Source organism: Trichosurus vulpecula, chromosome 1 (assembly GCF_011100635.1).
Source record: "Trichosurus vulpecula isolate mTriVul1 chromosome 1, mTriVul1.pri, whole genome shotgun sequence".
NCBI classification, from domain to species: Eukaryota; Metazoa; Chordata; class Mammalia; order Diprotodontia; family Phalangeridae; genus Trichosurus; species Trichosurus vulpecula.
Window position 1 is genome coordinate 1,544,413 of NC_050573.1, and position 70,564 is coordinate 1,614,976.

Here is a 70,564-nt window from a genome sequence, read left to right on the forward strand (position 1 = left end):
ACACTTCGGCTTTGTTGTTTTTGCCACAGACTCCAATTTGCATAGTCATCTTGTACAGTCACTTGTAACTCCACTGGCCCATTTTGCATAGGCCATAAGTCTAGAGCTAATTGGATAGCAGCCTTTGCTTCCTCAAAAGCTCTACTTTGTTCAAGTCCCCAATCAAATTCATATTTCTTTCTGGTGACTTTATACAAGGGTTTTAAAATCTGTCCCAAATGTGGGATGTGGTGTCTCCATTAACCAAATAGCCCTATGAACTTTTGGGCCTCTTTCTTATTGGTAGGGGTGGGAAAATCCTGGATTTTTTGTCGAGCTTGTGGGAGAATTTCTCGCAGTCCTCTATTCCACTGTATCCCCAAGAATTTTACAGTTTGAGCTGGCCCTTGAACCTTTGCGGGGTTGATTTCCCATCCTTTGCTTTTCATATGGTCAATTAATAATGCTAAACTCTCCTCCACTTCCTTTATATTCTTTCCCTGTATCATGATGTCATCTATGTAATGTGTAAGCTGTACACCAGGTAACTTTAATTCATCCAAATGTTCAGCTACAATCCTGTGGCAAATAGTTGGGCTATGAATATATCCTTGCGGCAGGCGTGTAAATGTATACTGTCGGCCTTGCCAAGTAAAAGCAAACTGATTCCATTGCTTGGGGTCTATTGGGATCGTAAAGAAGGCATTGGCCAAATCAATAACTGCATACCAAGTCCCTTCATGTTTTTGTATTCTCTCTATTAAAGTAACCGTGTCTGGAACAGCAGCATACAAGGGAGGAGTCACTTTGTTCAGCTGTCTATAATCTACTGTCATCCTCCATGTCCCATCTGACTTTCGGACTGGCCAGACAGGGTTGTTCCATTGAGTAGTTGTAGGGACTAACACTCCTGCCTCAACACATTCTCTTATAGTGTTGGCAATTTCATCTTGCCCACCTGGCACACGATATTGCCTCAAAGTAATTATTTTAGAAGGTTCGGGCAAAGTGATTGGATCCATCTTGATTTTCCCCACTAAGACTGCATTAACGCCCATTTTCCTCACAGCAAATTGGTATTTCCCTTCGGGTAAATTTAAGGTCATACCCTTCAATATGTCTATTCCAATGATGTATTCGGGAATAGGCACAATAACCACACTATATTCTTTCTTGGGCAACTGTCCAATTTTCATCATTAATTTAACTTGCCTGGCTGATATTTCAGTCCCTCCTAGTCCTGTAATGGTAATAGGAGTTCCATGGCTGAACTTTTCTGGATTTCCATAAATAAGGGTGGCCTCGGCCCCAGTATCTATTAATGCCTCACTTACCGTACTTGACCTATTTTTCCAATATATGGTCAAGTTAATGTGAGGTCTGCAATCCAGCCTGTGTATTTCCTTAATTTGGACTGGGGCTCGGCCTGTTCCCTAGTATTCCCTTTCATGTGATTCACTTGGGTTTGAAGGTTCAACATCTGTAGCATTTGCAGGAGCAGTTCTTATTTCCCTATCTCTCCTGTTATCAAGTCCTTTATCTCTATACATTCTATATAATTCATTGGTTGGAATGCCATCTATCATTTCAAAACCTACCCCTGCTCTCAATAGAGCAGTAAACATTTCTTTCCTTGTTACTCTCCTTTGGCGCCAAGTTTACTGGTTATTCATCCTTCTCTCTCGAGGAGATCTATCCCTTCCCCAGTCACCTAAGTCATGTAACTGTAAAATCTTATTTATCACTGTTGTAAGATGGCTCCCTACTTCTCCAAGTAATAAATTCAAAATTAGTTGTTTATAAGCAGGGGGAGCTGTCCTAATTATTAAATTCCTATGAGGCAGTCCCATTGGATCATTGTAATATTTGTCTGCGGTTCCTATCATAATGGCAGTCTTCATCACCTCCTCCTTTAGTCTCATGATACAATCTCTAAGTGAATACCAGGGTCTGTGCTCAGTGGGTCACATAGAATCAGTAGCATATCTCTTATTGCATCCCACAGCGGCTAACGCCAACAGAGTAGTCCTGCTATCACCATCTCCTTGCTGATGATGTTCCCTAAAAGCTTGTTGAACTAGAGGATCATGGCTGATACCTATGAATCTCATACAGTCTGTCCTATCTACTGATATTCCACTGGCCCCTTAATCACTGAGTCTTACCATCCAAGATATTAATGGTTCTCCTATTCTTTGGCTGAATCTACTCAAAATATCTGTGACCTCTTGTGGTGAGAAATCTTCCTGAATTTCCCTTGTAACTGAATCTTCACCTCGGGTTTCTGTCTTCCTCCTTTGTATGGGTCGAGCCCTTGTCTGATCATTTAACCATCTCCTATTCTCTGTGTGAGGGACATCCTGAACCCCAGTAGTGTTTTGTGCCTCAGCCCCTAACGTCTCATTTTCTCCCCACTCACTTCCTCTGCCACCATGGCTAGCACGAAGCAGGCAGTCAGGCTCTTTCTGGGCTGGGTTGAAATGCACTCTGGGCTTTTTTGGTCTCCTGTTGCTCTTAGCCACATTAATAGAAAAGTTCTCATTTGAGTCAGTTTGGTCTCCTGCTATCTGAGATTCCCCTTCTTGCTGTGGGGTAGGAGTGCCCCCATGTCTTTCACTTAATCTCAATCTTTCGTATACTAGCCGGTAGGCTGATAACACTATCCAGCTTTGCCTAGATAGTGATGCCCCTGACTGAATTCCAACTTCTTGTAAACACTTTTCCAAATCCCTAGGATCTCTTCTCCGTAGCCTTGGTTCCCAGTTTTCACAGGGTCCAGCTTTTTTAGCCAATTCTTTTGCTAGGGAGGAATAAAATGGATCCTCCCATCCTGGGATATTCATCTCTTCCTCTGAAATTGTTCTGCTTCTAAATAGAGATCTTATACCTAGCGATCCCATCCGTGTCGCCAAATGTATTAGGAGGGCAGAGTTTATAATCTCAAAGAGGATCATAAACATGTCTGAAAGGTTCGGAACCGCCGGATATAAGAAACTCTCAAAGTAGAAGGCAGAAGAATCAAAACATATATTTAGGCTCCACAGTAACCAACCCATGAACCAGCATCCCCATTTTGACATATTAATGAAAAGTTTCCAGGCCCAATAAGTACGCCTTGAAAGAGTAACCAGGAGGCTACAGAGAAGCATGATTGCATAAAGCAAAATCATGCTTCCCCCTCTATGGTAAAAAGATTACCCACTGGCCTGAAGTCTTTGTTCAGCTTCCTCCCGTAGGTCAGCTCTGCTACTGGCAGCTCCTGCTTCAGCTGTGGCTGTGGCTGTAGCTGTGACTGCGGCTGTAGCTGTAGCAGCCTCTGGCTCCAACGGGAGCTGCTTTTAACCATCCAGCTTCTGCGGGGGTGTAAGGTACGCCGGGGAAAGCACAGGTTCTTTCAATCTGCTTAAGCAAGGTGAAGGGGTTGACCGGGAAAGCACAGGTTCTTTCCATCAGCTTAAGCAAGGGAAGCAAGGTGAAGGGGCCGACAAGCTTACTCCAGTCCAACATACAAACAGCATTCAGTTCAGGGGAAAAAGCCAAACTAGTCAAGGGCACTTGTTGACTAAGTGCTAAGGAGCCCATTTTTGGTTGCCAATACACCTGCTTATGTCACAGGAGGCATAAGTCATATGTGGTGAAAGGAGCTTATTGAAAGGAAAAAGGAAAGTGTGTCACAGGAAATGCAGAGAGAGAGAGAGAGAGAGAGCAGTTAGAGCTGGGGGAGACAGTAGACTTGTGCTGTGCTGTGAGTGAATGTTGGTGGCAAGGCCCCAGCAGGTGGTGGGAATGTTACAGGGTGGCTTGGCTCCCTGCTGTGATATTGTGTATTGAATTCTTTGCTGCTCTGATGGATTGGGCTTATTGGTTTAGGGACCTGATTCTTTGGTGTCTGAATAAACAGTTTACTTCTTCTACCTTCTATGTGGATAGTCTCTTATATTTTGCGATACAGAACCATATAGGTATTTTGACAATTATCATCTATATTGTGTTTATTGCCTTGCTAATACAGAGAGGATGGGTGGGTGCAGCTGAACATGAGGAGACAGGCCTACCTTGGGTGAGAGGGGATGAGAACGGCTCAGACACGAGAAGTGGTGATTGCCAGTGATTGGACTGATTAAACCTTTCTGTGTGCCCAGCACTGCACTGGTGCTGGGGATGCAAAGGCCAAAGAGAGATAGGCCTTGCCCTCAGGGAGCTTACCTGGGGATACAACATATGAAGGGAGATAGAAACACAAAGCTGTACAAAGCTTTCTCAAGAAGAGAGCACCAATAGTGAGGGCATTGAGAAATGCCTCAGGTTGAAGGTGGCACCAGAGCTCTCCATGCTTAGAAAGAAACCAGAAGGAGGTAGGGTTACTTGGGGCCTAGGAGCCCACCTACACAAAGGCACCAGAGGCATGAGATGGAATGTCCAGTGAATCGCTTCTAGGCCAGTTGGCCTAGAATGGAGAGTGCAGGAAGGACTAAAATGGGGAATCAAACTAGCAAAGAGCGGGCTCTGGGGGCTGACCCTTGGCCTAACCCTATTCCCTCTGCCTGAGAGAATCAGTTTCAGTGGAGAAATGAAGGCCCAGAAATGGTTCCTGGGGACCTGGACCTGAGCTGCTAAGGAGCCAGTGAGAAGGGGCTCAAATCTGCAGGCCAGGGTCAAGTCCACACCTGTCCTGTGTGGGGAGGGGGAGGTGCTATGGATGGAGGTGGGGGCTGAGGATGACCCAGAGTTTAGACCATCAACTGATCTTGTGCTCCTATGTCAGAGGATATACTGGCCAAAATTGGGACAGGCCTCAGAATCAATGAGCTGACTGGCCAGGCTGGGCCTTGGCACAAATCACACATCATGTGACTCTCCATTTTGGCAGCCTGATCTCGCTCTGACCTTTACACACAAAGCCCTTATTCACAGTGTGAGGAGCAGGGTGGTGCCAGGGTTCTGGAGTTCTGGGGTGGGGGCCTAGTCTTGGCCCCCTGCAAAACAGACTTCCTAGTAACAGGGCAGTTGGGCAATCAATGGGTAGGGCTCCTGGAGAGCCTGGCTTCAGACCTGGTCACTCCATGATGCCCTGGCCTGAATACTTCTGAGGCTGTCATGGCCCAGCTATCTTTCACTCTCATCCCTCCTGGTCTTACAAGATCCTAGTGGTTCTCCAGCCTTTGCCAAAAGATCTTCAGAGGCAGCTTTAGAAGGAAAGAAGGAAGGGAGGGAGGAAGGAAGGAAAGAAGGAAGGAGGAAAGAAGGAAGGGAGGGAGGGAGGAAAGAAGGAAGGTGAAGGAGGGAGGAAAGAAGGAAGGGAGGGAGGAAAGAAGGGAGGGAGGAAAGAAGGATGGAAGGTGAAGGAGAGAGGAAAGCAGGAAGGGAGGGAGGAAAGAAGGGAGGGAGGAAAGAAGGAAGGAAGGGAGGGAGGAAACATTTAAGTTTTGAGGGGGCTCCATGCTAAGGGCTTCACAAATGTCCTCTCTTCAGGCTCCTAGTTATGAGTCCTCAGGTTGAGCAGAACCAGACTCATTCTTAGGTGGTCCTTCCCTTCTACCCATTCCACCCTGAGTCTTCTCCCAGCATAGTACCCCCAGTTTCTTCTCCCTTCTCTCCTGCTCCCCACTGGCTTTTGCCACCTTGGCCTTGGCAGGCACAGATGCCAGCTCCTCTCCCTGAGCACCTGGGCAGGAGGTTGACATTGACCTAGTCAAGGGGCCCAGGCACTTAGGAGAACCCCAGCCCCATGAGGCTCCCATCACCCTTTCCAGCCTTTTTTCCATTCCAGTTCCGCTCCAAGGTGTTTCTCAAGCTTGGTGCTCCATTGTCCACTGCCCCCATGACTGTGGAAGGGCTGGGGTGTAGGCCCCATCACATGTAATGAATATTTGGAAGGCCCAAACAGTTATATCAAAGCGATCAAAAGGTGCAAACCAGATGTGAACCAGCCTTACCCAATTTGAAATAAATAAAGATATTTGATCATCAGTTAGGAAACATCTGATGGGCTGAAGAGAATCAGTTGCTCCCTGCAGGTCAGTTTTCCCCTGAACTAAGTGAATGCTGTCTGTATGCTGGATTAAAGTAAACTTGTCAACCCCTTTAACCTTGCTTTCCTTATTAAAGCAGATCAAAAGAACCTGTGCTGTTGGCAGCTTTCTGGGTGCTGGCTGTGGGTGGATCTTACACCCCCACAGAAGCTGCTAGCCGGATTGTTGAAACAAATGGCCATGAAGGTAGTGGAAACAGGTACCACGGAGCACTTAGAGCTTGGGTAGACATCAAAGATGCCAAGGCCATCACTAGTTGTCCTGACTTTTGTCTTGCCTCTGGACTTCAATGACTGTGGAAGAGAGAGTGAGGCCGATGACTTTGTGCAACTTGGCCTCACCTCAGTCCAGTTCGTGTGCAAGTCAGGACATTACCCAGAGATGTCATTGGTCCTTGTCACGAATGCAGGACAAACAATAAACAACACATCAGGAGTGAGGAGTGAGCAGCATGGAAAGGTAGGAGGGGGCTGGGTTATGAAACATAGCATTTTATATTTGATCTAGAAGATGATTGGGAGCTACTAGATGTTATTGGGTAGGAAGGGCAATATGGTCAGTCCTGCACTTTAGGCAAATCACTTTGGTGTCTGAATGGAGGATGGACTGGGGTGGAGAGAGACCTGAGACCCCACCCCCGACTTCCCCAGCAGCTGCTGCCACAGTCCAGGTATGAGGTATGAGGTTCTGCACCAGGGTGGGGGCAGAGTTGGAGGAGAGAAAGGGGCAGAGAGGGGAAATCTACCAGAGAAGTTGCAGAGGTGAAACAGACAAGAGATGCTGAAGAGGTGAAACGGACAAGGAATGCTCAAGAGGTGAAATCTACAACAGATGTTGCAGAGGTGAAATCAATAGGCCTTGGCACCATCTTGGATATGGGGGATGAGAGTGAGGAGTCCAAGGTGACTCCTAGTTTGGGAGCCCAAGGGAGTAGGAGGATGGGAGTGCCCTCTATAATGATAGGGAAGATGGGAGGTGGAGATCATTTAGGGAGAAAGATAATGAACTGTTTAGTTTAAGATGTCTACCAACTGGAGATGCCTATGAGGCAGTTAGAGATGCTAGACTGGAGGTCAGCAGAGAGGTTAGGGAGTGATTTAACCATAGATGTCCCTCAGGCTATGCCCTGAATCCTCTTCTCCCTCTATTATTTCACTGGGCGATCTCATCAGCTCCCATCCAGTGAATGACCATCTTTGTGCTGGCGATTCTAAAGCTTAACCTGAGGCAGGTAGCCACCTCAGTCTTCTGGAACTGAAGCTCCTGGGCCAGTCTCTGGTCTGAGAAATGTGTTGTGCTATGCCTAGCCCTTTCTCCTGCAGCAGGAAGGGCACATTGTCCCAGGGTAGTGAATTTTCCTTCTAGCCCACTGAGAGCTCAGGACTGGGAGATGCGATTTCAGGACTTCCTTAGGGGAGAGAAAACCCCAGGCTTCTTTATATGGGGAGGATTGGCAGCAAGCTTGGAGGAGTGAGGGCTTGGGGCACCCTTGGGGGACTGAGGGCTCAGAGCATTCATAGGAGTAGTGGGGCACCCTTATGAGTCTTTGGGGAGTCTCAGGATATTCTTTTGGAAGCTGGGTCGGCAGGGGGCGGCAATGCTGGGCAGCAAGAGCCACAAGAATGAATGAAATGCAGGTCCCCTGCCCTGCTCATCCCATCCTCCTACAGGAGCAGTGGCCTTGCAGGGTGCACTGGTCTCCCCATCACTGTGGATACGCTCTGGGCTACTAGTCCTGAGTCTGGTCCCCAGACACGTAGATTCTTAGTTGTGGCTCTGCTTGAACATGATAGCTCAGAATGTCAGCAGAGGAGCCGAGGCTGGCCGGAGGAGCTGCGGACAGCTGGAGAAGCTGCTGAGGAGGGCAGGAGGAGCTGGCCCAGGTCCTGTGTGTGTTCTCCTCATGCGGTGTGCATGTCCATTTCCAGCCCCACATGGCGGAGAGCCTGAGGGGGCCGCTACAACCGGAGAAGCAGGTGATGGGACCCGACATGGGAGTTGCTGACCTATGACCCCAATCGTACTTTGTCCCCCAGGAAGGTGGGGCAGAAGGACTTCTGCTCCCACCAAAGCTGTTGCCTGGGCCCCCTGGGCAGGGGAGGGAGATGGACTTCACTCTTGTGATGGTCATCCATGGGGGAAGGGTGAAGCTTCAGACTTTGCACACTGTTCCTCTTGTAACTGGCAATCTTAGTTAACTATATCCATTTTTCCTACGGGCTCTCTGAGAGTTCCTGAGGCATGGGGGAAAGGGGCTGTGAGATCTGGGCAAGAGCAGGCTCATTGCCAGGACGTTCTGGGGCTTGGGATTCTGCAGAGCACAGTGTAGACAGACGGAACTGCGGGAGGTGGTGAAGGGTGAACTGAAGGAATCAGAGGTAGTGAGGTGGCACGGTCCCACCAGGTCCTCCTTCTAGTGGAGGCCTGGGCCTGGGGTCAGGAAGACCCGAGGCTGATCCAGCATGGCACGGCACCTCTGTGCCTCAGTTTCCTCATCGGTGAAATGGAGATAATAACAGAGCCTCCCTCAAGGGTCAGATACATGTGAAGCGCTTTGGCGCAGTGCCTGGCACATAGTAAGCGCCACATAAGTACTGGCTACTATTATCAGCTCCTCAGGCCCTGGGCTTCACTGCCTCAACTGGAGCCAGACTTCACACCCTTGACAGGACCAGGCCACTGCTAACTCTCCATGCCCACCTAAAACCAAAGGCAGAAAAGGGGTGGGGCATGGGCACAGCCTGGCACGGGCAGGCTCCAGCTCCAGCTTCTCGCTGGGACCTTTGGAGTCACTACTGTGTCTTCGTGCCTCAGTCTTCCTGTCTGTGAACTGGGGAGGAAGATCCTTCCCTCTTGGGTCTGGAACGTGTCTCACTCTGCCCCCCACACACACACACACAAGCACCCGCCCTTCCCATGCATGTACTCCCGGCAGGTCCACAAACACTAACCTCAGGCTATTGGCCATTCTTTCTCTGGCTGTTCCCCAGGCCTGGAATGCTCTCCCTCCCTCCCTCTTCTGCCTCCTGGCTCCCCCCTCCCCCCATCCTTTTCCGCTCAGTTCCATCTAAACACCCACCTCCTCCAGGAAGTCATCTCCAACCCCTCTGGCTTCTATGCATTCTGTAGTTAGTCTGGACATTGCTGTTTGCTGGTCTCCTCCGTTAGATTGAGATTTCCTTGAGGGCAGGGACTGTCTTTGGCCTTTCTTTGTATGCCTAGTGCTTAACATAGTGTTAAGCACATAGTAGGTGCTTAATGGGGTGGAGGCTAACTCTGTGGTGCAGAGGATAGAACTCCCAGCCTGGAGTCAGGAGGACTTGAGTTCAAATTTGACCTCAGACACTTAATTAGCTGTGTGATCCTGAGCAAGTCACTTCACCCTGTTTGCCTCAGTTTCCTCATCTGTAAAATGAGCTGGAGAAGGATTGCAAGCCCCTCCAGTATCTGTGCCAAGAAAACCTCAAAGAGGATTGGGAAGAGTGGACAGAAGTGGGGATGACTCAGTAACACTCAAGGTCCTTAATCAATGTTGAAGACTGAGTAGATATGACAAATATGAGCCTCTGGGCATGGCCACCCTGCTGTGACCCGTGGTCCATGAGCCAGGGCAGCTGGGGACTCTCCAAGAATGGCAGCCCCCTGAGGGGAGGCCTCCCAAATTTAGACCAGGCTGGTCCTAGCCTTGGACTTCATTGGCCCAGTTCTGCTAGCCCAAGGTCCCAGCCACTCCCAAGGATATACAGGGATGGTTGACATCACCCCTCCTTCTTTCTTATCTTTCTCTAAAAATCCAGCTCAGGAAGTGAATGTCACACCCACCAGGTCCAGGGAGGGGGAGGAGGAAAAGACTCTGGCCCCCCAGCTGTCACCGCTCTGGGTAAGCCCTGCTGACCGCTGCAGCCCCAGTCTGATGGCTCCTGAGCTGGTGGAACAGGCAGACAGACCCAAGGAAGCGCCATGACTGCTGGTGCCACAGCTGGCTTCTTGCTGCCTGGTGGGCCAGGTCTCTGGGACGGCATGCTTGTTGACTCTGATGTGGAAGAGCTGGCAAGGTGAGCATGGGTGGGGTCTAGCCCTGGCTCAGTAGCCAGCTGCCTCCCCCAGCTTCCTCTCATCTGATTCGGCATAAATGCAGCCCAGCCTGTCTCTGGCCACGGCCTGCACCACGTTCAGCCAGAAGGAGAAGTTTTCATACTCATGTCCACGGTTAATGAGCCCATCCTGGACTTCCTGCAGCAGGAGGCAGTCGGCAGAAAAGACTTGGCCTGAGGCTTGCCAGATGCCTTCTTCCCTCCCATATCCATGAGTAGGTCCCCTTCTCCACCCTGGCAGCTAGCTGGGGATGAGGGTACCCCAGGACACCCCAGGACACCTGAGAGGTGGCACACCAGGGAAACCAGGCCCAGTGGGGCAGGGCTGGGGTCCTGGAGACTCACCTTGTCAAAGCCTGGCTCAAACAGAGCCTTGGTTGTGGGACTCACATAGAGGATCTTTGCTTTGATGGCTTCATGTAGATCCAGACCAAACCACAGGTTGTTCATGATGGCCTGGGGACAGGAGGGAGTGGCAGCAGCGATGGGGACCCTGGACACTGACCAGGAGATCAGGTACCAGGCCACAGCTGCCAGGCAGCAGATGCCAGACACTGGGCAAGGCAGGCCTGTGCTACCAGTGGTCTTCCACAGTGTATAGCTGGAAAAGCCCTTAGGCATTACTGAGCATTGCTGGTGCCCTTGCTCACTCAGGTGGGCCACAGCAGCACCAGAACCCTAACCCAGCTAACCCATCCTAGCAGGGGACACCAGGCCTTTATCAGGGGGCATCAGGAATCTCGGCTAAGGAGAACTTCGTGCCTTAGGCACGTGAGGCAAAAGGTAGGGCTGATGTTGCAGACACATGGGGAGGGATTGGGCACCCCCCCCCAACCCCAGCATGTGATCTGCCACCTCTAGGTTGCCTGGGGATAGGCATAGACACGGGGTGGGGCTCAGGGAGGGCAGGGACAAACATGGCTGACTCACTCACCAAGGCTGTGGCTGGAAGGATCAATTGCCCTCCAGAGCCTCCAATCACCAGCTTGGACTTCTGATCTTTGGAGATCAGGATGGATGGTACCATGGAGGAGGGGGGCCTTTCCCCTGGAACTGATAGAGAGATTCTACCTCACTGACCAGCAATCCTTCCTTGGCCTCTCAGAATCCCCAGGAAGAGAAGACTGGAGGGACTTCTCAGGGGCTTCCTCCCCTAAGGGGGAATTCCAGCACCCATTGTAGCTGGGAAAGCTGCTCCCATTGCCCAGCTCCGAGGGCTCAAGGTAGCAAAAACTGTCCTCTGCAGTCTCCACAGGGGGGAAGGGGAACCCTGTGACCAGAGGCAAAGCCCTGCTGCTGTCTTGGGGACAGCGACCAAAGAGCTTGTGGATTGTGTTCAACCAGAGTGTCTGCCTTTGGCGGAGAGCTCACCCCTCTGCTGCTGATAACTGGGATTTGGCACCACCGGTGGGGACCTTGCAGAAGAAACTTGGTGTTTCACCTGCAGTGGGTTTGGGGAGAATATAATTGGCTCTATTTGGGGCATCGTGTACTGGCATTCCATTTCTTTCTACCTCCCTTCCCTCAGTGGAAGGACTCTGAATAGTGCCAATGACTCATCCACCTTTATTTTGTCCGGCACTTAGTAGGAGTTTAGAAAATGCCAGTGAACTAGCTGACTGATAAGAAGATTCTGCTTGAGCTGCTTATGAGCAGAGGCCAAGAGATGGGAGGTGAGTGTCCTGGGGAGAAGAGCCAAGGATGGCTGTCAGGATTGCAGAGTGCAGGGCAAGGAGGGATCTCCATCTTCCCTGGGTTCTAGGGGCAGTCCCAAGGGACTGGGGGTGTTCTACTGCCACTGCTCAGAGGCTCCCACCAGCACACCTCCCTCTGGATGATCCATTGATATCTCAGAGCTAGCTGGATTCAATTAGCTTTCAGAAACAGGTATTTGCTAAGGTCGTATAGTAAGGCTACATCTCCAGAACATCTCCTCAAAGTGGGACATACTCCCTCACAGGTACAGAGTGCAGGGAGCTCAGAAAGGAAAGGGGATAATTCACAGCTCCTGGGTGGAGAGAAATCCTTTTCTGCCCATTGAGGGTCATCCCAAAGTTCTCCTTCAGTAGGCTGGGCTCTTCTAGTCACAGCATCTATCTCATCCTTGGCTCCTGGTGTAGACGCTATGGATAGTCATGCCTGTTCCCAGGACGCTGCCAGGACCCCCACGAGAAGTCCAGAATCTTCTGATCTCCTGAGGTTTGTGTGGTCATTCTCTGGCCAAAGAAGGCAGGGGGACACAAAGAGGCAGACTGTCCCCTGACCCAGATCTCTGTCACTCCAGTATTGGGTCTTCCAGCCAATTGCTCTTGTATCCGAACCCCACAAAGTGAGACTGAGTATATGTAAGGGATCCCCACATACTTCCTGTGTGGTCCGCTTTTCCTCCTTCCAAATAACTTGAGGATTTGTCATGCCTCTGATTGACTGATTCAGAAAGGGTGCTGTCACCTGATAAAGTGGGGTGGGGGCCCAATTATTCATCGACTCCTCAGCTTTACATTTTCTCCTCCACTCCCTCCTACCCATGACATTGACTCTTTGCTGCCCTCAGCAAACCTGGTAGAATGAGCTTGGCAACAGCCCTAGATCCAGAGAGCTCGTTAGCAATCTGGGCAAGTTTAGGGCTTCTGGATGGTCTTCCTTAATGTTTTGTTCCAAAGAGGTTCAGGGAAAGTCTGTGGGGCACAGTCCAAGATCACAGTCCGTAATTAACATTCGTCCACATCCCTCCAGGTCCACAGCAGCACAATTTAACAAATGATCATTTTGTAAAATTCTAATAGGTTTAGGGCTGGCCTTGGTGATTGCAAACAGTCCTCTGGGACCCAGAACATAACAAGGAGAAGAAAAACAGGAAAAGAAAATCAAAGCTCCTTTCTTTCTCAGAAGGAAATCTTGAAGTCCCTTGGGCATATCGAGCTCTCTCCATGAGGATGAGGAGCTGTAGGATCTCCCAGAAGTTACCCCTCCCCCTTCAGAGGAGGAAACAAACTGACCCAGTGAAAATTCTTCCATCCCTTTCACTGTTCGGTTATTTTTCAGTCATGTCCAACTCTTCCTGACCCATTTGGGGTTTACTTGGCGCAGGTACTGGAATGGCTTACCATTTCCTTTTCCAGCTCATTTTACAGGTGAGGAAACTGAGGCAAACAGCGTTAGGGTGACATGCCCAGGGTCACCCAGCTAGGAAGTGTCTGAGGCTGAATTTGAACTCAGGACAGCAGGTCTTCTTCATTCCAAGCCCAGTGCTCTGTGTACTATGGTGCCACCTAGCAGTCTATGCTCGCCACGTCCCTGTGCCTTAGTGCATTTCAAAATTCATTTCCTCTGGGTCCTTGTACTAAATGTCAGAAGACTTTGGCCCCCTGGGGGTCCTGGGAACAGTGATGACTGTCGGCAGAGCCTACAACGGGAGCCAAGGACATCTCTGGTTCTCCCCAGGGGGTCTTTGCCACTGTGTGGGCAATCTGAGTGGAGTTCTTAACTCACCTCTTAATAGGACGAGAGAGTTTGATCAAAGAGAAAAGTCCTCCAAGAGGGGTGGGGCTCCCCAAAGGGCTTAAGCCCTGAGGCTGGGCTCCTTGGGACTCCTGAGCCAGTGGGCAAACCTTATCCTATGGATCAGAAGGAGCTCCAGAAAGCTGCCTCGATGCACGTCACAATCGGGCAAACCTCCTGGGTCTGCTTCAGCATAAGATGGGTGAGGGATCAGGGGCAAACTGCTGGCTGTTGGCATTCAGGGCCTGGGCACAACACTAAACAAATATTGCACAAGCATCCAAAGAGGCAAAAGTCTGACTTGTAAGGAGACACAGGGAAACAACTTGCCACTCCTCAGTCATAGTTTAAAGGAAAAGTGGAGGAGTTGTATCGTTTTTTCCTCTTGGACCCTGGAATCTAGGCTATCCATTAACCAGAATCTCAAGTGCAGAATCTCTCTCTGGATCTCAGCAAACACGACAAGATGAGACCCATTCTCCCCCTACCCCCCCAACCCTGGTGCAGCCCAGGGTCTGGGGCTGCCATCCCCAACCCCCCTTCTCTGGGCGGGCTGAGTACCAAACAGCAGCAAAAGGGAGCATCCCACAGGCACACGCAGAGCCCAGGGGAAAGGAGACGGCCGTGGGGCAGCTCATCTCTCCTGCCTGGAGACGAGTCCTCCTTCGGGGTCTGGGGACATTGCTGGGATGCCCATAGGAAGTTCAAAGTCTTCTGCTATTCAGAGGTTGTCAAGGCTGGGGCGGAGACAGAAACTCTTCTTTCCACCTCTCCCCAGAAGTGATCCCTTCTCTTCAGGCTGGCTGGACAGATCTCTCCTCCAGGACAGCTGGACCCCCAAACACTCCAAAAGCCGGGTTCTGAAGTGGCTTGCTGTTTTATCCAAGCCCCATAGGGCCTGACCGAGGCTCCTCAACAGACCCCAATACTGTCCGGTTCCTATAGAGTCATTTCATTTCAGCGTGTGGCTTCACCCCTTTCAAATCAATTAAGTGCCTAGTTACATGCCTTACATTTTTGGCTAGAGGGGAGTAGGATGGGTGATTGACCAATCGCCCCACCATCTACATTAAATGTCTCCCATAAGGCTCTGGCATTTAAGACATAAGAGGAATTAATACAAATGTCTAAGACCAAGGACCATTCCCCAATGGATACATGGTTGAAGGATATGAACAAACCAATCTCGAGAGAGGAACTGCAAATTGTTGGCCAAGATAAGAGAAATTATTCCAAATCACTAATAAGAGAAGTATAACTCTAAACGAGGACCTGAGGTTTCACCTCACATCCAACCAATTGGCAAAGACACCTTCAGATGACAAGAGTCAATGTGGGAGGGGCTGTGGAAAGACTGACATGCTAGTACACTGCTGACAGAGCTGGGGATTGGCCAGACCATTCTAGAAGGCGATTTGGGATCATGCTTTTAAAAAGTGACCCAGAGAGGCCTTGGCTAGACGTGTGTCCCAAGGAAGATGCTTAATGTGGTTTTTTTCCTAGAGAGCCAATTGTAAAATATTTACCTGCCTATGAGCACACCTTTGGCTCCAGGTGTGTCCCTCCTCATCCCAGGCTCCTCTGGGTCCAGGAAGGGCTCTAGGCACCTGTCTACACACACAGTAGGTGTTTGGTCTTACCTGGATCCAGCAGCTTGCTGGAGCCTGGAGCTGTCCTCCAGCAGAGGTCCAGTAGTTGGTTGTTGAGAATGAGGCCAGTCTTTGGAGAGTACACCATGGAGCCAAACCTGGGTGGACAGAAGTAGGGCCCTTCGAGGCTCCTGCCTCCTAAGGGAAGCCTACCCTGATCTCCCTCTGCAGATTTCCAGGAGCCCACATTACTAAGTAGCTGCTTCTCTGGACACACACCCAGCCCACCAGGAGAATGGAAGGTCCTTGAGGGCAGGGACTCTGTCCTGAGTAACTGACTCCTCTGTGTCCCTGGAGGTGCTTATAAGCTCAGTCCTTTCTCCATCCAGGCAAATGAAGAGCACAGCGACCCCCTCCTCCCAGCCAGTTCGTGTGGTTTGTGGCTCAAACCCTGGTCATCCTTCAGGGGGATCCCTGTCACCTTAAGACAGGATGGTCCTCATGGGACAGATGCAGACCCCCAGGGACCTTGGTTCCTAGCCATTCTAGCTTTGTGGAGGCTATGCCACCAGAGCCTTCTAGAGCCCACAGCTCATAGGGTGGGATGAGGGGCTGTATTTTTGTGGGGGGGTCCTTGCACAGGAAGGTTATTGATAATGCCTGGAATGGTGCCCCTACCCCACTAGCTGCCCCTAGCCTCTGCTCCTTCCCCCTCGTTTCAGAGGATGGGAAGCCCTCCCTCTGCTCAGCCAAGGCTAATCCCTTCCTCGTTGACTCAAGCCCATCCTCAACCCCTGCCCTCCCCTTCCCCAGGCAGGCCTTCTGTACTCACGGTGCGTTGATGGTGCTGGTGGCAGACACGGCACTGCCATCCGGGCCCAAGATGGCCACATGGGAGGTACCCATCTCCTGTCCCCCCATGCTGGTCAAGCTGAGATTGTAGTAGCTGGGTGTGTGGTTGCCCTGGGGGCCAATCAGGTCCCGGACCTTCTGGGCTAGCTCCTCGGTCAGTAGGTCCAGGTACACATCCTACATGGGGCCAGAGGGGCAGGTGAGACCCTGGGAGCCTTGTCTCAGGACCCCCAGAGGGGATCAGAGCCACCTCCCTACACACACACTTTACAGACCAGAAACTGAGGCAGCCCAGGGAGGGCAAATTCATGCCCAAAGTCACACTGGGAGGAAGTCTCAGCTTGACTGAGTAAGTGGGAGAGTGGGCTCCAGCCAGTCAGCTCCACCAAGTTAGGGACCTTTGTGGGGCCAACCCCCTCTTTGACAGCAAAGGATTGAACCCAGGTCCACTGAGTACAGCCCCGGGGCTCCCTCCCTGCTTTGGGGCACTCTGGGAGAATGACTAGGGGGCCAGCAGGGGTTCACTTGGTAGGGAGAGTGTGTGTTTTGGGTTCAAACCCTGCTGGCCCAGGCTCAGGACCATGGACACTGCCACAGGAGTGGCCAGTGCTGGATAGCCCCACAACTGGAGACACTGGAGCCCTGGTCTCACAGGGACCCAAGAGCAGAGAGGGCTCGGGTGGGAGACCTCAACTGTCCCAGCCTCTGCACAGACACTGCCCTTCTCTTTCTCCTCCTCAGGAAGAGGCCATGGGCAACCAGCTTGGAGCTCCAGGGCTCAGTCATCCACTCTCTGTGTGACCTTGGGCCAGTCCCTGCTTATCCTGAGCCTCAACTTCTCCCCCTGTAAAATCAGGGCCTCGAGTTTGGGCCACCCTCCAGGCTCCTGCTCCGGGTCCTCACCGGGGGCTCTGGGTAGCTTCGAGGATCCCGCAGCTTCCATTTGAGTCCACTGGCAAACTTCAGGGTCTCCAACACTCGGTGGTAAGTGTTGACCTTCCCCTGGAGCTGGGCCAGGGCGTCCTGGGGGAATTGAAAACCTGGAAGCAGAGGGAGAGGATGGTGCCGGTGCCCCCTGGGCTACCAGGATGGGCCGGGCTGGGCTGCAGGAGGCTCCTGGGATCTCCAACCCCTTCCCAGCACTGGGACCATGCACCAGCTTCCACCGCCACATTGTGGCCATCCCAGGAACTGCGCCTATCCAGAGGAGCTACCTGGCCAGGAGAGAGACCCCCAGCCCCACGTTAGCCCCTGCCTGGCCCTCCCCCTCCTCCCCCATGTCCTCCAGTGAGCAGAGAGCTCAAAAGAAGGAGGCCCTTAGGAGATAGAAGACAGTGTCCAGAAAATGCCAAGATGGGGAGTCACCAAGACCCGGGTCCCGCTGTGTGAGCAGGACCTCGGGTGAATCACGTCAGATGGAAAATGGGGACATAAATCCTGTCCCTACCTCCCTCACAAGGTGGGTGCTGAGGAAAAACCCTCCGAGAGCCTGGGCAATGAGTCATTTGTATGGGTTCATGCCTCATTTGAGCAGGCATCCTTTCATCAGAGCCTAGCTGAGACACCTCAGGGACCATCCAGACCAGCTCAATCTGAACAGGAATCTGTCCCCACTACAAGCCTCTGGAATACCTCCAGTGACAGGGTGCTTATTACCCCCCTTCTCTCCTCTGACACTGCCCTTGCCCTGGTGAAGACCCTCATCTCCTCAGGCTTGGACTATTGAAATAGCTGGGGTGGGAGGGCGTTGTCTGCCTGCTGACCCCAACCCCAACCCGTCATTCACTCACCAAAGTGATTTCCCTAAAGCCCAGGTCTGGCCCTTCAGTAACTCCAGAAGCTCCTTACTGCCTCCAGGATCAAATGCAAAACGCTCATTTCGGCATTCAAAGCCCTTCCTAAACTCCTCCCTTTACAATCTTCTGACACCTTCCTCCCCACCCCCACCCCCCATGGACTCTGAGATGACAGCGCCTCCCGCCATCCCACCAACAGCCCCTCGGTCTCTGGGCATTCTCTCTGGCACACCCGCCCAAACTGCTTCTATCACTGACCGCCCCGGATTCCTGGAAGTCTCAGCTCTGATCCGCCTCCTCCAGGAAGCCTCCCCAGCTCCTCCGAATCCCAGGGCAGGGCCTTGTTGGCCTTTTTGTGTGCTTAGCATGGTGCCTGGCACACAGTAGGAGGTTAACTAATGCTTGTTGACTCGTCCCTCCAGGTAACGCACTGCAGATCCCAACAAACCCTCCTGAGGACTTCACCTCGAGCTTCACAGAGACGATGGAGGGCAGGAGGGAACAGCCATTTATTGAGCACCTACTAGTGCCAGCCCCTGCGCTACACGCTTTCCACCTCTGATCCCCTCTGACCCTCACAACAGCTCTGTGAGGGAGGCATCACTATTACCTCATTTGACAGGTGAGAAAACTGAGACAGGCAGCGGGTCTCGCCCTGAGGCTGGATTGGAACTCAGTCTTCCCGACTCCAGGTCCAGTGCGTCGCTACGGGGTGGTCCCTGTTCTCCCTTCTCTGCCTCAATCACCCCTAGACGTCGCCCCTCCCTCTCTCTTCCTTTCCACGTCTCAAACCCCTCTCCTTGCCCAGGCCCACCCCCTCCCTCTCCGCACCTCCAGCAGTGACCCCCATGGCAAAGGGTACCTGGGAGGCGTCTGGGAGGGAGAGGCAGAGATCCGTGCTCAGCGCGCATTTTGGGTTAGAGCTTACAGTCTCCGGGGGCAGGAGGAGCAACCAGGAGAGCATCTCCGCTCCAGCCTCAGTGGGAGCAAAGACCAGGGGGTGGGGGTGGGGGGCACGTGAGCCCCGCCTTCCTCCTTCCTCCGCCCCCTCCCCTCCTAGCTCCCTTCTCAGCCTCGGAGAGATCTAGGCAGACCCTGCCCTCGGAGAGCTTACAGTCTCCAGAGGTGGGAGCAGCCGAGAGAGACCACAGCCTCTGCCAAGGCAGGTGGGCACGTGAGTCCCGCCTTCCCCACTCCCGGCTCACCTTTGAGCACATTGAGGACAAAGCTGAGTACGGCTCCTCCTGCGGGGGGTGGGGGCGAGTACAGAGTGTAGTCCCCCAAGCTCAGGGTCAGAGGCTTGACCACCTCGGCCTGGAAGCTGGCCAGATCCTCCTTGGTTAGTACGCTCCCTGAGTGGGGGAGGGGGACAGGAGGCAGAGGGGTCACTTCTGCGCCCTCTCCCCGCCCCATCACTTGTCTAAGAGCTCTGGGTCTCCTCCGAATCCCCCGACCCTCAACTGTTAGTCTTTGATGCCCGGCCTTCCTCCAATTGGCGCTCCCCCCCATACCCCCTCCCCCAAGGACTGTGCAGAGGACCCTGTCCTCCTCCTCTCCCAATGCCGCCATGGCTGAGCTGAGTGACAGCTCAGCCCCCCAGGGACAGGGAGGACCTGCCCGCCTCCAAATGCCTGGCACACACCCAGTAGGCACTTAATAAATGCACGGCTGACCTACTGACCGACCTCCTGCCTTCCCAGCATCAGTCTCCCTGGTGAGGAAGGGCCAGGAATCAGGTGGGAGGGAGGAGGGACCCCCAGCGGGGTCTCAGGACACAGCCCGTCACCTTCCCGAGAGGCTTTCATTCTAGGATCTCAAAGCACATTCTCCCCCAAGTCCCCTGTGCCCCTCTAGAGGGAGTACAGACACTGAATAGACGGTGACTTTCTCCACTGCACCTGGTGCTCCTTGGTGCCTTGCCCCGACCTGCTTCGAGCCCAGCGATGGCCCCACTTTGGGCTGACCATGTGCATGGGTCAGTGGCAGGGCTGGGATGGAGAGGGTTGGGTTCTGGGCTCCTAGATGGAAGGAGCCTGGTGTGTCTGGTGCAGCAGAACCAGCCCCAGATGGGTCACAAGGCTGGGCTTGGGGTCTGGCTGGTGGCTCCCGGGACCCTGACAAGGGACCTAATTTCTCAGAGCCTCAGTCTCCTCTTCTGCGAAATGGGACTAATTATATTTGTCCTCCATCTTTCGCTAGAGGAAAGCACCTGCAAACTATGACCAGGGGCTGGGATGCTCCTGGGTGCTTTGAGATCCTAGGATGAGATTTCCTGCTTGGGGAGGTCTTGGGGCTATAAGGGCATGGCCTTTCTGGAGAAACAGCCCGTGGCAGCAGAGGCAGCCTGGGAAGAGGCCTGGTGTGGGGGGCACCAAGGAGGCCTTGAGTCAGGGTGCGAGGCCAGAAGCCCACCTTCCATGGCGAGGTCAGCCAGAAGGTCCTCAGCCAGAGCACCCTTGTAGAACTCATCGGCGCCCTTCTCGGCCACAGCGTCCAGGGTGTGCTCCAGAGCCGGCCACAGCAGAGGCTCGCCCTCGGCCAAGGGCTTCTTTCCATTGAAGAAGACGTGACTAGGAAGGCAGAGGGTAACAGCCCCTGGTTGTCAGGGGCACAGAGGGCACTGAAGCCCCAAGAGGACATGAGACCTGCCCAGGGTCACATGGTGACTCAGCAGCAAAGCCTGGGTTGGACTCCATCAGGGCCAAGTGTCACATTACAGTGTCCCGGGGACAGGGTCGATCTTTGCCAGAACCATTCAGAGAGGTCAATGCCTCCAGCTGGCCACCTCTTCCTTCTCTTCCTCCTCCTTTCCCCCTCTTCCTCTTCCTCTTTCTCTCCCCCTCCTCTTCCTCCTCTTTTGCCCCTCCTCTTCCTCCTTCTCTTCCTCTTCCCCTCCTCTTCCTCCTCCTTTCCCCCTCCTCCTCTTCTTCTTCTTCCTCCTCCTCTCTCTCCTCCTCCCCCTCCTCCTTTCCCCCCCTCCTCTTCTTCTTTCTCTTCCCCCTCCTCTTCCTCCTCCTTTCCCCCTCCTCCTCTTCCTTTCCCCCCTTCTTCCTCTTTCCCCCCTTCCTCTTTCCCCTCCTCTTCCTCCTGCTCTTTCTTCTCCTCCTCTTCCTCCTCCTTTCTCCCTCCTCCTTTCTCCCTCCTCCTCTTCCTCCTCCTCCTTCTCCTCCCCCCCTTCTTCCTCCCTCCTCCTCCTCCTCCAACCTTCAAAGGTCAGGGTACTGCTGACCTTCCCTCCCTACTTTGGTCTCTCTTCTCCCTCCTCTTCCAAGGCTGGTACCTCCTCTCCTGAGGCTCCCCTTCCCTCTCTGCTCACTCCTTTTCTGTCTCCTAGGTAAGATTTGCATCTTCTCCTTGAGCTTTTAGTGTGGGTGCCCCCCAGGGCTCTTTCTGGGTCCTCTCCCTTGGTTATCTCTCTTATTCCAGCCTCTTTGCAGATGATTCGCAGGATCCCATCTCCAGCCCTGGCCTGTCTCCTGAGGTCCGGACCTGGTCCTGTCTGTCCTGGCTGCCAGCTTCTCCTTCTGGCCTCCTGCTCCTCCTCACATCCCACCTGTTCCCAAATCTTCTCTGATCTGGCTCTGCAGCCTCCTGTAGCCACCACCAGCTCAGGGCAGGTTTTCCCACCTCCATCCTCTGCCCTCCAATCCAGCTTTTGGTCACTCAGGAGACTCCTTGTCACACAGTGATGGGCTCCCAAAGCCCCTCTCACATCTATGTTGAAGACTGGCTATCGCCTCCTGTCCCCAGATTCCTCGATTTAGAATTTGTCTTTTAGAACCTGGCACCCCCTCATCTTGCCTGGCCCCCTCTCGTCTTGCCTGACATCCCCTCACCTTCCCTGGCAACCCCTTGTCTTCCCTGGTACCCCTTTATCTTCCCTGACACCCCCTCATCTTGCCTGGTGCCCCCTCATTTTGCCTGGCATCCCCTCATCCTGCCTGCTGCCCCCTCATCTTGTCTGGTGCCCCCTCATCTTGCCTGATGCCCCCTCATCTTGCCTGTCACCCCTTCATCTTGCCTGTCACCCCCTCATCTTGCTTGGCACCCCCTCATCTTGTCTGTCACCCCTTCATCTTGCCTGGCACCCCCTCATCTTGCCTGGCATCCCCTCATCTTGCCTGGTGCCCCCTCGTCTTGCCAGCCCCTTCCTCTTTGCTTGGGCCAAAGGGGAAATCTCTCTGCCCCCAGTCAATCTCTGAGAACTTACCAGAGCTGCTCCCTGTGCCTGGGATGTCTTCCCTCCCCTTTTCTGGCTCCTTTGCCTGCCCATCCTCTAAATCCTAGTAAAGATGATGCCACCTCCAGGAAGCCTCCCCTGACTGCTCAGTTCCCCTTCAGGCCACAGCAGCCTATTTGGCTCTCTCCAACGTCCTGGTCTCCTGCAAAGTCTCCTGTCACATTCCTCTGTCCCTCACCCAGTGAGACTGTGCGCATGGGGAGGGTCAGGGGCCACAACTTCTACATTTGGGGTTTCCTCAGCCCCCAGGACAGTGTCCTGCCCACAGGAGCCTTGTGAGGCTGCCATCTGCCGAGCTCTCTGCCCACTTTTGCCACTGACTCTCTCAGTCAATGCCCTGCTCCCCACACCAAGGACTGGTCTGAACACCGGTACCCAAGCCCCTCGTTAGCACAGGTGCCTCCTCAGGCACCTGCCTCTTCTCCTAACTGTTCTACCATCCCAGCTGAGCCCACCCTGCACTCTCTGCTCCACAATGTCTCCCCACGGGTATCCCTGGGGACCCCCACCTACAGCTGATCCAGAACAGCCCGAGGGTCCCCGGGAAGCATCTCAAGCAAGAGGCAGCTGGGACTCAGTCAGGGCTCTGCCATCTACCCATTCTGTGGCCAGGCCACTTGTGGGTAGGAGATCCTGGGAGGGGACTGTCGTGGGTGCTCCAGTCTTCATAGGGTGAGAGTGGGAAGCCTCGAGAGGCTGGTCATGGCAAGCCTTGAGTGTGAGCTCAGGCTGGGGCTGAAGAGGCTGGTGGCACATTACTGGTCAGAGGTTGCTAGAGGGAGACCCTGAGGAAGGAGACATCTAGTCTTCCTGCCCCCCACCCACCTCTCCAGTGCCTCAGTTTCCTCATCTGCAAATGAGGGGCTTGGACCTTCTGTGACCCTGCCCCAGCCCCAGCCCTACTCACCGAAGAGAGGACCTATTTATGGCCTGGGTAAGAGGGCTGTTGAGAAACAAGTTCAGGACCCTGGGGACTCGGAGGCCCTCCTGGAGGAGGCGGATGGTGGGCTTGAACAGCTGGGCCCATGGCAAGCGGCCATGGCGCTGGTGTGCTAGCTGGTAACCTCGGAGCTCTCCTGGGACTCCGATCCAATAGGCCCCTGTGTGAAAATCAGCCAAAGGCGGGAATCAGTGGAAGGACTTAGGCCGCTGGAGGGAGGAGAACGGAGCCAGCAGGCCCAAATGCCTGCAGATCCAGGAAGAGGGGATTCGTAGGATCCTCCAGTGTCTGATGAGGGAGGCACGGAGGCCAACCCAGACCTGAAAACTACACCACAACACACTCAGCAAGGAGCTGTCCAGCTGTTGCTTGAACATTTCCAGAGATGGGGAGCTCACTACCTGACCAAGTCAGCCCATTCCAATCTGGGATAGCTCCCATAAAGAGGAGGTTCAGCCTCCTTGCAGCTCCTGGCTCTGCCCTCTGGGGCCAAGCAGATGGAGGCTGAGTCCTGCTCTAAAGGACAGCCCTTCTAATCCTGAGATAGCCACCATGCCCTGCCCTGCCCACACCTCCCCAAGTCGCTGGGTTTCCTTCATTCAATCCATCACGTAGACTCTATGCAGACCTTCCCCATCCTGGTGACCCTCCTCTAGAGTCTCTCGGGCTCAGCCACACTCTTCCCAAGCACCCCTGAGCCCAGACTTTCCAGTGCAGGCTGACAGGGCAGGGTCTAGGGAGACTGTCCCCAGTCTAGTCCTGGAAGCTCTGCCCCTTCCCATGCAGCCCAAGATGGCCTCAGCTTTCACGGCTGCCAAATGGCACTGCAGACTCCTAGGGAATTTGTGGTCCACTCAGACCCCCAGCTCTGCTGCCTAACTTGATCTCCCCCACCCTATATTGGAAACTTGACTTTTTGTGCCCAAATGATCTGATACTATCTATCTCAACCCTCTGGCGTGCCGGGATCTTTCTGAATCCTCACCATGGCATTTAGTGTGTCAGCCACGCCTCCCAGCTTTGTCATCTGTAGATGACTATGCCATCCCCTCCTCTAGGTCCCTAATAAAATTGGTGAGCCACCCAGGGCCAAGCACAGATCCCTGTGGCACTCCACTGGAGACCTCCGGCCATGCTGCCAGACCTGGCATAGACCTCAGCCCTTTCTGTTTAGGCAGACACCTCTCACCCCCATCTCTATCCACCTCCTCCAGGAGAACATCTGGGAGTCTCGGTCACAGAATCCAGGTGGGAAAATCACTGAGGACCCCGGGGGACATTCTGAGAAGCTCCCTGGGAAGGGGAAGTGCCCCCTGAAGCTCCAGACTGCCACAGCCTCATGCAGAGCTCAGAGGCCATAGGGTGGTCCGTCAGGCAGGGAGACCTGGCTTTGAATTCTGCCTTGAGTCCTTAGCTGTGTGACCCTGGGCACCTCCCTGACTCAGTTTCCCTATTTGTAAAATGGGGATAATCATTGCACCTGACAACTTGGGGCATCATAGATATGGACATTACCACCCTCCTCTTCCTCCTGATTGGCCCCCGCCCCCACCCTGGGGCCCAGGGAAGGGGGGAGGGCTTCTTTGGGTGCTTGGCAGACCTTGTCCCAGTGGCATGTCTTTCTCACAGCGCTCCTGCAGAGTCAGGGGGATCATCTGGGGCACGGTTTCCCGAGCGTTGATCACTTCTATCTCTCCTGGAGACGCACAGACTGTCAGGCTTGCCCTGACCCCCACCCTTTCGTTCCCACAGCCCCGACTGAGGCTTCCCCCAGGGTCATGACCCCTGCAAGGGCCATGACTCCCTCCTCCCCCAGCCAGCTATGAAGGTATTTGGGGGAGGTGGGATCAGATTAAAAGCCCTGCCATATCTCCATTAGCTTTAATTTGGGGATGTGAGCTCCAACGTAATTGATATATGGAGCTCCCAGGTAGCAGAGGACCTCTGCCATTGCAGATAGCTTCCCTTCTGCTTAGAGGGCCCTCAGAGGTTCAGTGACTCCATCCACATCCTTCCACACTGGCTCTCCAGGTTCTTTGAAAGGTTAGGCAAGGATCTACTAGTTTCTCCCTCCCTTTATTTTTCAGAAGTGGAAACTGAGGCTGGAGAAGGGGGAGGGAGGGACAGTTCCAGGGTCAGCCCCAGGGCTCCTTCCAAGCCCTCACACTGACTACCTGAGGCCAGAGTGCCCGGAGCAGTAAGGGGGCCTCAGGATCTGGCCAGAGGCCTCGGGGCTTGGGTAGGAGTACAGCCGGGGCAGGCCTGGGACCACACTTACCTGTGCTGGCATTGTAGATGGTGAAGATGACCCCGCCTCCCAGGCCCATGCTCTGAGGGTTGAGCACAGAGGTGCAGACCAGGGCAGCGATGGCCGCGTCCACGGGGGAGCCATCGCCCTTAAGGATATCCCTGGGGGAGGCCGAGAGAAGCTGTCAGCCGTGGCCCTGGCAAGTGGCCAAGCCTGGCCAAGCCAGCCCGGGGCTCAGCTGCCTCCAGCACCAATGCTAGCCTCACTGTTCGCGATGCTTCATTGGCCAGGATGTCTGACCCAGGTGGTGCAGCAGATGGAGAGCTGGCTTGGAGTCGGGAAAATCCATTCTCAAATGCAACCTCAGACCCTGAATGGCTGTGTGACCCTGGAGAAGTCACATCTGACTCATGAGCTGCAGAAGGGAATAGCCAACCCCTCCAGGATCTCTGCCAAGAAAATCCCAGAGGGGGTCACAGACAGTCGGGCACGACTGAACAAAAGCACAGCCCTCTCGACGTGGGGGAGATGCCCTTCAGTGACTGATAGTTTAGTCGTTGGAAGGTGCCAGGGCCCGGGCCTGGCTTAGGAGTCTGGCCAAGCAGGGTAAGGTCTGGGAGTCCAGGTCCTGTGGAGATTGCCCTCAGGGAGTAGTGGTGGTAGTCATCCCTGGGCTGAGTTCAGGTGTGGGGAGGAGGGCTCAGGCCCTCGGGACTGGACCCAGGAATGGCTGGGGGGCAGGGGAGGGGAAAAGGTGGCTCTATATTGATACAGAGCTCAAAGGCTTCCAAAGCTCTTTATATGTGTAATCTTAAGAGATGGGCCTTAAGAGCTGGTATCGGCCGCATTTAACAGATGAGGAAACCAAGGCACAGGGTCAGGGTTAAATGACTTGTCCGGGTTCACACAGTGAGGAAGTATCTGAACTTGGGTGTTCTTGTCTCCAAGTCCAGCGCTCTGAGCACCTACTGTGCATTAGGCTCTGCACTCCAGGGGCCAACCTTCTCTGGGTGTGGGTGACCCCATCCGGCCTTTGAGGAAGGAGAAAAGGTCCCCCTGGAGTCCTAAAGGGAGATGCCGTCAGGGCTGAGCTTGGGAGACCCAAGCTGCTGGTGGGAGTGGGGGTTGGGAGCTCCCACAGGCTGGCCTCGCTTATCTAGACCTCCACTATCCAGAACTCAGCTCTCCTAGGACTTGGACTATCCAGAATCTGTCTCCCTTTGGCCTCCTCTGTGGAGAGCTCGGCTTGGCCAGGGAATGAGCCACCTGCTCAGGACCTTCCTTGGGAGGTCCTTGGGCCCTAGCTCCCCTCTGGGTAAGTGGAGCTGGACTCTGGGTGCTGGCCTCATCCCCCTACTTCAGGGGAAGGGGCAGGGGAGGCCAGGGAATCCAGGAAGGATGATTTCTTGGCACTGAGAGGCAGCACTGGAAGCAAAGAGCCCTGGGGAGTCCAGGCTAGTGTTGGAGGGAGTGCCGAGCCCCATTCTCCAGATGAGAAAACTGAGGCCTGAGTGACTTTGGATGGGTCATTTAACCTCTGGGAGACTCCTTCCTATAAAATGAAGGAGCTGGAGCAGGTTCCCCCGGGATCCCTCCCAGTGCAGGAGGTGGGAGCAGAGCACAACCATCACCGTGATAAGTCACTCTAAGGCGACGGAGCGCCGACAGACTTTGTCCCGCGGGGAGGGAGCTGTGCTTACTGTCCCATTTTACAGAGGAGGAGGCAGAGGCAGATGGTTAGGAAACAACTTTCCCAGGGTCTCCCGGATAGTCAGCGTCTGAGACAAAATTAGAACTCAGGTCTTCCTGACTCCTGGGTCCAAGCGCTGGCGCTGTGGTGCTCCAGGGACTGCCCCAGGGACTGCCTCGCTCTGTGACCCTGGGAAAGTCGTTGAGCCTCTGTTTTCTTCAGCTTCCTCGTCTGTGAAATGAGGGAATAATACCACCTGGCCGGACGCCGGGAGGTAATGGTAAAGTGCTTGGCCCAGCGCCCGGCACATAGTAGGTGTTCTCCTCCTCCTCAGCCGAAACGACCCTAAAGACAAGGTGAGGCCTTGTGCTCTGCTGCTGCTCCCTGAGGACTGTGGGTGGTCTTCTGAAAGTTCAGCTCCTTCGGGCCCGGGACTGCCCAGCTTTCTGCGTGCACCTCCAGAACGCGGCAGGCACGTGGGAGTGCTGAAGAAATGCTTCTCCACCCACTCGTTTACACGTTCATTCATCCACTCATTCACTCATTCATTCACTCCACAACGGGAAGGCTCCCTTCTTGAGGGAGTGACTGTGCTATTAACAGATAGGATGACTCCCTATCATGGACGTGAAGCTCTCTGCCTCTTGATTCAGGGAAAGGTGGGGCAGGGATATGAGGACACCAGGTGTCACTTAGAGGGTCACAGCTCCCTTTTTTCCCCCAGGCAGTCACCTGGGTTTCACTGAGGCTCCCTGCTGGCCCCAGACTAGTGAGCTCGGTGCCTGGCATTAGGGAGACTGTCGGGTGCCGTGGCCGGAGGTGTGCCGGTGGTGACCAGGACTGCAGAAGAAGACCAGGACAGGAGCACCGGGGTTGTTGGCTGTTGTGACTCCCAGTAGCCTGTAGCCTGGCTGAGTGGACTGGAGCCAGGGACAAGGAGACTCCTTCTCTGTGCTTCCCTGTCCTCCCTCATATCCTCTAGCCTGGACACACATCACTACCCACTGGCCCATTCCTTTCCCACCATCTTGGAGCCTGAGGATCCCCTTGGGAGGGTGAGTGGAAGAGTTAGCTTCAGGAGAGGTTGGAGGCAGAGCACCCCATGGGGGGAGGGGAAGGATGCTGAACCCTACGGTTAGTAAATTGTATGGCCAGAGATGGTGAGGCTGCATGTGGGTGGAGGGAAGAAAGGTGGTCATTCAGACTGAGAAAAGAGCTGCTAGATGTGGTGTCCAGTGGGAGGTGGAACTATAGATCCCACCTTTTTATTGTGTGGGGAAACATTCTACCTCCTCCCCACTGGGCCCTGCAGTGGTGGGTGAGCAGTGCAGGTGTTGGGGTCCTCTGGTGGCCCTCTGGAGGGGACCACGCCTGTTCTGCATTCACCTCCCCTTGTAGCAGCTCAGAAGGAGCGTGTTGGGCCATTGCTACCACTGCAGGGTACCCTGGAGTCCACACAAAGTGGTCCATGAGCATTGGACAGAGAGGCTGAGATGATGTTAGCCCAGGACACAAGAAACGTTACTTTAGGTGATGATGGTGGCAGTAGTGGGTGGTGGTGGTGGTGGTGGTGTGTGTGTGTGTGTGTGTGTGTGTGTGTATGTGTGTGTGAGAGAGAGACAGACAGACAGAGACAGAGGGAGACAGAGACAGAAATACAGACACACTGAGAAACAGAGAGGGGCAGTGGGAGGGTCATGAGACTCGCCAGGGCCCAAGGGTACCACATATACCAGCTGAAGTTAATGTCAGGGTACAGGGCACCCAAGGGTCCCCAGGTGGTGTTAGGGGAGGGAGCAGCCCCCATGTCACAGGCTTGTGCCTACCAATGACAGGGGAAACAAAAACAGGGTCACTGGGAGTTGAGCTGTCTCCAGGTACTTTACGGTCCTGGCTGTGGCCGATCCCAAATCAGGGGAGGACTGGAAACCACCTTGAATGTCCAGGGATACCCCTATCTTCCCAGGTTCAGGGCCAGCTGGCAGGAGGCCAAGGGAGGGCGAGGGCAGGGCAGGGCAGGGCAGAGCCAGGAGCCCTACCCCTGCCAGTCAGTCCCAGAGGGCTCCAAGGAGGAGGTGGCAGGGGGATGGGAGAGGAGTCTGCCAGGCTGGGAGGCCCCAGAAACCTTGTCTTTCTAACCTAATGGCAGTTAATCGTCCCACATGCTACCTCGAGGTTGCAAGGCGCTTTCCAAATAATGTGCTATTTGGGGATGGGGGGCGCTCGGCTATCCCCATTTAACAAAAGCAGGGTCACACAGTAGAGACCGGCTCTCCTTCCAGATTGCAGACCCTAACCACGGGACCACCCGGCTGCCTCCCAAGAGTAGGAAGAATGGCTCGCCTTTCCATCTTGGGCGTTATCTCCTTGGGTCCTTCCTTAAGCTGTGGGCTGTTCTGAGGTTTTTCTGAGAGAGAGGCCCCCGCCCCCCAATAAGTGGCTGGCGTGGGGACGAGGAACACAAAGCCGCCTCCGAAAGCAGAAGACACCAACCACATGGGGCTGCCTTGGGCTAGACGCGCAAGATCTCCCCTCCCCGCAGCTGGCGGCTGGGCGTCCTGGGTCCCAGGTCCACCCCCCTGGCGGAGTCTGAAGAGAGCTGAGCGGGGGAAACTGGAAGCCAGCTACCCAGCCTCCTAGCCTAGTGATTCCTGCTCCCCATGGCCGCAGCCAGTTTCCAAGGCCAAGTCTGTGGTGGGGGTCCCTGGGGGTGGGACCAGGGGGCAGAGCAGAATGCGAGATTTAGGGCTCGAAGGCCACCGCCCTCATTTCATAGCTGAGAAAACTGAGGCCCCCGCCTCACAGCTAGTGGTGGGGCGGAGGCATATCCAGAATTCAAACCCAGGGCCACTGACTCCAACCCAGTGCTAGTTACCTGAGCGTTTGGGGCAGGGGGAGCGGGGTGGGCGGGGCGGGAAGACAGCGCGCGCGCGCGCGCGCGCACACACACACACACACACACACACACACACACACACACAGAGCCTCAGAGAGCTACATAGATTCTTTGTCCAAAACATTTTCCCACTCTGAGCCTCAGTTTACCTAGCTGTAAAATGACATTCTCCCCTTCCAGGATCGGGCTGTCAAAGGGAGCAGGACAAGGCTCCCCAGGGCAGCTCGTTTGGGGCCACCCGACATCGCCCATCTGGAGAAATCCTCCCCTGCTGAGGCCAGCAGGCACACATGTGAGCCTCGCCAAACATCTGGACATTTCCAAGGCTCAGAAGCAGGGAGGGACTCTTTCTTTTCACCAGCTGTGTGGCCTGCCCCATGGTTCAGGGGCTCAGAAAAGAGGGCGGGAGCAGGGGGAGGGTTCTGGACAGGTGAGCCCTGGTTTGCCCAAGGCATCTGACCGAGTCTCTCCTGCTCCATCCGGAAGGGCTAGAGAGGTGTGGGAGAGACCGCTGGGACAGAGGGCTGCAGGTAGGATTCAATGAGTCGTCACATCAGTGTGGAAGCAGGCGTCTAGGGGAGGGTCTGTGCCTGGCCCTGTGCTGTTAACAGCTGTATCAAGGACTCATCAAATGTACAGGTCCAGGGGTAGGGGTTTGTGAATGGCCTGTATAATAGAGTCAGGATCCAAAAAGATCCCGACAGGCTGGAGCCTTGGGCTGAATCTACGAGATGCTTCAATAGGGGTAAATGTAAAGCTTTGCACACGGGTTCAAAAAGTCACCTCCACAAATATTAGATAAGGAAGATGAGATATGACGAGACAGCAGCTGTTCTGAAGAAGCTACTGGGGTCTTTGTGGACCTCAAATTCAGCCCGAGTTTGGGCAGCAAAAACAGCAAATCTGTTCTTGGGCTGCAGTAGGGAGAGTTCCCAGGAAGAGGGAGAGCATAGTCCCTCCGTCCTTTTCCCTGATCAGGCCTTTTCTGGAGCTTGGGGGTCAGCTTGGGGCCCCATGGCTGACAGCAGAGGAGGTGACCAGCATGGGGAAAACCTTGAGTTCATGCCCAAAGAGGGGCGATTGGAGAAAGTGGGCATGCTTAGCCTGAAGGAGAGACCAAAGGCCTGTCCTCAGGAATCCCAAAGGCAGGAGTGGCTCCCACCCGGGACGCTATCCTAGAACAGAATGGGCTGCCTGTGCCAAGAGGTTTTCCAGCCCAGGCTGGATGTCCTCTCACTAGGCCTGCTCTGGGGTGTGGTCCGGGACACAGGGGTTGGATGCCGCAGGGGTCTCCTCTTGCTCTCCCAGTCCTCTGCTCTCTGTCCTTCTAAGATCCCTCTCTATCGTGGAGGCTGCTCATGTTTTAGCCCAAATCAGGGCCTGTGCCCTGATTAGAGGGGGCAAAGGAAGCCGGGGTCCTGGCCTGCATCCCCACCTGGAATCGTGGCTGAGGCAGCAGCCAGATTCTGACAGGTGATGAAAAGACAAGGTCATCCTCATTTCCTCAGGCACTGGGCTTCCATTGGAAGTCCCTCAGCCTGGCTCCAGCTGACCTCCCCAGGCTGGTGAGCCAGAGAGCTCCTTCACACACTGTCCCCAAGAATGTGCCTGAACCTGCCCCAACACCAGGCCAAGCAGGGCAGGAGGCTGTATTGGACCCCAGAGGCCTCTGGGTCACTCCTGTATTTTAGGAGGATGCCTGGCAGCTGGATGGAGGCTTGAATCAGGGAGGCCAGTTGGGAACAGGTCATTGCATTGGTCCTGCAAGAGGTGGCTGTGGGGGCAGAGGGAACCTCTGTCTAGGACAGGGCTTGGCTATGGGAAAGGTGGAGATGATCCCAGGGTCATGAAGCCGGATGACTGGGGGATGGGAGCGCCCTTGATGGAGGGTGGGGGTAGACAGCTGAAGCCTCCCTGTTCAGTGTGCTTTGGGGACATCCAGGTGGAAATGTCCCACAGGTACCTGGTAAGGGTGCCTGGAGCTCAGGGGAAAGGATGGGGCTGCAGCTCTGGGCCACGGGAGCTGCTGGAAATGAAGTGAATTAAATTTACCTCCTTCTGAGACATTCTATGCTCTGGGTAGTCAGGCCTCCCCCAGCTCTCACCTCCTGGGATCACTGGGACAAGAAGCAGCCTCTCTTTTCAGACAAATGGTGTTAGGCCCTTTCGTTTCTGATGAGTCTTTCTCATTCCTTGCCCTGGTCTTGGCGAGGGGGTCCTACAGACCAGCGCCCACCCTACTTGCCCACTGGCTGCTAGGTATGGCAAGTGGGAGCATCTGTCTTGCCAAGCTAGCCTAAGGAGACCCAAGGTTCTGGTTGGGCAGTTGGCATGGCTGTGAGCTTGCTCCTGCCCTTGAATGAGCCCAGACACAAACCCAGATACTAGTCTTGACCAAACCGGATCCCAGCCCTGAGCAAACTTGGACATTGGTCCTGAGAGAGCCCGGACAGCTGAGCCTGGACACCAAGCTGAGGAGCCAGTCCTGGGTGACCCCAGGACCCAGCCTTGGTCCTCCCAGAGGCAGCCCACACTCACCTGCCAATGTCCGAGCAGCTTTTGGTGTCAGCTGCTACAGCAGCGGTGGGATAGCTTCTCCCCAGGCACTTGCTTTGTGGGGCCAGAAGGCTGGCAAACACAATGATGGCCACCAGGACCACCAAGGCTAGCAGGACGAAGCAGGCTGTGCGACCCCCAACCTTGGCCATAGCCAGGGTGGCCTGACTTCCTGGAAGGAAAGAGCTAGTGTGAGAAGCAAGCAGGGACCTGAGCTCCTGTGGCCCCTCCTCCTCCTCCTTCCTCCCCGCTCCTCCTCCTCCTTCCTCCTCCTTCCCCCTCCTTCTTCCTCCTCCTCCTCCTTTCTCCCCCTCCTCCTCCTTCCTCCTCCTCCTCCCCCTCCTCCTTCTTCCTCCTCCTTCTCCTCCTCCTCCTCCATCTTCCTCCTCCTCCTCCTTCCTCCCCGCTCCTCCTCCTCCTCCTTCCTCCCCGCTCCTCCTCCTCCTTCCTCCTCCTTCTTCCTCCTCCTTCCTCCTCCTTCTTCCTCCTCCTTCTCCTCCTTCCTCCTCCTCCTCCTTCCTCCTCCTCCTTCTTCCTCCTCCTCCTTCTTCCTCCTCCTCCTTCTTCCTCCTCCTCCTCCGTCCTCCTCCTCCTTCCTCCTCCTCCTTCCCCCTCCTCCCCCCTCCTCCTTCCTCCTCCTCCTTCATCCTCCTTCCTCCCCCCTCCTCCTCCTCCTCCTTCCTCCTCCTCCTTCCCCCTCCTCCTCCTTCAGCCCCCAGGAATCAGGCCCCGCTGTCTCTGGTACCAGGTGGTAGAGGAGCTGCCTGGGGCAGCAGCAGCAGGCGGTGGCAGCGGGGGCAGCAGCAGCAGCAGCAGTGGCTTGCAGAGCCTGCTTCCCCTTCTGCATCCTGCCTCTGGCTCCCCTAGGGTGCAGCCCCTGCTCTGGGCGGGCAGAGGGAAGGCTTTGGTAGCTGTTCTCCTCCCATACTCTGCTGGCCAGTAGCCACCCCCAATCCTGGGCGTTTTAACCACTTCCACCCGGCCTGACCATGAGCTTCCCTCTATCCCAATCCTCCACCCAGGTGGGGGCCTTTTCTGGCCACCCCTTCATGGGCCCCCTGGCTCTAGGTCACTTTGGGCAGGTCAGTCAGTCAGTAAACCTGTATTAAGTGCCTACTGTGTGCCAGGCACGTTGCTAAGCCCCTGGGAATACAAAAAGAGGCACGAGGCAGTCTGGCAGGGAGGGGCTCACATTCTAAAGGGAGAGAGCCTGCAAACAGCCTTCTACCGACAAGCTGAAGACAGGAGGAATGGGGACTAAGACGCATCAGAAAGGGGTAAAGGTTTTCTGTAGGAGGGGTTTGGCGTGGACACGTGAAGGGAGACAGGGCAGCCCTCTCTGGGCTTCCTCACCTCCCCCTCTGGAACGTTAGCGTTTTGAGAGAAGCCTTCACTTCCTTCCGAAGCCAACTCAGGGTCACTGCCTCCTGAGGCCAATCTGTGGACTCCCCTCCCCACCCCCATCATCCTGTACACATACCCCCTCCCCCCAGCCCCTGATGGAGGCAGGGCATGGGCTGGTTCACTTTGGCCTGTGCCTGCCCAACTCCAGCCCTGCCCCAGGCACCAGGGGCCACTTGCTGCTGCTGTTTGTGGTGGCCGGGTTGGAGCTGCTGGGGACCCCACCCCCAGTCCAACACCCTGAATTCTCAGAGGAGCAGTTGAGGCTCAGAGAGCAGCTAGCACTTGCCCAAGGTAACCCAGCCAGTAAGGGCCAAGTGCCCTGGCCCCAAGAGCAGCCCTGGATTCCCTCCCTGCACTTGGAGAAGCAGGAGAGAATGGGGGAGACAGAGAAGGGAGAGGGATGCCCTGGGGAGGCTGGTGACTACCAACCAGGACGCACCAGCAGGAAGGATGACGCCCCCTCCTCCCCAGATGACCAGCTCTCCCCCATGATCACCACCCCCCACCAGCCTTTCCTCCCCAGGAACCAGACCCTGCCCCCTGCCAGCTGTCCCTCCCTCAGGGCCATCCCCCCCCCCCACCCCGCCAGCCGCCCCTCCCCCAGGGCCAGCCCCCCCCAGCCAGCCTTCCCCCCTGCAAGGGTCAGTCCCCCCCCAGGGGGCCAGCCGCACCCCATGCATTTCCGGTTTTTGACAAGGTTAATAACCCAGCAGACGCAGACATATGGCGGCCCTTGGTTCAACAAAACCAGAGCCCAGTTTTGATAAAGGATTTCGTCTTGTTCTTGTGGAGAAGATGGCAGTGGGGTGGGGCGATGGATGGCTCACCCTGCTGGTTAGGGCTTCATGCTTGTGAGCCAGGAGGTCTCCAGTGGAGTGCCCCAGGGCTTGGTGCTTGCCCTGGGCTCTTTACCCTCTGCATCAGTGACGTGGACATGCTCCTACAATTCACCGAAGGCCCCACATGGGGAGGGATGGCCAACCCCCTGAGTGACGGGGTCAGGATCCTGAAGGACTGAGTTAGACGAAATTCATTTGGGAGAAATGTTAAGTCTATGCTTGGGCACACAAGTTGACAAGATGAGGGAGGCCCACTTAGAAAGCAATTGGTCTATCCCACTGGCCTCTTCTCCCCTCAGATTCTGTCTTCATACTGGGGACCACAGCAGAGAAAAGTCCTTGGTAAATGGAGCATGTGCAAAGGAGGGCAGCCAGGTTGGGGAAGGGTCTGGAGTCGGGGCCAGATGAGGACCAAGTGAAGGCACTGGGGGTGTTCAGCCTGGAGGAGAAGGCAGTGGGGTGGGGGGAGAGGAGTGAAGAGACAAACATGGCAAGACCGATGGCTCTGCTTGTCTCTGATAGGCTGGCACTTGGGACAGTGATTAGATTTGTTCCTCTTGGCCCCAGGGGCTCTAAAGGAGGAAGGGAAGCTGACAGTTTGGGCTGCCTTGAGAGGTAGTGAGCTCCCCATCCTTGGCTGTCTCCAAGCAGAGGCTGGGCACTCACTTGTCAGGGATGCCAAGGTGGGACTCCTTTGAGGCATAGGTTGGACTGAGGCCCCTGCCAGCTTGGAGGCTCTGAGCTAGGCAGCAGCCACTGGCTATCTGCCTGAGCTGTCCTGAAATGACCTGGAGCACTTTCCCAGGGTCGGGAGCCTGAAACAAAGGCCTGGTCAGCTGTGGCCACCACAGCCCCACCAGGGACCAGGCAATGTGGCGCCAATCTGTATCACCACACAGCACATTCCGGGAAAACATGGTGCTGTCTTTCCTTAGCCAGTCCCTGTCCATCCCAAGCCAGGCCAATGGGATTGCCCTGCCTGTCCCTCCCGGGGTCTCAGCCAGGTACAGCTCATTGCAAAGGGTGGTGGGAGCCTGGCCAAGTCACTGCTTTCCTCCAGGGCTCTGACATGGAACTGTGATGGGCCCTCAAGGCTGCCCACTTGTCTCACTCCAGAACTTGCTTTCGCCTTGGTCAGAGCTGTGTTGCCCCCTGGCCCCCTCCACCAACTGATGACTGATGGTGAGGCAAGTCTTCTGAGATCTCCAACAGGTAAGTGGACCTGGCCTAGCTGGTGTCCCATTTCCTCTGTCTGGTCTGCAGCATACCACGAGAGGGTGTTCGATGTAAGGCTGGAAAGGGCCTGCATTCCCCCTCATTTTACACAGGAAGGAGGGAAGGCCTAGGGAGGGCAAAGGGCAGATTAACCCTGGGCCTCTGACTCCACAGCCCTGAGGCTGCCCTCTCCTCCATGTATCTGTCCTTTGATCACCCAAACAGGCTGCACCAAGCTTCCTGCTTCTTATTCCTGCCTTTCCTCACTTGAGGACCCCCCTTCATGTACCGTGCTCGTTTCCTGCCCCCCTGCATCTCCCAGTGGGTTTTTTTTTCCAGGTAGGTCCATCCACCCAGAGCTTTATCACATTTCTGGGATAATTCTACCGTTTCTCAGGATGCCTCCGGAGGTCTGACTGCCCTCTTCATATTAGGCTGCTGGGCTTGTCCCCCAGACTTTGCAGGTTTGGACTTCTAAGATTCTGGGTCTTACCACTGGTGGGCTCCTTTCTTGGATTCTCTGCCTCACCAGCTCCTGGTCCTCCTTTCCTGTCTCTGGAGTGCCTGTCTTCCCCACCCCCAGGGCCCAGCCCAAGAACACCAGGTCCTCATTTGAAAGCCTCCACACAAATGTCCTTCTGCTCCTCTCATCAGGTGGGAGACTGGCATTCCTACACTTTAAACTGTGATCTGGAAAGCCAAAGGCCATTCTCAAGCACCGAGAGTCAGCTCCTCCAAATGTACAGAACACGCTTCTAGGTTTAACCTGAATCCTTAACGTTTTCTCCACTTCTGAGCTGGTTCCAGTAGACTCCAGGTTCTTGCCCTCAAGAAGCTTACATTCTAATAGAGAGAGACAACACATAAAATTAGGCTGAAGTCGGGGGTGGGGGCAAAAGTACCCAATGTGAAAGCTCAGTAGAAGAAGAGTGCAGTCTGGAGGGGGAGGAGACATGGCTGGCCTCAGCATCCTCCTTAAGTGGAGGTTCTAGGAGGACCATCCAATCAGAGGGAGGGGATTCAGGGGCCACTGTGTGGGTTCCAGGGCTGGAGGGAGGCTTTAGGAGGAAGAGGTTTCTGGGGCATGACAGAGGAAGTCTGGGGTGCAGCCTGGAAAGGGGCTGGGGCTACTTGGTTCTTCTTTCTCTGACTCTTCTGTAGATAAAGCACAGGCCACTCCCATGTGACTCCCCTGCTCAGAAAATTCCAGTGGCTCCTTCTCTCTTTGAAATGTCTTTGAAAGAGGCAATTGGTGATGGCAAGTGGAGCTCAGGAGAGAGGTTAGGGCTGGATATATAGATGTGTACATCATCTAGACAGAGATGATGACAAAAGCTAAGATCACCAAGACAGCAGGCATAAGAGAAGAGAAGAGGGTCCCAGATAGAGTTTTTCAGGGACACTCATGACCAGTGGATATGACCTGGAGGAAGATCCAGACTGAGAAGAAGCAGTCAGATAGGTAGGCGGTGTTGCAATAGAAATTTAACAAAAAGGCAAACTGAGGCAAATTTCTCTGAGCAAGATAAGATTTATTAATGGGGCACAATGCCTGTCAATAAATGGGTCAGTGGTTTGCTTCCATTTATGCTAAAGATCCTGAGGAAAGGGACAGTTCCCCTTTTATAAGTTTTGAGGAATACAGAACAAAGCACAGAACGGGGTAGATGACATCATGGGATTGAGGACAACTTGATTCATTACAGAGCTGAAGTACAGGAAACAATATGATTGGTTAAAAGTTTGGTAATGAGATTTCCAGGACTCAAGAGGGTGGAATAAGGCAGGAATTCTCCTGAACTTTCCCAAATTTACCTCCAAAAACTATAAAATAATGCCTTAAAACAAATTCTGGAGGAAGAACCAACAAAAAGATGAGGTGAAATAATTTTCCAGGCCAGGACAACTTAGAAGATTGGAAGGAAAGGTCTGTCTCATGCAGGTAAGAAGGGAGAACAGTTTAGTGCAGGCAATGTCTGTGCAAACCAACAGTAGACCATGCCCTAGTGCCAGCCACTGACTGTGGCCCCAGTGCAAGAAGCTTGGGACAATGTCCTCTCCACCCCAGCAGCAGAGCTCAACTTTAAAAGTCATGAAATAGGTTGGAAAAAGGGGTGAGGGGAAGAACCCAACAATATAAGGTTACATGGTGACAGGAAAGATTAACAGATTAAAGAAGAGGACGACAATGTCTTACAAAACACTTACATGTGAAGACCCAAAGAAAAGTATGAATTGGTCTCAGGTGCCAAAAGAACTCCAGGAATTGCTCAAAAAGGAATTGTTAAAAATCAAAAAAGAGAGGTAGAAGAAAAATTGGGAAAAGAAATCAGAATTAGAAAAATAATCATGAAAAAAGGGTGAATAGCTTGGTAAAGGAAGCACAAAAAATGGGAAAAGATGTACAAAAATTCACTGATGAAAACAACTACTTAAAAATCAGAGTTGGCCAAATAGAAAAAGGAGCTATAAAAGCTAATTGAAGAAAATAGCTCCTTAAAAATTAGAATTGGACTGGGGCCGGAGCCAAGATGGCGGCTGGAAAGCAGGGACTAGCGTGAGCTCCCTGCCAAGTCCCTCCAAAAACTTATAAAAAATGGCTCTGAACCAATTCTAGAACTGCAGAAACCACAAAATAGTGGAGGGAAGCAGGGCTCTAGCTCAGGACAGCCTGGATAGTCTCTGGGTAAGGTCTATCCCGCACGGAGCTGGGAGCGGAGGGGAGTGGAGCTGAGCGGAGCAGAGCCCAGTGTGGGCAGCGTGGACCAAACAGACCAGGAGCCAGGTGGAGTGTGCCCTAGTGCCCTGAATCAGTGAGCTGCAGCAGTTACCAGACTTCTCAACCCACAAACGCCAAAGACAACAGAGTAGGTTAGTGGGAAAAGCTGCTGGGGATGGGGATAGAGTTTGCGGTTCAGCCACCGCCCCGGGGGCAGTGGAGGTGGGGCAGCTACAGAACTACAGCTGCAGTTGCTTCCAGCCCCAGGCCCACCTGGTGGGAGGAATTAAGTGGCAGATCAGAGCAGGAGTGCACAGCCTGCTGAAGATCTAAGTCCAGTTCAGGTTGGGGGTTCTTGGGGAAGGAGGAGTGCTGGTGTGGCAGAGCTGCCGCATCTCCCCAAGCATGGAACATAGAACTCTTTAGTCTACAAGCAGTCATACCCTGCTGAAAAACTCAAGGGTCAAGTAAGTTGGCTGGGAACATGGCCAGGCAGCGAAAACTCACCCAGATTCAGTCTCAGACTTTGGAATCCTTCTTTGGTGACAAAGAAGACCAAAACATACATCCAGAAGAAGTCAACGACGTCAAAAAGGCTACACCAAAAACCTCCAGGAAAAACATGAACTGGTCTCAGGTCATGGAAGAGCTCAAAAAGGATTTGGAAAAGCAAGTTAGAGAAGTAGAGGAAAAATTGGGAAGAGAAATGAGAAGGATGCAAGAAAACCATGAAAAACAAGTCAATGACTTGCTAAAGGAGACCCAAAAAATACTGAAAAATACACTGAAGAAAACAACACCTTAAAAAATAGACTAACTCAAATGGCAAAAGAGCTCCAAAATGCCAATGAGGAGAAGAATGCCTTGAAAGGCAGAATTAGCCAAATGGAAAAGGAGGTCCAAAAGAACACTGAAGAAAATACTACCTTAAAAATTAGATTGGAGCAAGTGGAAGCTAGTGACTTGATGAGAAATCAAGATATTATAAAACAGAACCAAAGGAATGAAAAAAATGGAAGACAATGTGAAATATCTCCTTGGAAAAACCACTGACCTGGAAAAGAGATCCAGGAGAGATAATTTAAAAACTATTGGGCTACCTGAAAGCCATGATCAAAAAAAGAGCCTAGATATCATCTTTCAAGAAATTATCAAGGAGAACTGCCCTGATATTCTAGAGCCACAGGGCAAAATAGAAATTGAAAGAATCCATTGATCGCCTCCTCAAATAGATCCCAAAAAGAAATCTCCTAGGAATATTGTCGCCAAATTCCAGAGCTCCCAGATCAAGGAGAAAATACTGCAAGCAGCCAGAAAGAAACCATTTGAGTATTGTGGAAACCCAATCAGAATAACCCAAGATCTGGCAGCTTCTACATTAAGAGATCGAAGGGCTTGGAATGCGATATTCCGGAGGTCAATGGAGCTAGGATTAAAACCCAGAATCACCTACCCAGAAAAACTGAGTATCATGCTCCAAGGCAAAATATGGATTTTCAATAAAATAGAGGACTTTCAAGCTTTCTCAGTGAAAAGACAGGAGCTGAATAGAAAATTTGACTTTCAAACACAAGAATCAAGAGAAGTATGAAAAGGTAATCAAGAAAAAGAACAAGACAAAGAAATTGCAAGGGACTTACTAAAGTTGAACTGTTTTGTTTACATTCCTGCATGGAAAGATGATGTGTATGATTCATGAGACCTTAATATTAAGGTTGCTGAAGGGAATATGCATGTATGCATGTTTATGTATATATATACATATATGTATATGTGAGTGTGTATGTATGTATATATGTATGTGTGTGTGTGTATATATATATATATATATATATATATATATATATATATATATATATATGGAGAGAGAGAGAGAGAGAGAGCAGGCACAGGGTGAGTTGAAGATGAATAAGGGATGAGAGAGGAATATATTGAGAGAGGGAGATAGGGAGAGATAGGATGGGGTAAATTATCTCACATAAAAGTGGCAAGAAAAAGCAGTTCTGTAGGAAGAGAAGAGAAGGCAGATGAGGGGGGGAATGAGTGAATCTTGCCCTCATCAGATTTGACCTGAAGAGGGAATACCATACATACTCAATTGGATATCTTACCCCACAGGAAAGAAGGAGGAAGAAGATAAAAAAGGGGGGATGATAGAAGGGAGGGCAGATGGGGGTGGAGGTAATCAAAAACAAACACTTTCGAAAAGGGACAGGGTCAAGGGAGAAAATTAAATAAAGGGGGATAGGTAGGAAGAAGCAAAATATAATATAGTTAGTCTTTCACAACATGAGTATTGTGGGAGGGTTATACATCAAAAAAAAGTCACTATGCTTCAACAAATTATCAAGGAAAACTGCCATGATATTCTGGAATCTGAGGATAAAATAGAAATTGAAAGAATCTATTGATCACCTCCTGAAAGAGAAATGACAACTCCCAGGAATATTATAGCTGAATTTCAGAACTCTCAGGTCAAGGAGAAAATATTGCAAGCAGTCAGAAAGAAACAATTGAAACGTGGAAGAGTCACAGCCAGGATCACACAGGACTTAGCAGCTTCTACATTAAAGGATCAGAGGGCTTGGAATGTGATCTTCCAGAGGGCAAAGGCGCTAGGATTACAACCAAGAATCTCCAACCCAGCAAAACTGAGTATAATCCTTCAGGAAGAAATAGATATTCAGTGAAATAGAGGACTTTGAAGCATTCCAGATGAAAAGATCAGAGCTGCACAGAAAATCTGATTTTCAAAAACAGGACTCAAGAGAAGCATAAAAAGGTAAATGGGAAAGAGAAATCAGAAGGGAATCCAGAAGGTTAAATCGTTTACATTCCTACATGGGAAGATGATCCTTGTAACCTAAGAACTGTATCACTATTAGGGCAGTTAGAAAGAGAGTACAGAGACAGAGGCTGTGGGTATGAGTTGACTTTGATAAGATGATATTTAAAAAATGCCCCAAGATAAAAATGAAACAAAATGAAAGAGCAAGAAAGAGGGTTGCCCTGGGAAAGGGGGAAAGGGAGAGGTCAATGGGGCAAATTGTAGCACATAAAAGAGACACAAAAGAGCTTTTACAGTGGAGGGGGAGGGGCAGGGCATCACTTAAACCTTACTCTCCTCAGAATTAGCTCAAAGAGGGATTGACATACACAATCAGTTGAGTATAGAAATCGATCTTATGCTATAAGGAAGTAAGAGGAGAGGGGGATAAAAAAAGGGGGGAGGGACTGGTAAAAGGAAGGGCACATGAAGGAGATTTGTTCTGTGAAGTTTGGATATAGTCAAAGGGCCAGATTTGAGGACCCAGAGGTCTACTTGTGGCCTTGAGGCCACAGGCTCCCCACTTCTGACTCAGACAAAGCAAAAGCAAAAATTAATCTAATTAAAAGAGATTAGGAAGGAAACTGGTTGGTTGCTTGGTTGGTTGTTGTCCTTCATTCCTGAAGAGGACCAAAATGACATCACTATGCTTGAGTCAAGTTTCAATGTGTCTGACTGGTTGATCAGGTCAATACGAGCTCCAAATGCTCTACCACAGGTCAGGCACAAATAGTCTGTGTGAACATTTGCAGTGGATTCTCTAAATTTGCATATCCTGTATTTCCTTTGAGCTGTATCAATTCTGCTTTGCTCATAGAGCACAGCACCTTCTCTGATGAGGGCACACCATGCTGAGTGGTTCTGTGCCAGTGTCCCCCATGTCACACAATCAATTCCAAAGTTATTGAGAGAGACCTTGAGAGTGTCCCTGTATCACTTCTTCTGACCACCATGTGAGTGCTTGCCCTGCGTGAGTCCTCCATAAAACAGTCTTTTTTGGCAAGCGTACATTTTGCATTCAAACAACGTGGCCAGCCCATTGGAATTGTGCTCTCTGAAGCAGAGTTTGAATGCTTGGCTGTTTAGTTCAAGTAAGGACCTCAGTGTCTGGTCCCTCATCCTTCCAGGTGATCTTCAGAATCTTCCTAAGATAATTCAAATGGAAGTGATTCAGTTTCCTGCCATGGTGCTGGTAGACTGTCCAGGTTTCACAGGCATACAACAATGAGGTCAGCACCATGGCTCTGTAGATCTTCAGTCTGGTAGTCAATCTAACACCTCTTCTCTCCCAAACTTTCCTTTGGAGCCTCCCAAACACTGAGCTAGCTCTGGCAATGCGTGCATCAACCTCATTATCAACGTGTATGTCCCTGGAAAGTACACGACAAGGTAAGTGAAATTACCCACAGCATTCAGAACTTCTCCATTTGCTGTAACTGATGGTTCCATGTATGGATGGTGTGGTGGCAGCTGATGGGGCCACCTGAGTTTTCTTGGTGTTAATTGTTAGGCCAAAATTAGCACAAGCAGCAGAGAATTGATCCATACTTCATTGCATCTCAACTTCAGAGGCTGCACTGAGCACACAATCATCTGCAAATAGAAAAGCATGCACCAGCACTCCCTCCACTTTGGTCTTGGCTTGTAGCCTTTTCAAGTTGAAGAATTTACCATCAGTGCAGTAGCTGACCTTGATGCCGTGTTTATCCTTCGACAACATGGCTGAAAAGCACGGGAGCAAGAACGCAGCCTTGTTTCACTCCACTGGTGACTGGGAAGGCACGAGAACACGATCCATTATCCAGAACCGGGGCAAGCGTGCCCTCACGAAATTGACATACAATGCTGACGAACTTCTCCAGGCAACCAAATTTTGACATAATTTTCCATAATCCTTCATGACTAACAGTATCAAAGGCCTTGGCCAGATCTATAAACGTTGTATACGGACCTTCGTTCTGCTCCTGGCCTTTTTCCTAGAGTTGTTGGGCAGCAAACATCATATTGACTGTTCCTCGGCCCTTTCTGAAGCCACACTGGCTCTCAGGTAGATGACCATCTTCCAGGTGAAGGATCAGCCTATTAAGGAGGACTCTGGCAAGAATCTTGCCAACCATGACTAACAGAAAGACGCTGTTCCCCTCCACCCCGCTCCTCCCCCCTGACTGTCACAGGACAATCTATTTCCTTTACTTTTATAGAGATGGATTACATCTTGCTAAAAGTATTGTAGACGATGTCAACCATTACTTGAGTTCATTGTAAGAAAGACAAACAAAATTAAGCTGCTTGTTTATGTTTCTCAAAGCTTGTGGAACACGCACATGGAGATACGTATGGGAATTCATTGTGGAAAATGAGCCTAAGGACAGATAGACAAAGAAGACCTTATATCTTTAGAGTAATTCCCTCTCACCCCCCCTTCCTGACTCAGGGTGCCTGTGCCAGCCAAAATTATGGTCTCCATATGTGTTAACCACAATATGAGAAAGGAATTTCTTAATTGGATAGATTGGAAATACAATAAGATAGGAAAATGTCAAGTTGTCAACTGAAATTATAGATCCAGGATGTCTGTGGTTCTTTTATCATTAACATGACTATACACAGACACACACACACAGAGACACACACATATATATATATACATATATATATAACATAACATGTGTCCATAAAATACCAAGATAAGAAGAAGTCCCATTCTTTAAGATAGTGTCCAGTTCAAGGAGCCTTGTCCTTGGCAGTCATAAACAGAAGAATGTTCCTGGTCAGCTTCATCCATTCCTATAGTTACTGACACAGGAAGAGGGCATTTTGGGTTCACTCATAGAGCAAAGCAAAGCATGTTATGCCAGAGCATGCAAGGCATTTTGGTAGGTTAAGCTCAGAGTGGGCCAAAATGTCTTTCTCTGGATTGGTCAATTCTCAGGTGATGGGGGAGGGAGGGTTCGAGGAGGTTTGGGGAGGTGCCTGGCTGGTTTACAGCAATGAAGTAATATCAATACTAAACATATATGCAACAAATGGTATAGCATCCAAATCTCAAAGTAGAAGCAAATTAATTACAGAAAGAAATAGACAGTAAAACTATATTAGTGGGGGACCTCAACTTTCCCCTCTCACAACTAGATAAATCTAACTACAAAATAAACAAAAAAGAAGTTAAGGAGGTGAATAGAATTTTAGACAGAATACAGATTGAAACATTCTATTTTTCACTTCTTTTTATGGGTTTTTTCTTTTGGTCTGTTTCTTCATTCACAACATGACTAATATGGAAATATGCTTTGCATGATTGTACACATATAACGTATATCAAATTGTTTACCATCTGAGGGAGGAGGACGGTAAGGGAGCTCAGGAAAAAATCTGGAGCTCAAAATTTTAAGAAAACAATGTTAAAAATTGTCTTTACATTTAATTGGGAAAAGGAAACTATTTTTTAAAAAGTCTGGTAATGAGGGGTTAGCAATGACCCCTCCTCCCTTTCTCTTGAGACTAAGAAATGCTCATTATCTGAGTGCAGGTGGGAGATGGTGGGCCAGGCTTTAGACAGCAAACTGGATAGTAGGTCAGCTTGAAGATGTAAAGATGTTAGACCCAATTCCCTTGTATTCATATGCATCCCCCAAGGTCAGCTCAGTTCCTTAAGGTAATCAGTGATCAGCAAGAGAGTTGGATTTTTAAACTTACCTATTATGGGCCGGCTGAATTCTAAAGCAAGTTCAGAGACAGAAACCATGACTTAAAGCAGTTTTAAGACAAAATAAGTTAATTCTAAATAGGATCAATTACTAAATGATACGGTATCAGCCTCAATCTTCTCAGAAGGGAACCCAGAGAGAGCAGGGTCACAGACCCACGTGAGAGTGTACAAGTGGTGGACAATGTCAAAGGCTGCAGAGAGGTCAGGAGAGGGAGGACGAAGAGAAGCCCATTCGATCCAGTATTTAAGAGAATATAAAATTTACAAGGATTTGCACAAACAAGGCCAATGCAGCCAAAATGGGGGGAAAAAGGTTTGTAGGAAAATTTTCTGATAAAGATCTCATATCAAGATCTCATAGGACGACTTAGAGGGCTGATTCAAATGTGAGGCCAAATGCTGTTCCCCCAGAGAGAAAAGGTCAAAGGGTACACTCAGGCAGTTTCCAAAAGGAGAAATGCAAGCTCCCACCAGTCCAGGGAGCAACGCTGAATGAATAATAAAGGTGGTTTTGGGCAGATGTGTGCTGGAAGGGCTGGAGAAAAGCAGGCTGCTGGAGCAGCAACTGGTCCAGGTCTTTGGGAAGCAACTGATAGCTATGCCCCCAAATGTTGTTAAACTGTACATATCTTCTGACTCTCCAGAGAGATCATGAAAGAAGCAAAGGACAAAAATACTTAGAGCCCCAGTGAGAAGCCCTAAACATAGGGAGAGGAGAGGAGGAGAGAAGGGAGGTCTGCAGGGAGCACAGACAAGCAGGGCTGTGGGGGGTCCAATCTCCTTATTAAATTTGGTTATGGGTTAAAAAAAAAACAAGCTATAGAGCCCAGAGGCTCACAGGCTCATCTACAATCCTCTCTGTTCTTCATTTCCAGAAAAGTTTGTGTTGGGGTTATGGCTGTTAAGTTCACGACAAAGAAAGAAAATGTTTTTTTGATAATGATACAAGCTATTTGGGCAGGGAGGGGGAAGGGGTAGTATTTAACATGCATTTTCCCCCATGAGATTTAGTCCTGGTCTCTACCACACACACACACACACACACACACACACACACACACACACACACACATGCTCTCCTCCTCAGTTCTGGCCATTGTCCCCATTACATTCCACAGCAAGTCAGCAAGGCCCCCTGATAGCCTGGTGTCATCAGCCATCTATGTGGAAGAGAGGGGGATCCAAGCCCAGTCCAAGCCCACACATCCACACACTTCCTTTGAATCCAATGAGATACAAATAAATCCTCAGTTAATGTGAGAAGACTACAGTGGACTTTAACCGTGCCAGAAGAAAGATAGAGACCCAGAAAAGAAGAGATGAGATGCAGCTCTGGGCTGATGGAGAACAGTCAGGCCAGCAAAGAAGGAGTTCTGAGTTCTGTCTAGTAGTGGGCCTTTCCTCTTGGGGGGAGGAGAGTCTCTCTTCTCTACCTCTGCCTCTCTCTGTCTCTGTCTCTCTCCCCTCTTCTCTCTCCCTATTGATCATGTTTTTAGCCTGGATCAGTAAGAAAAGTGCACCCAAGAACAGACAGACTCAGAAACACACCAAGAGCAAACCCAGATAGGGAGGAAGCAGGTTCCAGAATTGTGGCCTGTCTGCTCTCACTAGAGGAGATATCCAGCTACGGACCTGAGCAGAGGCTTCTAGAAGTTATGAGGTCCCCTTTGCCACATTTTCCCTGTATGTATATTTTGCTTCCAACATATTGTACTGGTGGGTTAGTGGGAAGGTGTGCCCCAGATTTGGAGGGAGATCTTTTAACCAACTGTTCTTACTGAAACACCTTTGTTAGTATCTTTGCTTAAAAATTCATTGCAGCCTGAGCAGACAGACTTCAGAAAAACCTGGAAAGATTTATATGAACTGATGTTGAGTGAAGCGAGCAGAACCAGGAGAACATTGTACACAGTTACAGCCACATTGTGCAATGACCAACTCTGATAGACTTGGCTCTTCTCAGCAATGCAAGGTTCTAAGACAACTCCAAAAGGCTCATGATGGAAAATGGTATTCAGATCCAGAGAAAGAATTATGGAGTCTGAATGCAGATTGAAGCATACCATTTGCTCTCTCTCTTTTTTGTTTTTATTTTATTTTGTTTCTTCTTTCTAGTGGTTCATCCCATTGATTCTAATTCTTCTTTACAATATGACTAATGTGAAAATGTTTAATATGAATGTATATGTAGAGCCTATAACAGATTGCCAACCCATCCGTGAATGGGGTGGGAAGGAGGGAGGGGGAGAGGGGGAGAAAATTTAAAACTCAAAAGCTTGTGGAACTGAATGTTGAATAATTAATTTAAAATATAAATAAATAAAATAATTTTTAAAATGTCATCGAAGCTACTGGCAGATAACTGATGGGAAGCACTCCAGTGGGGGCTTGGAAGTGACAGCACTAGAAATCACAGTTACCAACCAACTCTCTGCGTACCCCAAACCAGGAGTGCCAGCACAGTTTAGAAGAATGGGCCCAGAGGAGGTGCTTTTATGCAGGTCACTAATAAGAGGTTAAACAGTACAAGGCTGAGCACAGACCTCTGGGGCATAGCTGTCAATCACCCTAGCTTCTTGTATTGCCATTTTTTCCTACCTTGGTTTCCCCTTTTGTAAAATGGGGATAATAACAGCATCTACTTCCCTGAGGCAATATTCGCAAAGTGCCCTCTCCCTCCCAGCTCATTCTTAATGGGGTTTGGGGGGCCATGGGGGCAGGGAAGCTCAGCTTGGACCACTTCTGCTACAGCTCCTTTACATGGAGGAGGGATGCAGCTGGACAGCCAGGAGGGGAAGGGCTTCTTGTCTCAGTCTCGGTGGGCATCCTGTTCAGGGATGGGCTGGCCTGGATGGTTTCTGAAGTGTTTTCCAACTCTCCAATGCTGTGAGTCTGTCAGGGAGGCCAGGGGCCTCTCAGGGACATGCTCCTCTTCAGCTGCACATGACTGGAACTCTGCCACCAGCCCTGGGCCTCAGGGTGAGGCCCTGCTGCCTCCCTCTGTCCTTAAACATTCCAGAGGGCATCTGTCTGAGTTCTCTGACCATGCGTAGCTTGCGGAAGGAGAGAGAAAGATGGCCCTTCTGCTAGCTCCAGGGGGAACCTGGGAAGACCCCTAAGCCCTGGATGAGTGTCCCCCAGCTCTGGGCCTCGGGAAAGGCCTCTGTGAGGCCCTGCTGCCTCCCTCCTTAGGGGCCCATTCAGGAAGGGCTGATGAAGCACCTACTATGTGCTGGGCCCTAGAAGAATCCCTATTCTTTTGGGGGAAGGGAGAGGAACACACTCATTGCTGACTAGACACAAAACAGAGTAAAGACCAAAAATCACGAATAAACAGTTCTCGAAAGAAGAATTCCGACGACGATAGTCACAATTTTTATAGTGTCTACTGTGTGCCAGGCTCTCTCATGTGAACCCTTCCCCAAAGCATTTTGAACCCCCAAGATCTGAGAAAGGCCTCAAACCTGGACTGGCCAGTCAGGAGAGGCATTGTGGCCCACTCTGAGCTTAACCTCCCATAGCGCTTTGTGTGCTCTGGCATAACAGACACACTTTGCTTTGCTCTCTGAGTGAGCCCAAAATGCCCCTTCCTGTGTCACCAACTACAAGGCCAGATGAGGCTGAGCAGGAGCATTCTTCTGTTTATGCCAGCCAAGGACCAGGCTCCTGGGAGCAGACCCTGTCTTGAGCAATGGGACTTTTCATACACTATATTATGTCATATTAATAATAAAAGAAACACAGATATCCTAGACCTATAATTTCAACCGACACCTTGACATTCTCTTGTCTTATTGTGTCTACAACCTATCCTAGTAAGAGATTCCTTTCTCATACTGTGGTTAAACACATGTGGACACTATACTTATGGCTGACCCAGGTGTCCTAAGCTGAGATGGCTCTAGGCGTATAAAGGGTCTCCTTGGTCTTGTTCACCTCTGAGTTCTGAGTTCTTTTCTAACTCCCATGAATGCAGGACTCTCTGGCTTAGTGAGAATAAATAAGCCTGTTTTAGCACATGGACATCCTGACTCTGTTTGTTCTTGAGCAGACCTTCGGTGAAGGGGGAAGTCAGATAGGTTTGTTTCTTTGGAAAATGGTTGACACTCATTTGAGTCTCACAACAATCCTGGGATGGAGGGATTGTTATTGTCCCCATTTTAAATCGAGGAAACTGAAGTGAATGGTGAAATGCCTTGTCCAGGGTCATCTAGCTACTCCAAGTCTGAGGCAGGATTTGAACTCTGATCTTCCTGACTCCAGCACTCTTGCTCCGTGCCCTATGGTGCCCCCTGGAGGCCAACCTTGAGGTTTCACTCCACATCCCATGAACTGGCAAAGATAACAAAATAGGGAAATAGTCAATGCTGAGAGGCACACTAGTACATTGTTGGTGGAATTGTGAATTAGTACAAATATTCTGGAAAGCAATTTGGAATTTAATCACTTTAAAATGGCTTAAAGGTCCATACACTTTGACCCAGAGAGGATGCAAGGCAAACAAATGATACATATAGGCATGTTGTACTCTAGATACATACCCCAGAAGGTCAGTGATAAAAACAAAGGTCGATATACGTACAAATGCTTATAGCAGCACTTTTGGTGACAGCGAGTCTATCAGTCCATTGGGAATGAACCAACAAACTGTGGCATCTGGATGGAATTCCTGTACCTTAAGAAATGACACAACTGAGAATAGGCCCAAGAAGAGCTTGGGCGGGGCGGGGGCGGTGGCTGTGCGTGTGAAATGCTGCACACATTGTCAGATTTGTTTGATGTACAAATCAGCTTTGCTGATTTTTCTCCCTCTTTTTCTTCATTAAAAAAAATTCTTTCAGGAGGAGAGGGTGGGATATGGGGGAGATGCAAGAAAAAGAAAAATCAAATACATCAACAAACATGTATTAAAAAGAAAATAAAAGAGCCACCCTCGCTGCTTTCAGAAGCCTGTCCCGGTCCTGAGATTCTGTGACATGCTTTTTGAAAGAGAACAAATATTTCTATTGAGCAATGAGAGGCGTCAGCCCTTCTGACCACACGTTTCTGTATCAATGTCATTAATTTAAAATTAAAGACAAAAATACTACCCCCCCAAGTAAATATAAGGTCATTTCAGTAGCTATGAAAGTGGGGGGTGGGGTGGGGGAGGAATGGGAAAAGTCTTCAGGAAAAATGGTGTCTGATCTGAGTGCTGAAGGAAATTGGGAGGGAGAGGTAAGGAGAGAGGGTACTTCTGGCAGAGGATACAGCTGGTTCAAAGGTGTGGAGATGGGAAATGGGGTGTTGAGGATGAGGAGAGTGTCCAAGGTTGGTGGGGCCGGGCTGTGAAGGGCTTTCAAAGCCACACGGGGGGGGGGGTTTCATTTTGATCCTGGAGGTCACAGGGAATCACTGGAGCAAGTTTCTCAGGCTTGGGAGAGGCACTGTGCTTCAGGAAGATCCCTTTGGCAGCCAAGTGGGGAGACACAAAGCAGGCAGACCCAGTCAAATGCTCTGAGGGTCTTGAACATATGGATGGACAGAAGGAGGCATATTGGGGAGATGCTAGGAAGGTAAAAATGAGATTTGGCAATAGACTGGATGTGGGGGTAGGGAGTGTGAGAGTCGGGAGGGGGTGAGCAGTGGGGAGCAGACTAGGAGGATGGGGCGCCACACTCAACAGTGATAGAGGAGGTAGAAAGAAGGAAAGGTCTGGGGAACAGATCAGGTGCTTTGTTTTGAACAGGCTGAACTTGAGATGACCAGGAGATATCGAGTTTGAAATCCCCAGAAGTTTTTTCTCAGTCCTCAGTGTCAAATGTAGACAAGGGCTCAAGAAGGATGAGGATGGAGAAACAGGCATTGGAGAAAGCAATTAAGAGATTTGAAATAAGGAGATGAACAGAGAAGCAACACCAACATGCCGAGAGCAGCCAGAGGACAGGAGGAAACAACTCTCAAAAAAGAATCCAAGTGTTCCCGACCTTACGGAAGCTCACTGCCAGTCAGTAACAGTAAAGGAAAAGCAAAAATCTGAATCCAAATCCCTGAAAAGGCACCTTGTACCCGGGGAATTAGCAGAGATCACCAAAGAAAGGGACAGTCAGTCTTGGAAGGGCTGCAGGGAGACTGGAGCATGAATACATTGTTGGTGGAGCTGCAAGATGTCTCATCCGTTTTGGAAAGCTAATTGGAATGATGATTTAAAAAAGAAGACATTGGATACAGAGATCCCTCTGTTGGCCACATGCCCCAAGGAGGTCCAGGGCAAGAGGAAAAGTCTCACAGACCCCAGAATATTCTTAACAGTCCTTTTAGTGGGCACAAAAACAGGAGATGCTCATTGTTTGGAGAAAACTAAGTTCATTGTGGGTGTATGTGGTGTTGGGGGGGCTAGCCCCTCTGGTGTGAGAGGCCGCAGAGCCCTTTTCAGGGCTGCTCATCCACCTTTGGCATACACCTGTCACCCAACTCTCTCCTGTGGCTCCAAGAAGCTGGAGCATGCTCAGTGGCCACACTCCAGCAAAGCATTTTGGCAGATGGGCTAAACCAGGCTGAGGGTCACTGACAGACCTTAGACACATTGGTGAGTTGGGGTATGTCTTACCCAAGCATGCGAAGACTTCCCCTGGTGGAATAAGTGGATGAGAATTTGTTCCAATGGCCGTGAAGGCTGAAGCAGGCGATGTGGAGCGCTTAGAGTTTGGTCAGACATGAATCATCCACTGTATCCTGAGCCAGCACCAGTCATCCTGACTTTTGTCTCATTGCTGAACTTTGGTGACTCTGGAAGGCAGAGTGAGGCTGGTGACTTTGTGCAGCTCTGCCTCCCTTAAATCCAACTTACGTGTGAGTCAAGACACCTTCCTGAAAATGAAGGACGAACAACAAATCCATTGTGGTACATAAACAGACGGGGATATCACTGAGACATAATATAGGATGGATCCAAGACTGGCCCTTCCTAATTCACAAAGCATGACAACAGTGCAAAGAGAAAGGATGAATAGAGGAAGAGAATGATCGAACAGCCCTGAAGAAGATTCTACAAAGGCGTCTCCTGCCCTTCTTTGAAGGGGTGGGGGGTTACTGGTGTGGAGTGCTGCATATACTGTCAGGCGCAATTGATAGGTTGGTTGTGCTGAACAGCTTTTTTTCTTCTTTTCCAAAAATTCCGTGTTACATGAGTCATGGCTGGGAAGGAAAGGGAGGCATCTTTGGAGAGTGATGAGGTCAGAAGCCAGATTCCAGAGAGTTGTAGAGGCAGGGAGAAGAGAAGAAATGGATGCCATGAGTGTAGATGGCTTTTTCCAGGAGTTTGATGGTAAAAAGGAGGAGAGTAAGAGGGGCCCTGGGTCTAAGAGGTGTTCATTCCTTCCTTCCTTCTTTCCAACACGCCCCCCCCCCAAAAAAAAACAAGAGTGAAGCAGCCCCTGTCCTGGAGAAGTCTGCCTTCTCATGGGTAGAAACACCCAATTTACAGGCAACTGCATGAGTGACTTTGACTGAGTCCCTTCCCCTCTCTGGGTCTCAGTTTCCATGAGGGAATTGTACTCAATGTTCTCTGTGGACTCTTCCAGCCTTTATCTCAAAGTATACACAACATATATACAGATGAAACGAAGGTGGGGGGGGGCACTGATGCCTGGGGGAATCAGGAAAGGCTTCTTATAGAAAGTGAGTCCCAAAGGGAGCATGTGATTTTAAAAGGTGGAAATGAGGAGGAAGGGCTACAGCCTGGGCAAAGGCACTTAGGTGGGAAGGGAATGTTTTCTGAGAAACTTTGGTAAGTGTGATGGGGAGTAATGTGCAGTTGGCCTGGAGGGGTAGATGGCTTTGACCCCAGACAAGTGGCTTGTGTTGGACCCTAGAAGTAATGGGGAGTCACAGAAGTTCTGTGAGCAGAAGAGTGGTGTGGTCAGAGCCAGTTCGGCAGCTGTGTGGAGGGACAGGCTGGATGCAATTCAGAGGCTGTCCCCAGGACAGCCCCCTCCCAATGGCTGCAGCTGTGCTAGAAGAGAGGGAGGCGTGTTTCAGCTGCTGCTGATCGGCATTCCCCCCCCCCCCACCTCTGCCAGGCTAAGACAGGAAGGAAGGGGCCAGGATGAAGGCTGGGGATTCTGGATCAATGCCATGTAAGCATCCCCCCTCTCCCCATGTAGGTGCCTAGTTATAGTCACATGAGGCTTCCATGAGGCCTGATGTCAGTAAACATTGGCTAATGGTGCAAGCTGTCCCAATGTGGAGTAGGTGGCTTTGGGAGGGAGTAAGCTCCCCATCCCTGGAGGTTCGCAAGCGGGAGGGCCCCTCCTTGGGTGTGCTGCAGTTGAAGGGATTTTTGCTCAGGCCTGGATGGGGCATCAGAAGAGGGTTCCAGTAGAAGTGCCCCCCCTCCCCGTCCCCTAGCAGGACAGGAGAACAGCCTGATCCTGGCCAGAGCCTCCAGGCCCCTGGGATGCTCTGACCCCTGCACAGCCCTGCTGGGAAGGGCCCTTGCCAAGCTAAGCCTCAGCAGCAGAAGGAGACCTGCTTCCCAGCACCCAAAAGGAAACCCGCCAGATGACCCCAAACAGGAAGGAGCCCTGAGTCCCTCAGAGAAACCCCTGTCCCACTTGGGGAGACAGAGAGTCTTTGCCATTGTGGGGCACTAAGACCCCTTCTTGCTCTGAGGCACCTGAGGCCCAGATACCAGGGCCACACACAGAGGCATAAACAAGGATGTGGGAGGGGGGAGGGGACTGTCCTGCAGTGCGGGAACATTTCTAAGAAATGAAGCTGAGTGAGGAAAGATGACTCAGGATGGCCCCCAGAAGAATGGGTCTGCGGCTGCTCCCAGGAACAGCACTTCCTTGGACTAGCTGGATCTCTTGGGGGAGGGGTGGTTTTATCCTCACTTTCAGGATGGAGACACATGACTAACAGGTGGTGGAGTGGGAAGAAACTTAGTGCCCTGACTCCAGGCCCAGGACCCAGGTAACATCCGTGGGATGGGCAGAAGGAGTAAGCTGCCCATCCCTGGAAGTCAACTGTCTGTCTGTCTGCCTGCCCGCCTGTCTCCTTGTCTCTCTGTGCGCTGCCTGCCTGTCTATCTGTCTGTCTGTCTGCCTGCCTGCCTAAAACCCCATCATTAGAAACATCTCTTTGGGTTAAAACTTCTCTACAGTGAAGTGGTGTGTGTGTGTGTGTGTAACTGTGTGACTATGTGACTGTATAAGTGTGAGAGAAAGTGTGAGTAGGTATGTAAGAGTCTGGGTGTGAGTATGAGTGCGTATTGTATGTGTTTAAGTGTGTGTGTGTGTGTGTGTGTGTGTGTGTGTGTGTAAATGGGTGGGTATGAGTGTGAATGTGAGTGGGCAGGCACACTGGTGAGTTGGAGGTGACGAAGAGAGAAGGCCTCAAGATCCTGTCCTATGAACATGGCCACAGGCATGGATAGCCTTGGTCCTGTGGGCAAACCCTGGAGCGATAAGGGGAAACAGCAAAGAGGCTCCTCAGGGCTGGATGAGAGTAGAATGGGGGTGCCTCCGTAGGTAGAGAGCTCCCCATCAGAGGCAGGAAGACTGCTTCCTTGTATGGGGCCAGATTAGTGCTGGCGGGGGCTCTCTGCCACCACTGGTTAGTCCTGCCCGACTCTGAGGTCCTCTAATACTCTGTGTGAGCTGGAGTGAGTCAAGCCTCTCTGGGCCTCAGATTCCCCATCTGTCACAGAGGGATATTAGACCAGATGGTCCCATGGGCCTTGACAGCTCTGACATGTGAGATTCTCTAAATGGCATGAATAGGGGAGGGGACATTTTCTTAGGTGAAGGGTCTTTGGAGAGTTAGACCCAGGAGCAGGACCTGACTGTCAGGGACAGGGGCAGGAGGTGACCCAAAGATCCTCCCTGTTCCCCCTCCCCAGGACCCGGATTTAATATGATTTCACGGGATGACTTCAGAAAAACCTGGAAAGACTTAATGAACTGATACATAGTGAAGTGAACAGAACCAGGACAACATTGTACGCAGGAACAGTAACATTGCAGCAATAAATAACCGTGAATGACTTGGCTGTTCTCAGCAATCCAACAGTCCAAGACAAGCCTGAAGGACAGAAGCATACCATCCACCCCAGAGAAAGAACTATATTGACTGAACAGACAGAAGCAGGCTGTTTTTCCCTTTCTTTCTTTTGGTTTTTTTCTTTTATTCAAGTCTTCCTGTACAAAATGACTCATAGGGAAATGTTTTCTGTGATTGCATATGTAGAACCTTTGTCTGATTGCTTACCGTCTCAGGAAGCGGAGAGAGGAGGAAGAGAGGGAGTGATCGATAGAATTTAGAACTCAAAATTTTAAATAAAAATGTAAAAACAAAAGATGCTGCCACAGACTGCCCAGGCGATCTTCAGGCACTTAATGTTTCTGAGCTGCTTCAGGGGTGGTCCCTCTGAGCCCTAAGCCCTGGGATTAGCTAGGCCTGGCCAGGATCCCAGCCCCTCCTCTTCTGAAGCAGTCTCCCAGCAGCCTCCCCTGGCTCCCATGGCCTAGCCAATCCCCTTCCAGATCCCAGGGAGCCCCCATCTGCCAAGAGGCTTTTCCTCTTGCCAAGGACACATACTCCAAGGCTTCCTCATCTCACAGTGGGAGAACATTCCTGGTTCCATGACTCTGGGGAGTAGCCAGGGAGAGCCCTCTCCTTCCTGGGAATAACTGTGGGGGGATGACTCTGGGCTCCCCTCCCTGAGTCAGGCAGGCAGGCAGGGAGGATGCTGTGTGCCTGGGAAGAGTCCTGCACACTGGGATACCCCAGTACCCTTTCTGGGAACTGGTCCTTGGGTTGAGGCATCATCCCCCCAGGGCCCAGATGCCTGGCTGACTCTGTTTCTGACCGCTGGAGATGTTGCAGCCTGGCCTACCACGGCCAGAGATGGGAGGGATTTGCTAAAGATCACTTGGGAAGCGAGGAGTGGACCAGGTAGGATGGAGGTGCTCATCCTTGGGGGAAGGGCAGGGGAGTGGGGGAGGGGAGGTGGGCAGGCCACCCCCCCCCTACTCCCTGGGTTGCCCTTGGGGTGTGTCAGAGCTAGATCAGGGAGTGGCTCCACCCATTGGCAGGGGCCTCAGGGCAAGCCTGGGGGAATGGGGGATCCCTCTGAACTTGGGTTTTGTCACCACCTAAGTGGGGATGGTAATCATTCTTCCACTCACTACCTACATGAGCTTGGCCAAGTCCTTTTCCCTCCTGGGGCCTCAGTTTCTACATCTTCAAAACAAGGGGGTGGGACTAGACAACTGGTTCCTCCCAGCTCTGAGTCTACTGTCCTGGGATGCTTGGGAAGAAAGACTATGCCCCTCCCCCTTTCCCATGGCCATTCCCACAGGGACCTTGACTGCTTCTTATGAGTTCAAGAGGCCCTGGGGTTCTGGGTCCACAAGTAGAGGTGATTCACTGCAAGGGAAGCTGCAGACCACCAACCAAGGGAGGAGTGAGGATGCTGAGGGAGACAGTGCCAGACCAAGGTGAAGTCCTGTCAACTGCCTCCTGTGCAGGTGGCTTCCCAGCTCTGGAAGGTCATGGGGTAACTGCAGCAAAGGCTGCTTCTGGTTTAGCTCCAACTCTGGTCTGGCTGACTGCTTATGAGCATTTGGGCATTTCTTTTGTGGGTGAATGAATTAAATGCCCACAGAACCATCACTGCAGGGACAATCACCCCATAAAAGCCAACCATTGTGACAGATTGATGCAGAGACCAACTGTGGACTGCCCACTTCCTGACCGAGAGGTGGTGGATTCAGGGTGCAGAATGAAACGTGGATATTTGGGATCTATGAGAATTTGTTTTGCATGGCTGTACCCAATGGCTTTCTTTTTCTTTTTCCGTTTTCAATGAAGTGGGGGTCAGGGTGCGTGAGAAAATTCATTTTTGTTAATTAAAAAAAATTGAACTTTTTCAAAAGAAATAAATAGCTGTCCGTTATCTGATTCACCAATCACTTTTTGAAGAGACTCCAGCAATTTGTCCTTAGGAGGCTGACCCAGACTCAAGAGGTTCAGTAAGAGTTAGCTGTGAGATTTCTCTCCATATTGAAACTTCAAAAGCATTTCAGAGGTGTGGTCCAAGAAAAGAACATTTCCCCTGACACAGCTGGCCGGAGGGTGGTGAAGTGGGCGCATCTTGGGCCAAATCCCCCCAGATCCCAAAGGCTCCTCTCTCTGCTAAACTCTTCCTGACATCGCCCTCTGCTGGTTGTATAAAGCTATTCAGCTGGAGCATGTCCAGAGGAGGTATGGAGATAGTCCAGGCCATCCTGAAGACTATCTGAAGGAAATGGGAATGTTTTGCACCAAGAATAGGAAACTTAGGCAGCTAAGGGGTGCCACAGTGCACAGAGCCCTAGGCAGGAAGGCAGGAAGACCTGAGTTCAAATCTGACCTCACTAGCTGGGGCCAGTCACATGACCTCTGCTCACCTTAGTTTCGTCATCTGTAAAATGGGGATCGCCAAAGCTCTACCCCCCAGGTGGTCCTGAGGATCGGAGGAGATCACTCTAAAGCTCTTGGCACAGTTCGGTACATAATTAGCCTTTATGAGGAGTGGTGGAGGATCAAGAGAGCTGCCTTCCACTGCGGGGTGGTCTGACATACGCAGGAAGCCTCAGCTTTGGTCAGCTTGGCCCCAGAGGGCCAGGCCGGATGTGGGAAGAGAGCGCTTTCCAGATACGATCTCATTGATCCTCACAATAACCCCGGGTGGGCGGCAGTGAAGGAAACTGAGGCAGGCAGGGATTCAGTGCCCTGCCCAGGGTCACATACCTAGTCAGTGTTAGGGTTTAAGGCTTAAGCCCAGATTAGGACTCAGCGCTTTACCCACTGAGTCACCAAGCTGCCTCTAGCAGACAGAGGGCAAGGGCACCCTGAAGCATCTTTAGTCTGGAACAAAGGAAGAAATTCCAGAGCCAGTTTCTGGTCCACTCCTCCCCCAGCTACATCTGCTCCCCCTCCCCTCCAGGCTAATGGCGACTCCTTTGAAGCCATCCACCTGGCATGGACTCCAGGCCTTGACGGGGACCCTTTCTAGACATTCGCCACCCTGCATTCCATGGGTGAGGGTTGGTTCCAGGCCCCACTGGGACCCTTTCTAGATGCTGTCCACCAAGTGTTCTGCGGCGGAGGGTTGGTTCCAGGCCTTGCCAGGGACCCTTTCTAGACGTTCTCCACCCTGTGTTCCATGGGTGAGGGTTGGTTCTTTTGCTAAATTGCCATTTTCTCTTTTTATTCTTTGTTTTAAGAGATGACTTTCCGAGTGGGGGGAGTTACATTGGGAAATGAAGGTGAGAGAAAACAAAAGACATCATTTTTAAGAAGCCCGAGGCAAACACAAAGCTCCCGGGCCAATACAGATACAATGAGCGTTAAGATCTGCTGTGTGCCAGGCACTGCGGTGAGCCCTTCTTACATCATCTCGAGCGGTCCTCTGCAGGGAGGGGCTGCTAGGATCTCCACTTTGCAGTTGAGGTAACTGAAGCAGCATCAAAGGGCCTTGCCCAGGGTCACACAGCTAGTAAATATCTGTGGCCATTTTTAAGGTCTTCCTCACTTCAGGAGCAGCGTTCTACGAGCTGGGGTGCCTCCAGTGGACTCAAAATGAAGTCTGTCTTAAACTGTGGTGCTCAGAACTGAGTTCAGTGCTCCTGGTGACATCTGGACAGGACAGAGGCCAGTGGGACGGACTCTCTCCTCCCTGTTCCAGGAAGCTCTGCCCCTCCTAGGGCAGCAGAAGAACCCAAGAGCCCTTGGACTGCCATGCCCCAATGCTGGCTCATACAGAGCTTATGGCCCACTCAAACCCCCCGCTCTTCTTCAGACAGATTTCTGTCTAGCCAGTCATGCCCCTCTTGTTCTTGTGAGTTGATCTGTGAACCCAAGAGTAAGACTTTATATTTATTCCTATTACATTTCATCTTATTCAATTTCGTTCACTATTCTAACATGCTAAGATCTTGTTGGGTCTTAACTCCATCACCCACTATGTAAACTAACACCCCTAGCTTCTGTCCTTCAATGTCTTTATTCGCATCACTGATAAAAATGAGAGCCAAGTCCAGAACAAAGGACAGATCCTTGAGGCACCCCATGAGAGACCTCTTTCCAACTGTGTCTCAAATTAGTGAGTACTTTCTTTGGCTATGTCAATTCGACCAGTTCAGGAAATGACTCCGTTTCCTGTGACATTGGTCAGTTCTTCACAAGAACAGGATCGAATACCTAGATATCAAACCTTTGCTAAAATCTAAGAAGCTCTAGTCACAGCATTACCTTCTGTTACCAGTGAGCCACCTGTCAGAAAAGGAAATGGGATCAGTTTGGCCTGACCTATTTCTGATGAACTCATGTTGATTCACTTTTCTCTGCTTCCTTTTTCTTAGATCTAGATTACAGGATGACTTCTTGGTATACCCACATGGGTCCCCAGAAGCCTGCCTTGATAATTCCCAAGAGAAGTATTTCCCTTGATTCCTGGTTGTTAATGGTTTCAATCAGAAAAAAAAAACAAAAAAAAAACCAGCCTTTCTATTTGTCATTGTCTCACGGAGTCATTGGCTTCTGTTAGATCTGTTCTAATTTTTAGGGAGTTTGTCCGGAGGGTCCCTCCACAGGAGCTTGGGCAGGTTTTGTACTTCTTATACTGAGCTGTTACTTTTCTTTCCAATTCTTTCTTTCATAGTTCTCCTTTCTTTTCCATTTTTTCCTCTAGTATTCTCATTTCATTTTTAAAAGCATCTCAAACACTTTAAAAAACGAAACAAAATGTGTTTCACCTGTTCTGGGAATTCTAGTTGATTTTGTGCCCAAACCAAGTTTTTCTTTGAGACTTTGCTTGTAGATGTTTTGGAGTCCTCTTCCTCTGTGTTTGTGTCTTGAGTGTGTCTCTGTCACTCTTTTGGTGGAATGCCATTTGTGTTTGCCCATTCTTCCAACTTGTGTCTTACCCCTGACTTGGTGTTAGGGCCAGCCATGCTACACTTCTGGAGGAGGGTCTGCCTGGTCCTCCTGCTGTTTTCTTAGAGTGTCTGTGGCCAGATTTGAACTTGAGGCCAGGTGCTCCATGCACTGTGGCAGCCCCTCACAGCTTCAGTCAGTCAGCAAGCACTCACTGTGTACCAGGCACTGGACAAATCCCTGGGAATACAAATACACATGAGAAGAAAGAGCCCCTGCCATGGAGGAGCTTAGCTTAGCCCAAAATATGGGCTGCATGAAGAGGGGCTCAGGACCAGGGAGGTGACATCCTGCTGCTGTCCTGGGCCCTGACCAGACTTCATCCACAGCGCTGGGGTCAGCTCTGGGCTCAGTGGAGACCAGCAGCAGAAGGGCCTTGAGGCTAAGTCCTAGGAGGATGGGCTGAAGGAACACAGGATGAAGAGTCAGGAGAATATGAGAGCTGTCAGTGGTGGAGGGATTGGTCCCAGAAGCCAGCATAACCAGGAGCACAGGGGTCAGATGAAAGGCAGGGAACAGGGACTTGAGTTCAGAAAACTTTCCTGATGGTGAAGACTGTGCCAGCATGGAAGGGACTTCCTCAAGAGGTGGTGAGTGCCCCATCCTCAGAGGTCTTCAGGCATCAGCCAGACTCCCACTTCTTAGGGATCTTATACTTGGGGTTCCTGCAGGGTTTGCATTGGACTCAAGGCCACTGGGGTCCCTTTAAACCCCAAAATTTTGTGAGCCAAAATTTCACACATTTGGGCTTTCTCATCCCTAGCAAACAAGCTGCTCTCAGCATTTTAGCCTTTGGGGTTGCCCTGTCTTTCCCTAAAATGCTTTGAATCCTGTTCTGCCCACCCATCCTCTTGGGGGCCTGTCTGCCTGCACCCCACCATCTAGCCCCAAAGTAGCCCCATCTTCCCAGGCTCCCTTTGGGGGATAGTAGCCGCTGAATAGAATAGATGGAGATTTCCATCGCTGGCTGCCCACTTCTGGTCCATTCTGCCCTGGGCAGATGGGAGGAAGGCTGGCTTGGGATGGCCTGGGGGAGTGACCTGTCCCAGAGGAGGCCTGGAGTGAGGATTCTCTCTTGCTGCCCTTCTTGGCCTAGCCTGGTGTGGCTCCCAAAGCTCAGGTGACCCCTGAGAAGCCAGAGCCCCACCTGCTCAGCTCTAGGTATGGCCCAGTCACGGTGGCTCCTGAGGCAGTGTTGGCCTGGGCCTCACTGGGAAGGAGTCCGCTCCCTTTGCCTTGGTGGCCATTCCAGAGTGGAAGCTCCCCTGAGGGGTAACGGAAGAAGAAAGGGGGTGTCGTTCCCTGCCTCTAGCTTGGACTCAGTGAAGGCAAGGGCAGAGCATCTCTCTGATCCACAACGTGCCCTCACACCCAAAGAGGGCAAGGGACTGGTCCAAGATCACACAGCAGAGAAAGTACTAGAACCCAGGCCTTCTGCTCGGGACACATCCAACATCTGGATCTGCTCCCACAGTCAGGACTTGCTGTGAGGGATGACCTTTGGACTTCCCAGGGTCACTTGGACCACCTACCGTGTCTCTATCAAGGCTATTCCCATGAGTAGCGTGAGGGTTTCATTGTAGTGCTCAAAGGAAGACAGATAAGACACCTCCAGCCTCTTTCCCCCCTGCCCTGTCTCACTTCTCCAAGAAAGACTCCTGCCAAGAGGGGGAGGCGGGAGGCCTCTTCAGAGAGAGGGGGTACCAGCCTAGAAGAAGAGGCTCTGCTCCCTTAAATGGTATTCATCTTGGGAATGATTTCAGGTTCAAGCTAAGCCTCTGCTGCTCATTGGTGGGAAGAGGACCCAGCCTTTCTAGCCAAGCTCGACTCCTTTCCCACCAAATAACAGCACCTCCATGAGCCCAGGTCTAAGAATAATCAAATAAACCCTTGTATCAAACTGTAGCAGAACCAAAGTCAGAGAAGGTCCACACAGGAGAACGTGTGCTGGACAGCATCGAAAGAAGTAGCTCTCTCATTCAGAGACATAACTTAGTTCAGCCCCAAGAGAAAGGGCCAGATCTCAGCCAAGGGGGTGGCCCCCAAAGTCCTCTTGTATCAAGTTGGGGGTGGGATCATGAGAGAGACTGCCAGTTGCCCTCATCTCGGCTTCTTTCCAGAGTCGCTGAAGAGGGCCTGGCATCATCTATCTTCCTTCTGAAAGTCAGAAGCCAGATGTCCCCAAGGTAGATGGCAGAATCCAAAGGGACTCAAGGTACCTGGAGAGACTCAAGAGAGCAGAGACTGGCGTTCCCTGCCTGGCTCTTGCCACTTCCATCCTACCCCTCACACGGGCTGGGGAATGTGAGTTATATCCCTGAGGAGAAGACAGGCTCTTTCTGGGCAGGGTATGGCCCAGAGGTCCAGTGCTGCTGATCACCTGGAGATGACTGGGCCGTAGCTGGGAGTGGGCAGTCCACTAGGAACTAAGACAGATTGCTTGAAGACCACGTGGGGGATGGGAGCTTGGGGGACTTCCCTTCCTCCCCCAACCCAGCCTGAAGCAGACCTAGCCCTCTGGGGAGGCAGGACAGTGCAGTGGGGAGCCAAGGGCTTTGGTGCTGGGGGCAGGGTCAGGGGTCCAGTCCTAGCTATCACTGGCTAAGCTCTCTCAATAATGGGACAGGAAGGAAGGTCTGAGGGTCATGGGCTCAGGGATCTTCCTCAGGCTCCCTTTCTTGGCTTCTGTTCCTTGTTTTTGTTCTGTCTTGTTTTTCCCAGAATTTCTCAGGAAATGCTCCCTGTGACCAAAGTTAAGAGGCACTCAGCTGACCTCCAGGGAGAGTGGCCTGCCCAGACTCCCTCAGCTGCTAGCCTTGGCCATCCCTGGGCCCCCTGAAGCTACTGGGTGAGGCCCAGGGTCAGGGAAAGGGCATGGTGGATTGTTTCTCACACACTGCAAAGCTTCAGCAGCCTGCCCTGTGTGCCAGGGCAAGGTCAGGGCCAGCCCAGGAGACTGATCCAGACCCTCTGCTGCCTGCCTACTGGCAAATCCTGGAGCTCAAGCTGGATATCAAGGCCTCATTTTACCAATGAGGAAACTGAAAGTCTCCCAGACTTTGAGTGGCAGAGGCAGAATTAGAACCCAGGTCCTCTGCCTCCAAATCTAGCCCCCTGCCCACTCTGCCATGCTACCTTTAAGAGGAGGGCTTCTCTGTTGGCCTCTGTGGATAAGCCCTTCAGCCTCCTGGGGCAGGGGAGGGAGGAGCCAGAATGTTGAAGTCCAAGCCCAACTCTGCGGCTGACCAGAAGTGTTTGGGGGCTAATGCCTGACCTGCTTCCTTCCCCATTGGGAGAGTGAGGGGCCTGGGAAGCTGTCCTAGAAACCCATATGCCTGGCTTCTCTGGACAAAGGGGCACAGGCTGCTCTTAGGGGCTGGAGAGCTGAAGGCCCCCTGCCTCTGACCCTTCTGAGTTAGGTCAACTTGGGAGCCCTGAGCATTTCTCAGCCATAGTTTCTTTAGCAGGAAAGGGGAGGGTGCTGATAACTTGGAGCACCTGGTGGTGGAGAAGCTGACCCCCACAGCCCTCTGTGCTGACAGACAGGTGGAGCTAGCACATCTGGGCTCACCATCCTGAGGACCTGGGCCAGGGCAAGGCCACAAGAGCCCAGGAAAATGGAGACACACTTCCCTAGCTGCCCAGGAATGGGGCGGAACTTCCCATGGGTATTCTTGGAAATCCCCCTGGCTGAACTCTGCCTAGCAACCTTGCACAGCCAGGTTCTTGCTGGGCCTTCCTGCCCATCAGTTCCAGACTCTTTCCTGACCCAGGGCCCAGACTGACCCATCACCTAGGGCTCCTAGAGGCCCACAAACCAGCTCAAGGGAGACTTCTTTCTAAGCCCAGCCCCAAGGTGAACCAGTCCCCCAGTCAGAGATTGCCCCCTCCCATTGGGCAGGCCTTTCACTCTAATCCTGACCCCAGATGGATCCTGGAACCCCGGACAGAGAGTCTGTCAGGCAGTCAGTCAGTAAGCTTTTATTCAGCACCTATGTGCCAGGCATGGTACTAAGCCATGGGAATACAAAAACAGGCAAGAGACCATCCCTGCCCTCAAGGACCTTCCAGTCTAGCAGTGGAGACAACATGCAAACAATAGTATGGGCTTAGTTATAGAGAGGACAAATGGAAGGTAAACAGAGAAGGCTCAGGTATGGAGGGGGCAGGATTGGAGCCGAGTCTTGAAGAAAGCCAGGGCAGACCACGGGTTAAAGGTAAGGAAGGAGACCATCCCGGGCAGAATTAGGAGGACAGCCAGAGGGAATGCCCAGGAGGCTGGTGTCACTGGACTGCAGAGGAAGGGTCAGGAAGGAAAGTGTAAGAAGACTAGAAGGGGAGGAGGGGGCAGCTTGGAAAGAGCTATGAATGCCCAACATTTTGGATTGGCTCCTGGAGGCCATAGGGAGTCACTGAAGTTTATTGAGTAGGGGGTAATGTGTTCAGACCTGTGCTTTAGGAAGATGGCTCTGGTGGCTGAAGGAAGGATGGATTGGATTAGGGAGAGACTAACGCAGGCAGAGCCTGGCCCTTTCCCCTCAGCAGGGATTACCACAGTCCCGGCTTGAGAGTATGAGGTGGGGGTGGGGGAGTGGCAGGGTCCGAGGAGAGGAGGGAGGGAAATCGACAGGCCTTGGTGCTGTATTGGATCTGGGCTTAGAGAGAGAGAGAGAGAGACACACACAGAGACAGAGAGAGGCACTCAGGTTGGGAGCCTGAGGGCCTGGGGGGTTGGGGGTACTGTTGCAACAATTTGGCTAGCAGCTGCTGTGGGGGTGAAAAACCCACCAACAAACAGCACACAGAAAGCTGCCAACACAGGTTCTTTTGATCTGCTTTACTAAGGAAAGCAATGTTACAGGTTACAATCTTATTTCAATCCAACATACAAGCATCATTCACTTAGTTCAGGGGGAAAAGCCAGCACCCTGAACTTCAGAGCAAATACAAACAAATTAAAAATATTAACAGACACTCCTTGTCTGATTCAAATCTCAATTCGTAGTTACCAGTGTTTAACAAAGTCCCAACATCTGGATTTACAAGCTGGGGGGCTCTTAACTATAGCTTCCCAGAGTCTCCACATCAAAGTTCCTCCAACAGTGAGAGCCCCAAGCAAATAGCTCTGTTCTCTCTTTTTATGCACTCTTTAGCCATCATCAAACCATCTGAGGGACCAGAAGTCAGGCTCCTACCATTGGCTCTGGTCTTAGCAACTCCCCTTAGGACCTGGAGGTCTTCATATGCACATAGGCTTAGCGCCTAGTGCGTAGGGGATTGGGCCTGGGGCTTTGCACCTAGTAAGGCTCAAAGACACTTAATTAATCATTTTAAAAGAGTAAGAAAGTCCCACCTTAGTTGATATTATAGGTGCCCTTAGCAATAATAAGGAAGGTAGAAGGGGGAAGGGTTTGGGGGAAAGAGAGTGAGTTCTGTTTTGGACCCGCTGAACTCCATGTCCAGGACATTCAAGTTGAAGATGTGCAACGGGTATGCAGGTCTGTGATGATGGGTCCACTAATAACAGCCAACTTTTATATAATGCCTACTGTGTGCCAGGCACTGCGCTAAGCACTTTACAATTGTTATCTCTTTTGATCCTATCAACAACCCTGAGAGATAGGTGCCATTATGAGTCCCATTTTATAGATGAGGGAACTGAGGCAAATCTGTGTTCAAATCTGACCTCAGATACTTACCATCTGTGTGATCCTGGGCAAGTCACCAAGTGTCTGAGGCTGAATTTGAATTCAGGTCTTCCTGACTCCAGGCCCACCTAGCTGCCCTTCCAGGAGTCACTCACATTCCCTGAGCAACAAGAGTGGAACAGGATCTGAGTGACCATTTAATTCAGTTCCTTCTTTTTACTGAGGAGAAATCGAGGCAGGCCCAACAAAAGAAAGGGCCTTGCCTGAAGTCACCCAACAAGCCCTGGCAGAGTTGCGATTTGAACCCGGTCCTGGCACTCCAGATTCAGGGCTCAAGGATCCATCCCCCTCCCCATTCTCCTCCCTGACTTCCTGCCATTGGCACCAGATCTCAGCCTCATCACTCTCCCTTCTGCGGCCCTTCCTTTCTAGGATCTATTCCCAAGGGTAGGGAATGGCAGCAGTCAGAAGAAAAGCCCTAGGCCAGAGGGGGGCACTCGTGGGGCTTTCCAACCCAATCCTTGGTTATTCTCTTAATTATTCTCTAAAAAACAGACCCACTTATGCATATTGTCTCCCCCGTTGGACTATAAGCTCTTTGAGGGCAGGAATTGTCTTTTGCCTTTTTGTGTATCCCCAGTGCTTAGTACGCCTGGCACATAGTAGGTGCTCCATAAGTGTTGATTGATATAGAGCCTACCATGTGCCAGACACTATGCTAAGCACTTTACAAATATTACCTCCTTTGACCCCCACAACCCTGGGACATAGGTACTGTTATCCTCATTTAGCCGTTGAGGATACTGAGGCAAACAGTGGGTGACTTGCCCAGGATCACAGAGCTGATTGTGTCTGAGGCTGGATTTGAACTCGGGTTCTCCTGACTCTAGGTCCTGCACTCTAGCCGCTATACTTGCAGCTGCCTCAACTAAACCCATCTATGCTGCTCCTTCTAACCCTCTGGAGCAGCGGGCTCCAGTGGGGGCTCCAACTCCCTCGAGATCCTTAACATGACCCCATGGGATCTGTGGCCAATCACTCTGCGTCCAGGATAATGGGACAACCACAGGATTTTTATGGAGTACATCATCCCCTGCCCACTCTGCCCCTGATGACTGTGCATATTGGCTCTTCAAGGTGATTACAATTGAAGCTCCACCCAAGCACCCCCACCCATACACCATAACTCCTACACTCCTGCTCCCAGGTACACACCACCCTTTGTGACCTGCTCATTGCTGTTTGTCCTTCATTCTCAAAGAGGACCATGACATCAGGGAGGTGATGCGATGACACCCAAGTGAATCGGATTTAAGTGAGGAGGGCTGTGCAAAGTCACCAGCCTCACTTTCTCCTCCAGAGCCATCTGGGTCCAGTGGACGAATATGGATCAGGACAACTGGAAGTGGCCCAGTACATACATTCTTTCTGAAGTATGTTGTGCAAGGCTCCATGAGCAGTGCATGAGTGGTTCTGTTATGGAGGAAGGGGAGGAGCTACATTGTCGTCAATCCACAACATCAATGTAAGCATAAGCAGGGAAACAACATAACAAATAAGTAACAATTGTTACCATTTCTTCCATCATCCCCCAAAGGAGGCAGAGAAAGAGCCAATGGCATTTGGTGGGTGGGAGAACGACTAGATTTCTAAGCTTTTGACAACCTAGCTGAATTTCTAAATTAATGTCATTACATTTGACATCCGTTATTATCTGATGTTGTTGCTTTCTCAAAATTTTTTCACTCCAGTTAATTCAAATTCCCTTCAGGAGATCAGATGCCATTAAGGGTCTAATACTATATATGAAAAACATAGGTGACTAAGACTCTTTGCATGTAGAGGCTATCCACTCCTAGGCTCAACAGTTACACAAATGAATTTACTTTCAAGAAGCTGACATTACTCCAATTATAACAAAAGACCTGGGATGTGTAGATACACTAAGTGATTAATTCCCAATTACATATAGAAAACAGTGTATATCCAATGGGCTGTCTGTTGGGGATGATAACCATGGCACACAAACACAGTCTTCTGCTCTGAGAAGCCTTTTCAGCACGGGGACTTTAAGGCCACTCTTGCGTAGTTTACATGCATTTCAGGACACACAGGTTTTAATCCTAAATGAAATAACAAACCCAATCCAAACAGAAGAGACTTCTGACTTTAACTTCATAAAATTATAGATTCATGTCTCTGTCCAGTTATTCCCATAGCATTCTGAAGGAATGAGGGCTTTCAGGGACAACTTCAGGGACTTAATCTTTTTACTCTCATGGTGCTCCAATAAGCAATAAAAGTTTACCAGAACTCCCACATACACGCGAGATCTCATCAAACATCCTTCATTTGTTTTTCTTTCTTCTCCTTGAAACTAATCTTGGTGAAAGATCAATCGTTAGAAATCATTTCGATATCATAAACCAACGTGTTCATAGTTTAGTAATCCCATAACTCAATGAGGTCTTTCACAAGCTCAGGACCTCGCCTAACAGCTGGTCTCAAGAAACTTGGCAAGTTTACAAATAAGGGGATTTGGCAAGCATTTTTTTTTTGTACTCTTCCCCACACAGTAATTACCCATGTTTCCCCTTAGGTAGGATCTGGCAGCCACTGAGGTTTTATCATGGTCCTTACCTTGTTTTTTAATTCTTTTCAAATGTATCTATTGGAGAATGGCTCTTAGCCAGGAAGTTGCCTGGGCTCTCCCCTGAGCCACAAATGGTCTCATAAATTTATTTTTTTTTTAATTTAAAATTTTTTTCCACTTAATAGTATTTTTCCCAATTACATGTAAAGATAGTCTTATACATTTGAATCAGTTTATTCGATATTCGAAAATGAAACCTTTATTGCAGAAATGTTGTAAAGATTCCCCCATGCCCACCCCATTACCTGTTTTCCTTCTAATTTTTACAACATTAGATTTGTTTTTATGAAAACTTTTATAGAATCCAAATTGTCCATTTTATCTTCTTTGACCATCTCTATCACTTGTTTAGTCACGAACTCCCCACAAAATCTGAAAGGTAATGTCTTGCTTCTCTAAATTGTTTATGACTTTTAAAATCTAGTTTAAGTATCCATTTGGAGCTGATCTTGGTATATGGTGTGAGGTGTTGGTCAAAACCAGGGGTGAGGAACCTGTAGTCCTCTAGGTCCTCAAGTGCAGCCTTTTGACTGAATCCAAACTTCACAGAACAAATCCCCTCAATAAAAGGATTTGTAAAACTTGGACTCAGTGAAAAGGCCACACCCAAGGTCCTCAAGGCCGCAGGTTCCCCACCCCTGGACTCTAAACCTAATTTCTGCCAAGCTGCAGTCCAGTTTCCTGCTGGGAATACTGGGAGGTACAGTCAAGATGCTGGAGCAGCAAGAAGTATGTCTTAGCTCCCCACCCCCAAGTTCTTCCACAAAGATCTAGGAAATGTAATAGACTAAATTCTAATGAGGAAATCCAAGAAAGTCACAGTGAGCAATTTTTCTAGCTCAGGGCAGCTAAGGACACTGTAAATGGGATCTGACCAGAAGCACACCACATATAGAGCCTTACAATACCCAAGGACTGAAAGGAAGCTGAGATTGGGCACCAGGGCATGGAGCACCTGAAGCAGAGAGCAGGAAAAGGGCCCCTGAGCAAGTACAAGGTACCAGAATGGACATTGCCTGGAAGCTCTGTCACCTACTAACCAGTAGGTTGATTGAGGGGTTAGGAGAATATGCACATGGGGTGATGGAGAGCAACAGTTGCTAGTGGGCCCTAGCTTTGCACTGAGCAAGGAAAGAAATAGTAGCTATGGGGTTCTGAACCCAGAACAGCATGGGCTTAATTGGAGGCTCCAGTCCAGGGTGAAGACCTGCAGGCAGTCAGTCAATAAAAATCTATTAAGCACCTACTATGTGCCAGGCACTATACTAAGCACTGGGGACACAGAGGAATAACCAGGGGATGAGTCCTAGACAAAAGGGGAGCTGGTAGTTCAGTCCCTCTGAATGTGCACAGCCTCACAGCTGGCTAATGATGACTGAATCCATGATCGGTCTGCTGAAACTCCCAACCAAAGACAAGCAGACAGACCCAAGTCTGAGTCTTGTAAAACTCAGACCAGGAGGGCAGAGAGCAGACTTTGTCCTGGATTACAGCATTTAGGGAACACTGAAAGCATGCTGGTCCCCAGCCAAAGCTGTAAAAAAGGAACAGGATGTAACAAGGCAGATGCTCAGGCCAAACATTTCCCATGGAAGTGTGCAGAGCCTAGCACTAACATGAAATCCAGATGGAAGGAGTGGGCAAAGAGAATCCTGCACGCAGAGATAGTATGATGACAGTGAAGCAGAAGACCCAGAAACAGAAGAGGCTGACTCAAAAACATCTACAAGCAAAGCCTCCAAGAAGAGCAGAGCTTTGGCACAATTCAACTAGAATTCCTTGAAGAGATGAAGCAAGAGCATAAAAAAGGGCTAAAAAAAAAAAACCCATGTTAAAAAACAAATGAAACAAACAAAAAAAAACACACAAAAAAACCCCAAATGAAAGTGGTAAACAGAAAAAAAAAAAAAAAGAAAAGAAGAGTTACTGGGAAATGATATGAAAAGAGAATTAGTGGCTTGGAACAAGAGATACAAAACCTCACCCAAGAAAATAACTTTTTGAAAATTAGAATTGATGGGGCAACTAAGTGGCCTAGTGAATAGAGCACCGGCCCTGAAGCCAGTAGGATTTGAGTTCAAATCTGACCTCAGGCACTTATTAGCTCTGTGACCCTGGGCAAGTCACTTACCCCTCATTGCTTCAAAAAAAAGAAAAAGAAAAAAAGAAAATT

The 70,564-nt window shown here is 51.1% G+C and overlaps 1 protein-coding gene across 1 annotated transcript; it reads right to left on the reverse strand.

The window, feature by feature from the left end:
- Positions 1-9,524: 9,524 nt before the first annotated feature.
- Positions 9,525-33,263, reverse strand: GGT5 (gamma-glutamyltransferase 5). Its single transcript, XM_036736834.1, has 13 exons — positions 33,159-33,263; positions 32,396-32,585; positions 25,302-25,432; positions 24,624-24,719; positions 22,991-23,183; positions 20,256-20,413; positions 19,049-19,195; positions 16,951-17,087; positions 16,028-16,224; positions 15,247-15,353; positions 11,040-11,158; positions 10,451-10,561; positions 9,525-10,244 (listed from the first exon to the last, which is right to left on the reverse strand). Exons 2-13 carry the CDS (start codon positions 32,563-32,565, stop codon positions 10,095-10,097), a joined length of 1,716 nt encoding a protein of 571 aa, XP_036592729.1. The 5' UTR covers positions 32,566-32,585; positions 33,159-33,263; the 3' UTR covers positions 9,525-10,094.
- Positions 33,264-70,564: the final 37,301 nt, after the last annotated feature.

Coding starts and splice junctions, on each gene's coding strand:
- GGT5 (XM_036736834.1), bottom strand. CDS start 32,565: ATGGCCAAGGTTGGGGGTCGCACAGCCTGCTTCGTCCTGCTAGCCTTG. Junction 24,720..25,301: donor CATCTACAATGCCAGCACAG/GTAAGTGTGGTC, acceptor GTGCGTCTCCAG/GAGAGATAGAAGTGATCAAC. Junction 16,225..16,950: donor GAAGCTACCCAGAGCCCCCG/GTGAGGACCCGG, acceptor GGCCCCATGTAG/GATGTGTACCTGGACCTACT.